This window comes from Oreochromis niloticus, linkage group LG18 (genome assembly GCF_001858045.2).
Source record: "Oreochromis niloticus isolate F11D_XX linkage group LG18, O_niloticus_UMD_NMBU, whole genome shotgun sequence".
Lineage (NCBI taxonomy): Eukaryota > Metazoa > Chordata > Actinopteri > Cichliformes > Cichlidae > Oreochromis > Oreochromis niloticus.
Genome location: NC_031982.2, coordinates 22,086,949 through 22,149,210, shown reverse-complemented (window position 1 = coordinate 22,149,210; position 62,262 = coordinate 22,086,949). Strand labels below are relative to the sequence as shown.

The following is a 62,262-nucleotide window of genomic DNA, read 5'->3' as shown; positions in this document are numbered from 1 at the left end:
TGTAAAAATCTCTTAACATGAGTGGATTCGTGCTCCTCCATCCATCAGCACTCTGCAGCACACTCAGGTGTTCATCACAGAGCTCTGTGCTCTGTGTCTGGAAATATCTGAAGGAGTTTCCCTACAAACCATCTCCAATCATATGCAGTCCCTTTTGGGATCCATCAACCAATCAGCAAGTGGTGTTTTTGAAAGTTTCCTCTTGACTCAAGCCCTGTATCTGAACCTGATGCACTTTTTCAGTGACGGTAGCAGATCTGATAATGATGCTGTCCTCATAGCCAAACAATGGGCAGAATATGAGATTTCCACTGAGAACCTCTTTATAATCGAATTCCTGAGCACCCTCACATCATCACTGCAGAGTGCAGTTGGAAGAGCCTCTGTGTTCACTTTAAATATGGAAATCCAGTGTTTAAAGCTTCTCTTATCCACGCTCACACATCTAAATGGAAAAGAAGCCCACTCAGAATCCACTGAAATGCTCCTCAGACTTGTACAAAGAAACCAATGGACTCCAATGGAAGCAGTCACTCTGCTTAAAGCACTGTCACAGAAATATGCAGATGTTGATTCCATAACTCAAGTCCTTTCCTTGGTGCAAGTGTATGACATGCCACCAGACTGGATAGATGACTGTGGGCGCTCTCTAATCCAGCTCCTTGAATCTGCTGCTCCTGAGAGATTTTGTCAGGATTTCCAAAAGACTCTAAGAGGAAATGATGAGAGCAGTGTAACTGCAGTTCTAGCAGAAGTAAAGATGTTGTGGGATTTGGATGACTCTGCCATTGATATGATAAAAAACATTAACACTGGTGTCCTGAAATATACAGAAAATGTACCAAAAGAAGAACCTTTTATGAAAGATTCATTTAAATGTGAATCTTTGAATTCAGACAACATACAGAAGTGTCTGTGTCAGCTCTGCAAAGCAGTGTTCAACATAAAAGGCTGGTGGCCCACAGTGAGGCAGATGGTGCGGTGGTGTGGACTGGTGCTGACTCAGAAAAGTGGAGTGGTACAACTGGTTGGTGTGGAAGAAGACCCATGTGTTACAGCCATGTTTGCAGCCATGCAAGTCTGCATGGGAAACAAACTGGACATTGTGCTGAGCTCTGATGTTCACTCAGAGGAGCAAACAAAGGAGTGGTCTGACTTCTACAAGCACCTTGACATTTCACTCAACACAAACATGAAGAAGACTGATCCATCATTCCTGGATGTCGATGAAGCAGACATTGTTTATGGTACAATGGATGATTTTGTGTCTGATTATGTTCAACGTGGCATAGAGGCAATGGAAACAGGGAACCCACAGTTTAGTCGTGGATTCATCATTGAAAAACAAAGTCTCAGTGCTTTGCATGCTCTGGAACTTTCAAGACTCAAAGACGATGACTCCCTGGTGTTTGCTGCAGAGGTCCTGCAGAACCTCATGATTAAATTTCACAGTGAAGATGTGGAACTGAGACACGCGTTTATCAAGATCCTTTTTCAGGTGCTCCACAGTAACCTAAACGAAGATACAATTACTGACAGCAAAATCATCACAATCACAAAGAAAATCACTGGAAAGGAATTGCTTTCTAATGAGATCTTTATTTTGACCTTTTTGGAGAATCTGATGAAAAGTTTTACAAAACAAACCGAAACTGTTAAAAACATGACAGATCCTGCAGGCAAATGGTGTTTGGAGAGTTTATTTGCTTGTGTGGAACAACTTCAAGACTTAGACAAAGAAACCAAAGAAGTCTTCAAGATGGTTTCAGATCTTGGGGAACAAAGACTTTGGGGACCAGTAGAGGCCTTAAACCTTGTTGGAGCATTAACTGAAAACCACTATGACGACGGTTGTATTTCCATCATGAAGATTTTACATTTGATGGAAATATACCAGGTTTCCTCCAAGTGGAAAGATGAAAACAACAAATCTCTTCTTGAGCTCATAAAATCGTACAAAACTCAGAATCTGATCCAGATTCTTATTTGTGAAAAGCCCTGTAAGGATGGAAACAGAAAAGAGCCTTAGAGGTGATGAAATAAAAAGCAGTGATACTCTTTTTTATGAAATACAGCAGATGAAAACTATTGATAAGCAAACACTGAGTAAATGATACAACATAGTAACTAATGTAGCAAACTTGATCAAAACTGGTGAAATTAAAAACCACAGAGACATACAGCGAGCTAGGACTCTGAGTCACAGCATGGAGGATGGGGATTTACAGGAGATCCTTGCAGTCTTATGCAATGCTGTACACCTCCACACAGCTGAAAGAAAGTGGTTTCCCAGGACAACTCAGATGATAAGCTGGTGCCTGTTGGCCCTGTCTGACACTGGGAAGCTCCTGGAGATGGGAACTGGAGAAGGGAAGTCTTGTGTCATAGCGATGTTTGCAGTGCTGCGTGTGCTTAGAGGTGAAAAGGTGGATGTGGTGTCCAGCTCTTCTGTGTTATGTCAAAGAGATGCTGAAGAATGGGCAGAATTCTACCAGTCCTTTGGCATTACAGTCGACACAAACACAAATAAAAATGAGGATAAAGATCGGAAAGAATGCTATCAGAAGGACGTGGTCTATGGAACCATTGAAGCCTTTGCTGCTGATCACCTTCGCCAAATATTTGAGATGAAGGATGTGAGGCCTGATCGTAACTTTCAGTGCATCATTATCGATGAAGTGGACTCACTGCTGCTAGATCAAGGAGTGCAGCTGACGTACCTGTCCAGCCCCATGGTGTCCATGCAGCACCTGAACATTATTCTCACCATGATCTGGAGCCACGTCAGTCAGCATGGCTTCCTATCTACAGGACACCAGACATTTGTACGAGGTCCTCCTGCTTCATTCTTCAAGGCTATCTATGACTCAATGAACACAGAAGACACTGAAATTAATGATCCAATGGACATTTTAAGTATTGCTGAAGAATCTAACATTGTGCCAAAAGGATTTACAGAAGATATGTACAAGAGTCAAAAGGATGAACTTCTCAGTAAACTGAAAACAGTGAGTCAGGATGCTATGGTTGACTTTTTCAAAGAAATTGAGGACTATGTCCCTTACGGCTTTACTGTTTACACACTAGATGACAAGGGACTGCTCTGTCTTCAAAAGTGCAGTCCATACAATGACCAGGACATTCCAGAGCTTTCATTTCTTGTCTTGGAGGAAGGATTGTGTTGTCCTCTCTATGAGTCAGAAGAAGTTCTCATCAAGCCCATTGCAGAATTGATCTCTGAGAGGATTCAGTACACCCCGTGTGAAAACAATAAAGATAAAATCAGCATTCCTGGATTCTTGAAGAATCTGGTGGAGAAGAAAGTCTCAGTGTGGGTCCAGAATGCCTTTCTGGCAATGTTACTGAAACAAGGACGAGAATATGTTGTAGAAAATGACAACGTCTGTCCAGTGGACTTCAGATCCACTGGTATTGTTGAACTGAATAAGAAGTGGGGTGATGGTCTGCAGCAGTTTGTGGAGATTAAACACCAACTCAAACTGAGCACAATTTCAACAGTGACAAACTACATTTCCAACATTTCTTTTTTTGAGAAATACCAGGGAAAAATATACGGAACAACAGGAACACTGGGGAGCAAAGCAGACATTCAGTTTTTGCAGGACCTATATCCAAATCTCTCTGTGTGCAAAATACCAACATTCAACAGGAAGAAGTTATTTGAGGTCAAAGGAACTCTGAAAAAAACAGCTGAAGAATGGAAATCTGAAATAAAACATGTGGTCATGGCTCAGATTTCCCCAAATTCATACAGAGATGGAAGAGCAGTGTTGGTGATCTGTGAAACTATCAATACAGCCAAAGAGATCTACGAAGAGCTGAGGAGCAGCATCCCAAGTAAAAGAGTGATTCTCTACTGCCGCAGTGACAGAGACAGTTTGAGTAAAATAGACAAGGAGCTGCTTCCTGGTGATGTCATTGTTGCCACAAACCTTGCCGGCCGTGGCACAGACATTAAAGTGTCCAGAGAGGTGAACAATAATGGAGGTTTATTTGTGATCCTCTCCTTCCTTTCCGAGAACACAAGAGTGGAACTCCAGGCTTTTGGACGAACTGCACGCAAAGGTAAACCTGGATCTGCTCAGATAATCATTTCCACTGAACACCTGCAGCCATCTTTCAGCACAGTGTCCTCTCTGGAGGAAGCCAAGAGCACAAGGGACCGACTTGCAGCAGAAAAGATAAGTCACATGATGAACGATGTTGCTGAGATCAAACTGCGGGAGGACCTGTTTTCAGAATACTGTGAAACACTTCAAGATATTTATAACACCACTGATGGAGACGAGGAAAGAGCTGTTGTTGCCATCATGAATGAGTTCTGGGGGTTTTGGCTGCAAACTAAATCAGAGGAAATTGATCAGTTGAAGAGAAATGAATTGGAAGAAAGTTTGAAAGCTGATTTGTCAAAGGCAAAAAGTCAGTCTGAAAGTAGACTTCACCATGTTCCAGCATTTATCACTACATCAAGTTTGGAAATATTGCACTGGATGAGAAAAAGTGGGATACTGCAGCCATAATGTTTGAAAAAGCCATGAAACAAGATGAAAGCTGGGCAGCTGTAGCTTGTTACAATGATGCATATTGCACTATACAACAAAAGAAAGCAGATTACCTCACTAAGGCCATAGATGATCTAATGAAGGCACAGGAATCTCTGAGGTTTCTCAATGAGGAACTAATAGTCTGTCTTCAGTTTGTAAAAATGTCCTCTGCAGACTCAGCCAACAGCAACCCAACCAGCCTGGAAAAACAGTTATCAACCAGGTCTACAATGTATAGTTACTTTGATAAAAACATTACTGAGGCTATCCAAAAGTTAGAAGAAATAAGAGAGAAAGGGAGGGATGCAATCGCCCCCAAATCCCCGATGTTCTCACTAGTTTCAGATGCTGGTGAAGATCTCCAAGTTGAAGCTTACGCCCTCTACAGTCGAGGTCTGAAATGTGTGTTTTCTGTGGAAGAAAAGCCTCGTTTCTCATGGGAAGGTCTGCTGGTGTTCTTTCTTGGAGTTTTACAGATTGTTGGAGGAGCACTGCTCACTGCATTTACATTTGGAACATTTGCTCAAGTTGGAATGGGACTCATTATTGAGGGAATATCAGACTGCATCACTGGCATTGAGGCCATGGTGACAGGAGAATTCAGCTGGAAATCATGGGCTATAGAAAAAGTCATTTCTATTGGTGTCTCTCTCACTGAGGTCGGAGTTGGAAAGCTGATTTCAAAGGGCTTCAAATGTTGTAAAATCTTAGTTAAATTTGGCAAACAGCTCAAGTCAATGCCAAAATTTCTCTCTAGACAAGCTAAAGATGGCTTCAGTGCTGTTTTAAAGACAAATATGAAGAATGCAGTAAAACACACAGCTAAACAAATTGCACAAGAACAGGTCAGCGCTCACGATCACATGCTGAAAACATCAAGAACTCCACGACTGCAGGCACCATCCTTGATATCAGAGTCCTGTCAGAAGCCACTGGCACTAAAGTTGTCATCCTAACAGAGGACAGCAATGGAAGACTTACCAAAATGCAGGAGCTGAGCCCAGACACTCGACATGCCAATCAAACTGTGACCCTGATCTACAGACCAAAGAGCCACCAATACCCCGATGGTCACTATGATGTGCACATCAATAACCAGACAGTGAGCATAGACAACAAAGGCAAGAGCTGTCTGTTTTATGCTTTGGCACGTGGAATGAAACCACAAGCCAGTGAAAAAGAGATCACTTTGGAAGCAAATCGTCTTCGATCTGTGGAGGCCGATACTCTCCTCAGTTACCCAGGCCAATGGGAGCCTTTCATCAAGCAGAAAGAATTAACTGAAACAATCAGGGGAGGGGACTGGTACATGTTAGAGGGAGCTGGAGCCAGCCATAAAAGAAAGCAACGCGTTACGTCTGAAATTAGTTGGCCAAGTAGAAAAATTCAAAAACTGGCAAACATATGCAAAAAAAAAAATAAAGGAACTGGAAAGTTCATCAATGCAGATCACCAGCCACCAGTCACTTGCATATTTAAGGCCAGAAAATTGAACCAGAATAGCAGATTAGCAGAAGCCATGCTTGAAGTGGCAACAAACTCATCTACTGGGAACATTTCTGATGTGCACAAATATCATGGCCGTGAACTTCCAACAGTTTATGTACCTGCAGAAGTACATCGTGAATTTCCCAGTACAAAATCACCAGCCTTCAGAGACCTTTTGGCTAAAACCATAAGTAGTAATGATGTTGTGGGTACTTTCAAGCTGACAATCCTTGGTTCAATGCCAAAATTCTGGTTGGATAGTAGCAGGGACTTCAAAAACTTTCAGAATACAAATATAAGCAAAAGCAGACTTAAAGATTTTGAAAACAGTTTTCCACGCCACAGTGAAAAGATGGTAAATAAATGGTTTGACCAGCTTAAAAACAAAGGTGTTATGACAGATGACCATCTAACTACTATTAATAATTGGATCGCTAACCAGGGCTACAAAGATCAAAATGATCCACACAGGAAAGAAGTTGCCAACCTCCTCTGATGAAAAGGTAACATCAAATTTTACATCATATTATATGTGATTCATAATGAAAGGGATGGGAGGTACCTGCATGCATTGTGGTAAGCATCTGACCAGAGTGGATTTCTGTTTTCTTTTCAGTTTGCAAGAGAAGAGAATGTGACTCTTACAAGCAAATGAAGTACAGTGAAAACCTGGAGATCTTCCACCTGTCTAATCATCATTATCAGATATCTCTGTGCCTTTGGTTTAATCTTAACTTTTTAATTTTAAGAGTGCTTAACACAGAAAAAAAGGCCTAATTGCTTGTTTAGCCATTATAGCTCAGTATAGATTGCAAATTTAAGACAGGTTTTGTACTTTTTTGTTTTTTATTTTACTTACTCTTGATACTTAGATAATATATCTGAATATGTCAGATTATGTAAGACAACAAAAGAATTATGATACAGACTTGGTCCATTATGTCAAAAGTCTCTGTGGTTTCTAAACTTGGACAAAGGCGTTACTACTTGCTTAGACTTTATAGCAAAGCAATAATTACACTGTGTCCAGCAAATTAGTGTGGTGATATTAGCTGTGATAGTTTGAATCTTTCAATACCAATGTTGACGATAACAAAAAGGGAAAATTTTAAAACCAGGGACTTGCTGCCATTTATCATCTTCAATTATATGAACAGCTGAAATTGGTCACACGTGTTCTGATTCCTCAGCCAGTGCACAAAGAGCACACAAAAATGCTGCAACAAAGTGTTTTCTTATAGTACATTAATAATCGCCCTCAAAGGCTTATAAATCATTAACTCCACAGAGTACCTGAGTGCCCTCCAGTGTTCAAGAGACAAACTACACATGTGTTATATTAAGATTTAGCAGCTTGATTTTCTTTTTTGCTGGTTGGAGCACAAGGTGACAGCTGGAGTGATTCTGCAGAGCCTGACTGTAAAAGGAGCTCTGGAAATAAAGAAACTGCTTGAGATGAATCACAGAAGCTACAGAAAAAAACCTGCATGTTGTTCTCTGTCAGCAGCATCCCATTCGTTATCTTGAAAATGGTGCATAATTTAATTCAGTGTAACTATGATGGTGGTGGTGAGGGAGGTTAACAATGAAATTATAATATATATTATCTGTATTTACCTGAAACCATATATCCATATCTCTCAAATATTTCTGTCAAAATAAAAGCGAGTTAGTAGTAATAATTGCAGTGTTTCCGTATTCTTCCAGTGGTGCAGGTTACTGTAAACTGTAGTAATTTCCTTTCCTACTATGGAAATGTTTTTACACAATCGTGCATGGAAATGTACCAATATGATATTACATGTTTTAAAAGTTTATCTAAATGTATCTAAAACATACTGAAAACAGCCTAAAAACATAATTGGCCACTGTTATGAAATTCTGGATTAAATAGAATTACACACAAGCTGTTTGTCTTTCTGAGTTTTTAATTTGCCTTTGCAAAGGGGTCAGAACAACAATACAAATTTAATCAACATTCAATCAACCAGGTTCAATCAAAGTCATCACTCTGTGTCATATGGAAACCATGTTGCTGTTTTTAGATGCAATAGGCACCGTTAGTGTGAAGCAACAGTTATAAGAAACAAGTGTCAGGTTTATGGAAAATTGAACCCAAACACAGGACTTCCTAATTACTAAGTCAAACTTTCAGTCTATGTTATTTCATTATTTATTTGTGAAATATCCAGATCGCGGCTGTGGGTGGGATTCAGGGGCCTCTTCCTGTAGTTGAAATTCATGGCATGCTAGTGGTTCCAGTCTTTCTCTGATCTCTGCCTTCAGCCAGGGTGGAGTGAGGCAGTGTCACAGTCCCCCAAATAGTTGTTTCTCATCCATCAGGTTAAAGCTGGCCTCCCCCACTCTCTCATTGCCTGATGTTAGTGTTATGTGACGGCTGTGTGCAGGCAGGAAAAGGACCCAAAATGCAGACTCCGGAGACAGACGTGAACTCAAAAAACAGCTTTAATGCTGAACTCAAAGTAACAAACTTCCAAAGTACAAACATTAACACAGGCCGGAAAACAAAACACACAGCATGAGTGAGGGTAGATAAGAGTAGATCACAACACAGACCAAAGAGAACACAGGGCTTAAATACACTGAGGGAGCAATCAGGAAATGGGAGACAGGAGGGAAACACAGCTGGGGCAAATCAGGGCTAACGAGACAAGGGAAGCAAAACCAGATACACTAACATGAAACACAGACTTTCAAAGTAAAACAAGAAACATAACACAGAGACGCGAACTTAACAAGGGGATACAGCCGACAGGGGAGACAGAGCAACTATAGAACACAGAGACATAAACCATAAAACAGAACTCTAAGAAAGAAACCAAAGACTAGAAATGATAAATAATATAATAAACCCAAAAGCCCTGGGTCAATGACCCAGGCATCCTAACAGTTAGGGCATTCCTCTCTTTTAATCACTATATTGGTCATAAGTTTACTCATTGGTAAAAGGTAGGGCAACCTCTATTCTGAAATGACTTAATTGACATTCAGGGAGGAGTTCCAGGTTGCATGTTTGAACCGTAAGTCATTAGGTCCAAAATTGCAGTGTATGCAGCATCCAGCTCCCCTCATGGTCACTGCCCTGTGTATAACTTAATGATTGTCATAAAAATTATGACTTACATTTTTGTACTCCTTTTATAAATCATAGTGCTATATCTCACTTTCTGAGACAAAATACATCTTATGATTCTCAGCTGGATTACTGAGCACAGGTCCTTCTGAAGGATGCCAAGCCCTCATGAGGCATGTTTCTGATTGTCAGAAAGATGCACATGTGGAGCTTACTGATAGATGGAGAGAGAGAGAGAGAGAGAGAGAGAGAGAGAGAGAGAGAGAGAGAGAATAAAAACATCAATTTTTCATGAAAATCTCTATGTCTACACAATGCTTATGCTTGAAAAGGAGTAGGATGAAGTTTCATTATCAAATGATTGTAGAAATTAGTAAATGACAAGTTTATTATTGTAAATTAGAATCAAAGTTTTACAATTATGAGAAACACAGTGAATAGTTTGTCCTCAGTGCAATCCTTACCTTCTCCATTAGATGGCGCAGAATTGTAGATATGAAAAAAAAGCAAAAACAAATCACTTGCAGAACTAGTCTGAGTGCTGTGCTCAACAAAAATAGGGCAGGTGATTGCTGCCTCAAACCTCTGGTTTTCATTCCTTGTGCCTGTGACTTCAGTAGCTGCACCAAATGCTTATCTTAAACATTATCCATGTTTACTGGCCATTAAAATGTATAATCTCTAATCAGAACGCTCTCCTCAGTAATACATTGTTTTGGCTAGGCTACGTGAACATTTCAGTCATACAGAAGAAAATATCATTTTGTCCAATATCTCAAATGCACACAGTTACTTGAATTTGTTGTTTTATTAGCAGGTGTTTCACCAATAATATGACACATATTCGAAAAAATGCAGTGTGTTTTTTCCCCATGTGTTTTTTCTTACAGGTGCAGCAGTTAGTGGCACATTTCTATATGTGCTCTATCCTGTTATGGTATTTTCTCCTATTGTCTTCTTTCATCCCCCTTCTCTTGACTTTTTATCCCTTGCCTGTCATCTTAGACATTGTCTTACTATAATATATATTTTAGATGTAATGTAATAGCTGAAATAACATGAATAGAAATGAATAAATAAAGAGGGAAAAGAAACACATGCAAAAGATGAGCCTATAGAGAATTTATAGAGCTGATCTTTGAAAAGCAGAATATGTTTGGCACAACACTGCATTCAGATCATAGTTCTGATTGCAAAAGTTGCCAGACAGGACAGGATTATAAAGAAAAAAGCCTAATTATCTCTCATGTTATATGATACCATAACATAATAATCTTTTTTTTTTTTTTTTTTTTTCAAAATACAGCAAACCTTTATTTGGCTGATATATGAATAAATCAAACAAAAACAATAACCTAGACTAGACTACGAATTAAACTGTGACTTTAACTATGACTGTGCAGCAGACGAGCAGTAAGAGACAAAAGACTTAAATACACACATGAGGTAATCAGGGGAAGTGGCCACACATTAGGAAACAGCTGACACAAACAAATCATAATGACACCACAGGGGAAGTGTAAACCAAGCACATAGAACATGGAAACAAGACTTTCAAAATAAACAGGAAACATGACGGGACGCAGACGTGACCCGAACTTGATTGCATGAACCAAGCAGACATAAAACATGATAGATAAGACACACTCAACAACAAAGGGAACTTTAACACAGGGGAAGATGACACAAAGGAGTCTAAATGAACAAAGAACTACAACTAGGCAACCTAGGAGCTAAAGACCAGAGCTAAAAGATAAACAATGAATATCAAAATACAATGAAACACAAAAACACTGGGTCACACGACGCAAGACCTTGACAGTGACATCTGTTGTTGTGATTCCTGACATGAAGAAAAAGTACTGCACCCGGGCTCTATGGTCCATACCCTGTGAGTAATTCGTTTGTCTCTCTCTGCCAGATCATGTTGGGCCAAGTTTTCAATATTCTAGCTTCTTTTTCCTTGTGAATTTCTTCTGAAGTCAGTAACCTTGACTATGTGATATCTTTTTTTTTTTTTTTTTTTTTAACCTGTCCCGTTTGGTTCTTTTGCCATCAGAATTATTGTCTAAAGGCGAAGAAAGATGCCCAACGGATTTACTTTACCAAATTGACCATCCCAGCCTTGCCGTAATGGTCCATTTGATTCACCTTTTATTGTTTATTTTATTTTCACTTGCTGAATACGGGACAGACTTGACTGGTGGAAAGAAAGGGGAGAAAGAAAGAGGGAAAGAAAAAAAAAAAAAAAAACCTGAGAGGAGGGACGGGGAAAAAGGGCAAAAAACCAAAACCAACAGAATAAGCAGACAAAAAATACATATATCGATCACCTGGATCACCTGTTGAGAAAGAAAAAAGAAAGCAAGCAGAAGAAAACGAGAGTAATAAACAAGATCACAATGATATATGGGAATATGACAGTAAATACTAAATATTAAACATTATTGTGCAGCACGTGAGATCGACAGCGCACAGTGTGCTTTGAGGTAGGAGCATAATAATCCTAATGTTTTTTTAATCTCATTTTGCCACTAAAATTAAATTACCTGGTGATGTATGAATTTGAGATAAAAAACCCACCTTTCGGGCAAGAACAGAATAACTGGTTATATTTAAAGATGCTGTAGAGCTGAGGAGTCCTCACAGAGCTGACAGTGTTGGAACCAGTTAGTTCAGACTCTGCCTCTTCCAACTTTCTCTACTTCAGTCTCCTTAAACAAGACCAGTCTTTTAAGGTTAGATCTGAAAGAAGTATATGCATATAGGCAATTGAATTCATGGAAAATGTCTTTAAAATGTGTGGTCCAAACATTTCAATGCAAAATGAAACATGTAGACAAAACAAAAAGCCACAGCCTTGTGTTTGAATCTCAGTTCAAACATTCCTGGGAGGTAACAGATTTAATCTCTGAGTTACAATTTAGTTTCACTTCATATGGACGCTGTAGTGTAGACTGCTTTCTCCATCGAAACCTCCACATGAAGGTAATGCAACAGCTTTGACATTTTTTATTTTAATAATAAAAAAAAATATTTTATTACCTTAATTAGACTAGACTAAAAAAGTTTGACTCTATTTTTTAATACAAATTTAATTAATCAACTCTTTTAATTCTCACTAAACTTAAAGATAAAGGGGCCCCCAGTACAATATTTGCCTTGTTGTGCGTGTTTATTTCGCTGAACAAATGATGGGGAACAGCTGTTGGTATTATATTTACACAATATCACAAAAACAAAGGAGCATTCAGAGGACTTTGAGGAGCTTAGATGTTTTATTTTTTTCACAAAAAATATAAAAGAACTAGTTTCTTTTTATGTCAGTGTATAAACTGTAAATGTTCGTATACTATTTTTAGTCTGTGAAGAATCATTAAATTCACATGTTTAACTTCTGATTAATTAAAAGTAATTTAGAAAGCTACCTTTACCTAATCATGAGTATCACACAGTCATGGCAGCTTAAAAACGTTTCAGTTTTCATTGAACTTAGAACCTAAAAATGGTGAAAGAAGATTATTCTTCATAATAATAAGATTATTATTATAAACAAGGATGCATCTTCTGTCCACTTTCTTCAGGACTACAGTTAACTTAATTGCCCCTTGGGGATAAATAAAGTCTTTCTGATTCTGATATTTCTCCAAGGTGATTTTATGGATTTTTCTGTTTAACAAATATGTGCAGATCAGTAGCTGTGTAACAATGGACATAGATCATATGTAATATTTTTTGCTATCTGATGCAAATTATTGCATGGCTTGAATTATAAACGAAAGTATATTTTTATATTGATTGGTCAATTTTAATCAGTAAAGAAGAATGGACTCTACTTGAAAAGTGAATTTTATGAATATTAACAGCTCTTTGATTTCTGTGAGATGAAGAAAACGAAGGAAAATGTATGCAAATCTGTGAATTTTGTTCTAACAATGCATGAAGCCACTCGCTGAATTTCAGTTTGAGTTTTAGTCCACACAACTTAATAATCTTAGACTATCTGTCCTTTAATTGAGGGCTTCTACATTAACTTTACATTCAATGAAAAAACATCAAGATAAATCAAGATACAATAAAAGAGTAAGAATTGCAAGTGTACACTATTATGAGGTAAACATACTTTAAAATTCAAAAGATAACCAACCAAAATAAAAAACTTTGTTGTTCATCTTAAATCCTTTTCATTTATTTAATGGTACCAGATTTTTAACACTGAGTGGTTTTGTCACTACTATTGTATCATAAAAGCAACAGGAAAAGGTCATGTTTCATCTCAGTGAAAACGAGCCATTCCTATTATTTTGTGCAGTCAAGGTTAGGTCTTCAAGAATTTGACCAATGAAAATAACCCGGATAACAATATGTTCTACTGTATTATCTAATACAACATGTGACAAGTGGAATCAGTCTGTGCAAACAGTAGCATCCTAACAAAACAATCTACATTCTGAGATCTAGTAAAACAGGTAAAACATTCCTGGTATGGAGATATAATCTCTGGGCTAAGTTTAGTTTCACTTCATATGGACATTGTTGCACAGACAGTTTTTGCCAGTTAAACTTCCAGAGGAAGGTAATCCAATCCAATCCATCTTTATTTATAAAGCACTTTAAAATACAAAGCACAGGACCAAAGTGCTGTACCTTAAATAAGTTAAGAACAATAGAATAAAACAAAACAGTAAAAAATAAAAAAACATAATACATAAAAATTAAAACAGCCCTATATTTAAAAATAAGATAAAACAGCATAAATTAAATTAAAACAACTAAAATAAAACTAGAACTAAAAAACCAACATCTCCAGGGTGAAGATATGGGTTTTCAGGTGTGATTTAAGAACAGGCAGAGAAGAAGCCTGTCTTATCTCTAAAGGCAGGTCGTTCCACATAATGTAATGTAACAAGAATGAATTGTTCTACTTGTTTCACCTAAGCAGAGAAGCTCAGGCCTCCCTCTCTACAGCCATCTCCTGGCTTGTAACAGGCCAGACACTCCATACTCCTAAAGAACTTCCCAGAGAAAACTTCGATTAACACGGTCAAATGCTATCTCCCAGTCAAGAAAAAACATGGATAAACTCCCATGCTCCCTCAAATATCGTCAAGAAGATAAAGAGCTGGTCCGGGACAAAAACCGCATTGTTCCTCCTACATCCAAGGTTCACATAACGGACGGACTCTCCACAGACTTTCCCGGGGAGCATTTTTGAATAAAGAAAATAACACGGACAACCCTGTCTTACTTTATTCAACATACAAGGAGTACAGCCATTCTGTGTTAAATGGCGTCCATCTAAATCTCCAGATGAAGGAAACATAACAAGTTCTAACTGTTTTACTTACTAACACAAAGTTTTGTGCTATACTAGACATTTTATATTGATTACTTAAGTTTAGGTCTTCAGGAACCTGGAAAACATAATTGAGATAATGCCATATTTTTGGGACTGTTTAGACCACTTGGTATGTAGTGAGTATTGTTTAAACTCGCGGGCTATCTGGGTTAAGGTTAGGGTTCGCTAGTTCGGTACTGCTTCTTGTAACTGTTTAACTTATAGCTAAGTATGTCAAGGATCACTACTGCTGTGGTGTACATCAACTGGTTACTGCATTCACACCTTCACATACCTTGGTATATAAAAAATTCCCCTGGTCACCAGTGGGTGAGCAGGCGACCATATGCCGTATGGCTCGAGAGCAGTAGGCCCAGGTGGAGTCTGATCTGTGGAATTGTTGCATGTCTTCCCACTTCACTGCGGCCGGTCTTTATCCTTCAAGCTTGGGTCTTCTACATGAGGCCTGGGAGCTTGAGGGTCCTGATGTCAGATGTCGCTCCTGGGATCTGCTGGACACACTCGCCTAGCTTGGGGGTCACTGCACCGAATGCTTCGATTACCACTGGGACCACTGCTGCCTTTACCCTCCATATCTTCTCGAGCTCTTCTCTGAGCCCTTGGTACTTCTCCAGCTTCTTGTGTTCCTTCTTCCATGTTGCTGTTTTTCTATATCTGACATAGAAAAAACATGTTTGATTTGGCACACATTTTGACAAATTCAAAATTGCACGCGCCAAATCATACATTGGAAACCCTTCCAGATTCTTGTGTCTTCCCGGCCTTGAACAAGGAATCTTTCACCTGTGAGGCTAATGTGTTAGCCACTACACAACGGAGCAAACTGAGTTAATAAAGACTTTAAATACCACTGACCTTACCACCTTTGTCATTTCAACAGATCCTCAAGAAATTCCAGTGGGATGCTCTAGTTTGAAGAAATGGAATATAACAAGGCCAAGGCAATTTTCACATTCCAGTACATTGAAGTTGGTGCTTCTTGGAATTGAAACTTTTGGAAACAGGTGAGTCACTTTGGCAAATGTTTAATCAGTTTGTGCCATGTCAATAAAAAATGCCTTGAAATTGAGAAAACTAAATTATTGATGGTTACAGCGCTCAGAAACCAGTAGGAAGTGTAGAGGCCTTTTTCTTGGAATGGCTTTAGCATATCAGCACCAATGGGATATTACTAATGGCTCCCATTGATGGTTGGACTACTTCTTCTCTGTTCACATAATATGTTCCTTTGAATCTATCTGTTCATTAGTACATTTGAAACTACCTTTTAGGGTTTTCTGTTGATGTTAGGCTTGGTCACTCCTTAGAGGACTTTTAACTCCAAAGCCTTTTAACTGACAAATCAATGCCTGTCAAGAAAGTTCAGCAGTGAACTGGCAAGCAGTTTGAGATTTTCATCCCAAAAGACTTTTACATGGTTATCATTTTGTGGAGAGCCTTAAAATGATTAGCCTAACTGCATATTATAAGACTTTAATTTCTGATCTATGTGCGAACTTCAGGCTTGAATGCACTGACCTTTGAAGATTCCTGTTTGGTCTCTGAATTCTAGCTGGGGATCTAGATTTCATCATCAGGATTATCCTTGACATGACAGCCAGGCAGTTCACACAGATGATGTTTACCCTCTGTGCAGGATTGAGGTTCATGATGAAATTGTAGAGCAAGAAGGCATGTTGGCTAAACAGACCTTCTAGGAAGAGATCTAAAAATACTGGCTGTGGTGCTGTTGCACCAAAGTAAGCGGGACAGTAATATAAAGAGGAGAACCTTCAAAATTAAATTAGGTTTGTTTTCTGATTTTTTTTTCTTTTTTCTAATGAATGAAGTCTCCTAAAGTGCTTGAGTTGGTTGTTATATCAAAAAGTATTTCTAATTTGTTTATTTATTTATTTTATCTTTCAGAAAGTACCACGTCACTGTTCAGATCAAAACGGGGAACAAACTTTCAAAAGAAAGCCACATGGGTGACAAACTGAGATGCTGTGAATAAAGTCCTGTCTCCGTGAATATCATTTTCATAAATTATACCAAAGTACTATTCATGGACGATACATACATGTGTTCAGTGGAAGGGAATACAACAAACCAGTTGTTAACGATGAGTTGAATGAGTGTGAATGTTGCTTTAATAAGCCAATCAGGAATCAAGAGGAAATGAGAAGAGAAGAGGAGAGAAGAGAAGCGGAAGAAAGAGGAGAGACAGAAAGAAAAACTGAATCAAAGACTATAAGAATTTCACCAACAAGCTAAAGAGCAGCTTGAAAAAAAAACCTGAGTGCCCACATCTCAGATGAATGTGAGTCACAGTGAGATGGCTTAATAGGGCATCTGGATGAATTTGAAGCCAACTATGAATCAGGCAGTGACAGTGATGAGTTTCTTGAAATCATCTCGGTGAAATGCAGTCTCCCACTTTCAAATCTCAGTCTGAGTCAGCTCACAGCTAATCAGCTCAGTGAGATCCTTTCAGTCCAGGAAAAACTTCTGTTTAAAGACATCCATCAGCACTCTGCAGCACACTCAGGTGTTCATCACAGAGCTCTGTGCTCTGTCTCTGGAGATATCTGAAGGAGTTTCCCTACAATGCATCTCCAATCACATGCAGTCCCTTTTGGGATCCATCAGCCAATCATAATGTGGAGTTTTTGAGAGTTTCCTCTTGACTCAAGCCCTGTATCTGAACCTGATGGTTGGTGGTCCACAGTGAGGCAGATGGTGCAGTGGTATAAAGATGAAGAAACAAAAGGCACGGACACTCTTTTTTATGAAATACGCCAGATGAAAAATATTGATGAACAAAAACTGAGTAAATCATACAACATAGTAACTTATGTAACAAAGCTGATCAAAACTGATTACATAAAAAACCACACAGATATACAGCAGGCTAGGACTCCCAGCAGCATCCCAGGTGAAATCATTCTCTACTGCCGCAGTGACAGAGACAGTTTGAGCAAAATACACAAGGAGCTGTTTCCCGGTGATGTCATTGTTGCCACAAACCTTGCTGGATGTGGCACAGACATAAAGGTTTCCACAGAGGTGAACAATAATGGAGGATTATTTGTTATCCTCTCCTTACTCTGTGAGAACACAAGAGTGGAACTCCAGGCTTTTGGTCAAACTGCATGCAAAGGTAAACCTGGATCTGCTCAGATAATCATCTCCAATGAACAACTACAGCCATCTTTCAGCACAGTGTCCTCTCTGGAGAAACTTGTAGCAGAAAAGATAAATCACATGATGAATGATGTTGCTGAGATGAACCTGTTTTCAGAATACTGTGAAAATCTTCAAGGTATTTATAATACCACTCCCATTGAGGAACTAACAGGCTGTCTTCAATTTGTAAAAATGTCCTCTGCAGACTCAACAAACAGTAACCCAAACGGCCTGTAAAAACAGTTAACAACCAAGTGCATAATGTATAGTTACTTTGACAAAAACATTACTGAGGCTATCCAAAATTTGGATGAAATAAAAGAGAAAGCGAGGGATGCAATGTTCAAAACAATCCAGATTTTTAAACTGGTGTCAGACGAGGAAAAAGATCTCCAAGTTGAAGCCATGAACGCCCACCATCGAGGTCTGAAATGTGTATTTTCTGTGGTAGAGAAGAATCGTTTCTCATGGGAAGGTCTGCTGGTGTTCTTTCTTGGAGTTTTACAGATTGTTGGAGGAGCACTGCTCACTGTATTTACATTTGGCACATTTGCTCAAGTTGGATTGGGACTCATTACAGAGGGAATATCAGACTGCATCACTGGCATTGAGGCCTTGGTGACAGGAGAATTCAGCTGGAATTCATGGGCTATAGAAAATGCCATTTCCATTGGTGTCTCTCTTATTGCGTCAGGAATTGGAAAGCTGATATCAAATGGATTCAAATGTTTTAAAACCCTATTTAAATTTGGTAAACAGCTTAAATCAATGTCAATTTTCCTTTCAAGACAGGCTAAAGATGGCTTCAGTGTAGTCTTAAAGACTAATTTGAAGAATGTAGTAAAACAGACAAGTAAAGAAATGTTAAAAGAAAAAATCAGCTATGTACCAGGAAAGACTGAAGGGAAAATACTGACTCAAACACTAAATGACACTGAAGATAAAGGCTCTTTTATTATTTTTAATTTCACTTTATCTACATTAGGAGATCTCATTATTCTCTCACAACTTGATGATAAAAAGCAACGTCACGATCTCCTGAAGGACGAGAGCAGGAAGAATAAACTGTTGGCCATTTTCAAAGAGGTCAGTACAGCAATACAGCCATTCTATGAAGACCTCAGCTGGAAGAACATGCTGAATCCATTCCTCTCCACAGTGACTGGTAAAGCTAAATTACATAGCCACAGAAAAACAACAGCACTTCTGGGAGGTATCCAAAGTGTCTACATGGTCTCCAGTCACATAGTTTCTATTGTTAAAGGCCAGGCAAATGGTGCAATTGGTCGTTACATAAGAAAGGGCTTAAAGAGTCGCAAAACAGAGGAAAACCTCAAAGCTGGACAGAACACCAGACACATTGCATGCATGCCAATAAAGCTAAACTCTAATCACAAACTTGTAGGACATGCAGGTCAAAACTCACAATCATATGCTGAAAAGTTCAAGAACTCCACGACTGCAGGCACCATCCTTGATATCAGAGTTCTGTCAGAAGCCACTGGCATTAAAGTTGTCATCCTAACAGAGGACAGCAATGGAAGACTTACCAAAATGCAAGAGCTGAGCCCAGACACTAGACCTGCTAAAAAAACTGTGACATTAGTCTACAGACCAAAGAGTGTCCAGTATCCTGATGGTCATTATGATGTGCACATGAATAACCAGACAATGAGCATAGAAAGTAAGGGAAAGAGCTGCTTGTTTCATGCTTTGGCACGGGGAATGAAACCACAAGCCAGTGAAGAAGAGATCACTGTGGAAGCAAATCGCCTCCAATCTGTGGAGGCTGATGCTCTCCTCGGTTACCCAGGCCAATTGGAGCCTTTCATCAACCGGAAAGAATTAACTAAAGCAATGAGGGGAGGGGAAGAGGAAAGTGAACCAAGAAAGATCATAAATGAATGCAAAGAGGTACTTCAGAGAGAGGTTGGAAAAGTAGAGTTATACAAAAACTGGCATAAATATGCAATTCAAAATCCAGGACTTGGAAAGTTCATCAATGCAGATCACCAGCCACCAGTCAGTAGTATATTGAAGGCCCATAAACAGAACCAGAATAGCAGATTAGCAGAGGCCATGCTTGAAGTGGCAACAAACTCGTCTCCTCTGAATCGAAGTCTGATTTCTAAAGTGGACAGTTCTCATGGCCGGGAACTTCCAACTGTTTATGTACCTACAGAAGTCCATCGTGAATTTCCCAGTACAAAATCACCAGCCTTCAGAGACCTCTTGGCAGCAGCCATAAGTAATAATGTTATAAAGAGCACCTTCAAGCTGACAATCCTTGGTTCAATGCCAAGATTCTGGTTGGATCATAATAAGGACTTCAAAAATTTTCAGAACAACTCAATGAGTAACACCAGGCTTGAAATTTTTGAAAACAGCTTTCAGAAACACAGCACAGAGATGGTAAAGACATGGTTTTCTCTGCTTCAAATCAAAGGTGTTATAACAGATGATGATCTAAAAACAATTACAGATTGGATTGGCAAATCAGACTACAATGATCAAAATGAGCCATACAGAAACGAAGTCACCAACCTTCTCAGAACAAAAGGTATAATCACATTTAAAAAGGACATTTAAATAAATCACGTATACATAACTTATGTGTGATTCTTAATAAAAGGGAATGGAGCTGCTTAGAGTGGCATTCATTTGAGTGGATTTGTGTTTTCAGTTTGTGAGGTTTGAGAATGTGACTTACAAGCAGATCACACAGGACACTATGAAGATCTTCCACCTGGCTGATCATCATCAATAGAGCTCTCTGTGTCGTGACTAATAACGACTATTTTCCTATTCAGGATGGTCAAAACAGAAAAACATCCTAACTGCTTGTTTAGCCATACTAGCATAACTTCAATAGTAAATTGACTGGTTTTTTTTAACTGTTTGTATTTTGTTTATTTTTGATGTTTTAATAATTTTGTAATATGGCACATTATGTGGATATGAAACAATTTTGAATGTTGTTCGAATTATGTAAAAAAGCTCATGGTTTTTAAACTCAGAAACATAACATTTTTTGTATGGTGATATAAGATTTTATATTTTTAAAAATAATCAAAACCAATGCTGATAGTTACCAACTTTTGACTCATGTTCAATTATATGAGCAGCTGAAATTGATCACATATGTTCTCACTCCCCAGCCAGAGCATAAAGAGCACATAAAAAGCAATGTGTTTCTTAGAGAACATTAACAATCACTCTCATAGGCTTCTGAATTCATGAACTTTACAGAGTACCTGAGTGACCTCTAGTGTTCAGAAAGGCAAAACACACATCTCTTGCATTTAGATCTAAGGATGCCTATTTATCATTCTTTTCTGGTGGCAGCTGGTGGAATTATTCTGCAAGAGCTAGACAGAGGGAGCTAATAAAATGCTAACTTTGAATCATAAAAGCCAGAAAGATGTACAGTGAAAGAATTAGTAACATAATTATAGCATGTAGCTATAAATGAAGCTGGGACATTATGTAAATATAGATATTGATATAATGCAGGTAAATAATGTAATGATTAATTATGTAATACAAGGAAAAATATGTGTATTACAGGTTAAATGTTGAGCTGTCCCTCTGCAGTGGATGATTTGTTGGAAGGCTGCTGATTAGCTGGAGAGACTGATGTGGGGTTTATGAGACAGACCTCAGAAAACACCACACAGTTTGGATGATGGGAAGCATTTTAGCAAAGATAACTTTACTTGGTGAATTTTTCAACCATAAAGTATTCTTGCTCTCTTCAAATTCACCATGTTGCACCCACTTGATGTGTATGTATTACTGGCTGGTTTACATGAATGAACTGTAACTCTCTGTGGGTGATGCAAACCATTGCTATGGGTTACTTGTTGCAGGTCAAGCTGCCTCATTTCCTGTTGGGTTTTTTCATCAGAGAGAAGACAAATATGCTCAAAGTGTATTTTCTTAAATGTATTAATCAGTTCAAGGTTCAAGTTAAAAACGGTAGCCGTGTCTCAGCTCACTCAGGAGACCCAAACAAACAAACAAACAAACAAAGAGCACCACACCCAGTCAGCAAACACTTTTATTGTAGGCCACAGAAACAGAATATTGGCTCACGTTTCTTTTTCTGGACCTCTCTGGACATCTCTGTATATAGAGATGGCCCTTTTACAGGTAACACTTGCATTACCATGGCAACCACCTCTTGCCTTTCGTTTAGGGCTGTAGAGTTAAAGAAGAGTGAAGGATTGGAAGACCATTTCCTAACACCAGAATTTATGGCCCTCTTTTGGTGTAGGAGAGTCAGCCTCACAGATTTGTACCTTCTGGTGCCATCACCATTTCAGGCAGACCATCCCCCCTCACACAATCCTCAAAGAAGAAGGGTTCTCTTTGTTTATGCCTGTTAGTATCTGAGTGTAGCAGTCTAAATCCCAAACTATACTAAAATGCAAATCAGTATGCAACAAAGGACATAAAACAAATCTGTGCCACAAACCACAAAGCAATTGTGCAACATAAAATTATGGGGATACCTTAAACATAAAAAATTCTGACATTTCACAGAATTGTAAACATTGCTCTTTGCAAGCTAAAAAACGCTGGGTCAAAACAATTCTGGATTGTTTCAACTTAACAGGGTTGGGTTTTGGTTTGACCCAGCACACTGGGTTAGGATAAATATCCAAAAATTGGGTTAAACTGACCAATGTTCAAAGTTGAAGTCACCAAAAATTGTGTTGAAACTGTTCTTATTACAGTATCATCCAGGGGCGATTCTAGGATCAGAGCTTTGGGGGTGCTGAGCACCAGGAGAGCTGCCCAGCCAGGCAAGATAAACTTTACTTGTCACAGAGACCTCGTCTTTGTCGGTCCCTGCATCCCTAAATGTCTCCAGTTGTCCCGAGTTCTCTCTGTCTCCTTGGTGCATTTAAGCCCCTGTTCCTCCCTGTCCTCGTTGTCTGTTGTCTTCGTCTCCGTTATCAGTCATCATAATTTTACCATCTCTGTGCAAGTCTGCAAATTTCTTTATTAAATCATAAGATTCTTAAATTCATCAAGTCTCTCTGTGCCTGGGTCCTCGTCACAAAACATGACATCACTGTTTTGTACATTTTAACACAATTTAATGAGCATATGCTTCAGCCAATACCTTTTGATTAGCCTTGTCTCGTGGTTTCTTGCTTTGTGGTAATCTTTATTCTGTTTTCACTGAGATATTTGAATGCTAATCAATAAATCAATATTCAATTCTAAAAAAAAAAAATTCTAATCCCCACATTTGTGAAAGAAAAGCAAAACACTTTTTTGAAAAGTTTGTAACAAAACCATCAAATCTGATAAAGGTTATTTAAATGCCGCAAAAGACTACTACTGCAAAAGAAGAATGGATTGGAATAAAAAAAAAAATACATATCCTAACCTTAATTACTGGGGGAGAATAATGAATGATGCTCACACTGAGTAAAAAGTAAACTGAGTGCATTTTTTGGACAGAGATTCACTTTTAAAGTGTATGTATAATATAATACAGATACATAAAAATACACTCCAAAAATAGAAGAGTCCTTTAAATGTACAAATGTACAAAATATTAATTAAAAAAAATTATAAAAATGGAGGCAACTGTGCCTATGGTACAATGTATGAAAAGATCTTTACTGCAGATACTACTAATATGGCGTTGCAGATTTTTTCTTTTATTTTAACCTATGTCACCTCACCTTGAGGTTGGCAAATCTATCACTGTTTGGTGGTCAACTCTCTCAAGCAGTTTAACAGTTTCTGTTCCCTGTCTGTTTTCTTACCTGGTTCTTCCTGACCTTGTACTTTCTCCTCACATTCTCTCTGTACACAAACACACAAACACACACACACACACACACACAACAGAAGTTATAAGGTTAATGAGAATCCAGTCAGTTAAGTACCTTGGGTTTAATATCGGCACATATGACAAAATAAGCAGCTTCTCTCGTTCTTTTTCAAACAGGACACTGGTAACAACAGCAGGCTACAGATAATTTTAAGTTTTATATTTTAAATAGGCTGTATACATTTCAATGCGAGCAACAGGACGGTCAAATGTCACTGATTTTACTACAGAGTAGGACGGATTGTAGGGTAGCAAACATCGTCGGAAAACACGTTTTCAACACTGCAGGTTACCTGGGTGTAATGTTTTTCAGCTAAAAAGAAACATGGTCTGACTCCTACCTAACTATATAAAGAGTAACTGAAGGTTAAATGCAGCTAACATGTCCTGTTTTAAGCCAGGCACTCACACCTCCGCTCCGCTCAGTGTTGCCAACTCCTCAGTAAGGAAAATCGCTATTGGTTGTCCTAAAAGTCGCTAGAAGTCGCTAAATTTCGTCATCGCCTAATTTGCATAATTGGTCATGCTAATGTAATTGTAACCTACGTTGTTGGAGAGAAAAACAACATCGTGGAAGAGACATAAAGTGAGTAAAAATTGCATTTAGAATTCATTTAGAACTACAAATTAAATTTCTTTTAGCAATTATTGTTTTTTTTAATGTCACAATTCCAACCCTGCTCCTTTATCCGGGCTTGGACTGGCAAAAGTAACCCGAAAATGGCACTCTGGTGGAGTTACTTTGTGTGTGTGTGTCTGTATGTGTTTATAAGTAGTTTTAAACCTTGTGATCCACAAAACAGCATAACAGTAAAAGAAGAACTGACTGCGTTACAGTCAGTGAGTAAGAAATCTTTGGGGGTGCTTTGATTCATTTTGGGGGTTCAGTTCAGTTCAGTTCAGTTCATTTTTATTTCAAACATGTGCCTTCACAATCATTTCCAAATATCATTTCATTATTTGTTTGAAAAGGAGTAGGCAGAAGTAATTACTTATTTGTCCCTACCCCCTCAAGTTTTACCTCTCATTCTTTTAATTTTCTTTTAGTCTTAAATTAAACAAACAACATATGAAACAAAAGTACAGCAAAACAAAACAAAACATACATAAATCAAAAAAAAGAAATTAGCAAGCCCCACCACAGTATAGTTTCTTTTATATGAAAAATACAGAATGTGTATATTTGCATATTCATAAGTTATGGAAAAACAAACAAACCAAAAAAAAACAACAACCAAGAACCACAATACCATTACCAGCAACATTACCGTCCTGGGTTAACCCCGTTTTCTTCATTCTTATACTTATTTAAAATTTGTTTTTTATATTTTACTTTAAACTGGCTTACGTTTTTACTTTCTTTTATTTCTTCTGTTAGACTGTTCCATAATTTAACTCCTGCAATTGAGAGAGACATAGTTCTTAAAGTTGTTCTAGCACTTTGTATTTTTAAATTCCATTTCCCTCTTAAGTTATACCCACCTTCTCTTTCTATGAACAATTTACAGATTTCTTTTGGAAGCAATTTATTTCTTACTTTATACATTATTTGCGCTGTTTTAAACTCCACCAAGTCTTTGAATTTAATAGCTTGCATTTTGACAAAGAGTGCATTTGTATGGTCCCTGTACCCCACATTATTTATTAATCCATTTTTGAGGGTGCTTCAGCACCCTCAAAAATGGGCTAAAATCGCCCCTGGTATCATCTCCAGGCATGTGAGAAAGGCGTTAATGCTTAACAGGAAACCGGTGATATCACTCTGTTTTTGCATTAATTTGCAAAGCTCTCCGATGGGATACATTTTCTGCTGTTCATTTCTGACAGTGTAATCAGTTTTCTACTTCATTTCCATGTAATGCCTGACTTGGCTAATAAACATTCATCATCTGGACTGATCACAAGAATCTCACGTACCTTTTCACAGCCAAGAGACTGAATGCCCATCAAGTCCCCTCATCATTATCTTCACCAGGTTTAATTGTTCCATCTGTTATTGCCCGACTGTGAGAGGACGTCAGAATACTCACTCAGTTCTAACACTCTTCACCTTGCTAAGAACGCCTCTGCTGAGTTGAGCTAGCTAGCTACAGCTAGTTAGCTCTATTGTCTGCCGACTTAAAGTTAGCTTAACTGCCCTTGTCAGTCTTAGCCTCCACCGTGCAGTTGGTGCATAGGCTGCCCACAGATTTCAAGTCTTCCTGTCCAGCATTTTGCTTTGCGTTTTGGAATGGATACCAAACCGAAGGCAGCCAAGCAGAAATCTTCTGTTCGCCCCTGTCCTCAGAGTCCAGATTTTCTTTGCATGACAGCGACCAGCACAATCCGTACCCTGACTGTCTGGGAATTGTCCATGCCAGGAGAGCATTGACTAAGCCCAAAGCCTCTGCGTTTTGTTGCCAGCTCCAGTGCTTGACCATGCAAGACTTGTGATATTTGTGGAGAAAGTGGATGGACGGCTGTTGCATTGAATGACCATCTCCTCTCTGTGTCTAGGGCCCTAACTTTGTCTGAGTCCAAAGCGGAGGAGTATCCAGTCGATGTACCTGCAATTAGTTGGGCTGACTACATGGAATATATTGATGTGTTAACCAAAGGAAGACCCAGGAAGATGATAACGTGCTGGATACTGGCAAAGACATCTATGGTATGTTGGCGGATGAGCAGGAAAATCAGTGATTGACCAAGTGTGCAGCTGCTGCCTCTTCAAATGGCCATGATGACACGTCTCTTTTATCCCTGTTTCCCCATGCAGTGGAGAAGCTGCAGTTGGACCTCTCCTCTGGCAGCTCAGAAAGCATCATGGTTTTCATGATTTTTCCCCCTACCAGAGCCCACAATGGTCAAAAACAGCCTTCCAATGTTCCCAGACTTTGTCTATGAGTTAACCGCATCATGGAGCAATGAACAGTACAATGACCTGGACAATGGCGAGGAGGCTGGCTTAGCTAACTCACTTCCTGTGGCTCAGTCCCACAACCATGGTGTCAGTGGCCCCACAACTATGCCATTCAAGCACTGCAGATTCTCTGCTTCGCAGCTGGATTCGATTTAGTGGGTTCAGGCCTGTGGCACCTGTGACTGACCCTCTCTGATGTCCTGGACAGGGACAGAGCTGTTTATCTGGACAAACCAGTGTCTGCTGCTGTGTTATTCGGACAATCATTCGAAGACTGCTGGGCTAGATTTAATCTGAGAAAGAAGCAGAAAGAAGAAAGAAACTTTGCATGACATCATCCACAGACGTCATGTGAACCCCCATCCCAAAGCTAGCTTTCACAGACCCGCCGCTCTTCTGCCCACCAGCAAGAGAGCAGCGCCCAGTTCTGCTGTGAGTGAGCCTCCAATGAGACCACAGTCTGTATCGAGTTCCACGCCTGTCGACTTGGATCAAAGGCATACCTTTGGGTCTCCGGCAGGACCCGACGCCCAGGAGTAAGAAGCCTCAGTCCTCCTAACTGTGAGATTGAGTTTTAGTCTAAATCTAAAACTATACTAAAACGCACATCTGTATGGAAGAAAGGACAAAACACAAATCTGTGCCACAAACCACGAAGCAACATAAAATAATGGGATACATGAACCTTAAGGATAAAAAATAAATTCCGACATTCCACAGAATTGGAAACACCGCTCTTTGCAAGGAGAAAGCAGTGAGGGAGGAAATAAGTTCCATAATAATAGCCACTTTCATACTGATTCTGCAGCAGTTTTCATTGCCGTCACACAACCTTTGTGTTGTTGGATATATTATTAGTTCCTAAATTATCAGCAATAAAAATGAATGTATGTATTTTTGTTCATTCATTCAGATATTATAGCTTATCTGCAGTAGTTTTGATTCATATTTCAGTGACATGACTGATTCCACTCAGAAATAACCGAGAAATCCACAGCACATGCACTGAAAAGTACAGTATCTTCTGCAGGCATGTGAAAAAGGTGTTAATGCTCAACAGGAAACCATTGATATCACTATGTTTTTGCATTAATTTGCAAAGTTCTCTGATGGGATCAGTTTTCTACTTTTCATTTCTGCCAGTGTAATCAGTTTTCTGCTTCATTTCCATGTAATGCCTGACTTGTCTAAAAAACATAAGGTCTGCAGCAGTTTCATTCCTTTCACTTCTATACATTTTTTCTAAAGAGTTTTGTGATGTAATTTGGTTTTTACATGAAATGCAAAGTTCTCCCATATTATCAGTTTTAGCTGCTCATTTTCTACATGGTCCCTGACCTGCTTTGTCATTTTATCAGTTTTCGTTTTCCTCTCATTTTGACTTTTTCTTCAGTGCCAATTCAGTTAAGTTTAAGCTGGTTTCTAGTGTGGGTGTGCTTGTTTCAGTTTAGATTTTTACTGTTTACTTCACATTACTAAAACTCTTAACTTCAATTTAGTTTACTTTATTTTGTTTTTTACTATAATTGTAAGATAAATGGTATCGGAGCAAGGCTGAAGAACACCAGGGGTTAAAATAAAAACACAAAATTATAAAAAAACGTTTCTTGTGTAAGAAATAATAATAAGAAATATTAAAAGTAAATATATATATTTACAGTTAATTTCTTATTCTAGTGAACTAACTGATGAACACTTTTTTTTAAAGAATAATAAAAAACATTTCTTTAAAAAGCATCCACTAATTCTGGTCAATATGTAGTGGATACTGTGTAGCTGTATGATATTATATCTTTACCAGCTACACTTTGGTTCAATTTTTTTTTTTTACTTTCACGGCTCAACCACCATTGGCTGTGGAAATAAAGTCCACATTTGGCTGACTGTGGTGCAGTTTTCACAGCTGAACCATGATAATGATGTAATGATGCAATTTGCATTACTTTGCAATGTTCTCAGGTGTTATTAATCTACTTCTGCTCATTTCTGGTAATGTTATCAATTTTCTCCTTCTTATTTCCATTAATGGTATAAATGTTCTACTGCTGATTTACATGAGCGACATACTGCGTCACAAAGAGGGGGGGTTGGTTCTTGTTATAAGGCGCTGTTTGAAAGACCAAAGCACGTCATCTGCTCTACTTTTGGGGTAAGAAGTCTGTCTTTAAATACTTCATTTATTCTTTATTCTGGCAGTGGATCCTGATAAAGCAGTTTCCACATGTATTTTTTTCAGCACTTTTCAGATGAAGTTATTTTAGTTAAAGTACTTACCTTTTCTTGGATGGATGCTTTAGCTTCCTCTTTTAGATGAGCTGAGTTGGCAGTTGAAGGAGAAATGGGATATAAGCTGCTATTTACTTATTTTTCTTTTTTCCCCTTAAAGCTAAAATAATTTCGATGATAACAATGTAGCCTACTTTATCACTTTATTTCTGTGCAGTTAAGGTTATATGTTTAGTTTCCTTTTTTCTGGTTAGGCCTAAATTGTTATAAATGTATTTGTTGACACCGATTTTCCTGTTCTGAACCTTTTTTGTGTTTTTTTTTATCAAAGATTTACAAACTGTTCAAGCGACTCTGGAAAGACTGGTAAGTATTTATTCAACTGTTGCAACCATGTTCCTAGAGATTGCTGGACAGAGCTTTTTTTTCTGTTTTTGTTTTGAATATAAGTTCATTTTCGCAAATATTGTTTCTGTTTCAACATTAGTCCCCCCTAATGTAGAGGACGATCTTGTCTGGCAGCTTTTACAATCAGAGTCATGATCTGAATGCACTGTTGTGCCAAACACATGTGCTTTTCCGAGAAGAGCTCTATAAATTTACTATAGGCTCTTGTTGGTGTTCTTTTCTTTTCTTATGTATTTAGTTATACATTTCCATTATTATTCACATGAGTACATGTCTGATGTTATCTGTCTATTTAGCTATGAAAATATTCCAACAAATTATGAAACAAAGAACTGAAAAACACTTGAAACATATTTACAAATATGACTTGATACAATCTTTGGGTTATGGTACTATGTCATGTCATATTTACTCTCATGTCGTGAGGCACTCTGTGTGAAACTTCAGAAAACTGTTCTTCTGTGCTGTGAAACAGAAGTGCACATTATACAACAACTTTTTGTATAATCGTATACGTGTGGTTCTTAGGATATTTAAAAGTAGAATGGGAAACAGAGCCTTCAGCTTTCAGGCCTCTCTTCTGTGGAACCAGTTCCCAGTTTTGATTCAGACACCTTCTCTACTTTCACGATTAGGTTTAAAACTTTCCTCTATGACAAAGCAGATAGTTAGGCCTGGATCGAGTAACTCTGAATCTTCCCTTAGTCACGCTGCAATAAGCCTCCACTTTTGAGGGCTTCCCATGATGCACTGCATATTCCTTCTTCACTCACCTTTCACTCACTGTGTGACTGTGTTTACAGACCACTTTGCATTTAATCATTAAGTAAGTAAGTAAAGTTTATTTATTTTCTTAGACAGGCAGTCACAAAGCTCTGTACACAAAGGTTAAAATAAAGAAAACATTAGGTAATATAATAAACCATATAAACAATGCAAATTCAAAACAATTCAAAAGCGTTGATCAATAGAAGGCCTGTTTAAACAAAAAAAGTTTTTAACTGCTTTTTAAAGGATTCCACAGAGTAAACCAAACGTAGTTGTGGAGGTAAACTGTTCCACAGCCTTGGTGCCACAGACTGAAAGGCTCTGTCCCATTTCGTCTTCAGTTGTGTACGGAGAACAACCAGCAAACTCTGAGACTGTGAGTGAAGACAACGAGCGGCAGTGTATTTTATAAAAAGCTTGGATAAATAATCTGGGGCCTGGCCATTTAGTGCTCTATATGTTAAAACAATAATTTTAAAATGAATTCTAAAATCTATTGGGAGCCAATGTAAAGAATATAAAATGGGAGTGATGTGAGCATGCTTGCTAGAACATGTTAGTAGCCTGGCCGCTGCATTTTGTATAGCTTGGAGGCGAGAAAGAGATGATTTATCCAAGCTGGTAAACAGGGCATTACAATAATCTAAACGCGATGACACAAATGAAAATATGGTAAATGGCCTGTATTTATATAGCGCTTTTCTAGTCCCTAAGGACCCCAAAGCGCTTTACATATCCAGTCATTCACCCATTCACACACACATTCACACACTGGTGATGGCAAGCTACGTTGTAGCCACAGCCACCGAACAATTTTTTTAATTCTAATTCCTTAAATGAAAGAAGCAGGAACGAGACCAAGACTTTACATGTGAGTCCAGGCCCAGAGAAGAATCAAATATTACTCCAAGATTTTGAATATTTGACTTGGCAGATGGACAGAAAGAGGCAAGAACCTGACTGATTTTAGAATGTAGTTCAGAAGGAGCTACAGTCATGGTCTCTGTTTTATTTTTGTTTAAAACAGGGTAATTGTTAGAAAGCCAATCAGAGATTTGAGTTAAACACTGGACTAGGGTGGACAGCCTATCCAGCTGGTGAGGCTTAAAGGACATATGCAGCTGAATGTCATCGGCATAGAAATGATAAGAAACGTCGCTAAAAGATTGAATAATGCCAGCTAAAGGAAGAATAGGTTAGGGGGGCAATGTTAGAGGTAAACCTGTCAGTCCTAACAGAAAAGGTCCTATCTGATAAGTTTAGATGAAAACCAGTCTAAGGCAGATCCAGATATGTCAGCCAAAACCTTCAACCTGTTAAGTAGGATTTTATGGTCAATGGTATCAAAGGCTGCACTGAGGTCAAGCAAAATGATCACAGAACAATCCACTGCATTGCAACATCCCAGAAGCTATTAATAAATTATTAATAAGATTTATTAATAAACTTTACAACATAAACATTACTTTAATAAATCATTATAGACCCTTAAGAGAGCGGTCTCAGTGGAGTGATGCTTTTGAAAGCCAGCCTGAAAAGGGTTAGCAATCTGTAATCTGCATAGTAAGGACCTGAACTGATTTTCTACAATTTTTTCAAGTAATTTGCTTAAAAATGGCAATTTTGAAATAGGCCGGTAATTACTAGTAGAGCTAGGATCTAGATTCTGTTTTTTCAATAGAGGAGTTACCTCGGCATGTTTAAAATAGGATGGAACACAGCCTTGCCTCAGTGAACTGTTGATGATGGACAGCAATGTGGGACCAATGCTGGTGAGAGTCCCAGACAGGACAGAGAGAGGTAATATATCTAAAGAGCATGATTTAATTTTACCTATCACTTTAATTAAATCATTAAGTGTGATTGGAGAAAAGGAAGTAAATGACCCAGGACACCGAGGGGCATCTTTATAAGGAGAGGCACTTGAGGAGATTTTGGATCTCAGGTCCATCACCTTTTTTACAAAGCGATGGAGAAAAGTATTACAATCTTCATCAGAAAGTAATATAGCATGCTAAGTTGGAGGAGAAACAATACTGTTGATGGTACCAAACAGTATTGTTAATAAGGAGCTCAACGTCATCAAAAGAAGTTTTAAAATCAAAAAGGGAAGAAAATTTAGAAATATCCGAGTCATCAATAAAGCGCCTGCGCCTAACAAAACCTTGGGGAAGAGACTCTGAGTTGACAGACACATTAAAAGAGACTGACTTATGGTCGCTAAAGACAATGTCATTTAAATTCAAGTGGTCAAGGGAAATGCCATAAGTGAAGACCAAGTCCAGAGTATGCCCAGCAGTGTGAGTAGGGCCTGATACATGCTGAACAAAATTAAAAGAGTCCATGATGCTTAGGAACTTCTTAGTGGTACTATTTGATGAGTCCTCTGCATGAATGTTTAAGTTTCCAACAATGACGACCGTGCCCAGTTTAATAGTGGAAGTTAAAAGTTCTTGCAAGTCTGCCAGAAAAGATTCAGCAGACACAGGTGGACAATAAATTAAGATACCGTACATGGGCTGATCTCTTCCAATTTTTATCATGATCATCTTGAAAGAATTGTAACAGCTCGAAGAGATCATCTGGCATAAAAATGTCTTTTTAAAAATTACAGCTGTTCCACCTCCTCGTTGAGATATCTGAGGTGCACGGAGAAATGAACAGTCTTTGGGACATAGCTCTAAAAGATGTGAGACTTCATTCTACGCTGCCACGTCTGAGCGATAAACATAAAATCAAGCGTCTCTGCACAGAGCAAGTCATTTAAAATATAAGACTTGTTGGCACAAGCCACACAGTAAATCAGGGTTTCTACCGCGATGAGCCGTGGCTTTCCATGTTTTCAGGTGACAGCCTGGTAAACAGAGGGGGTTGTGGGTATTAATCTAGCTCAAACAAGTACAGCCAGACACAGGCACCATCTTGCTTCCGCTTTAGTTATTATTAATCTCGCACTCTTTTCCACAGCGCGTCTTTTGTCCTGTCTTCCTCCTATTACTCCCAACTACTCGCGACAGATGGCTGTCCCTCCCTGAGCCTGGTTCTGCTGGAAGGTTCTTCCAGTTAAAAGGAAGTTTTTCCTTCCCATGGTTGCCAAGTGCTTGCTCATGGGGATCATCTGACTGTTGTGGGGCAACTGTTTTTGTGATTTGGCACTAGTGTATCCATCTCTGTGCTTGTTCTGGCCCCAATGACCTCAGTGCAGCGTTTGATAAAGTTTTAAACAGTTGCTGTGATGTTAAACATCTTTCTAATCTATTTTTCATTTTTCAGAAACAAACATATTACTACTAAATCCACAATCAAGAATGGGGAACCAAGTGCCAAAGGAGAGTGACATGGGCTGCTGCCTCAGATGTTGCAAATGTTCTAAAGTCCTGCCTCCATGCAAATCGTTTGATGACTTCTATAAATGTTGTATTGGTGGCCGAGAGGTATATGTGTATAATGGAGGGCAATACTACAGACCAGTTGGTTATGATGACGCGTATGAGTGCAGTTGTTGCTTTAATAAGCAATAAGCAAAGGTTTATTATTATCTTTTTTCTTTTTCAGACTGTACATTATCAAAAAAGTTAAATCCTAACTGCTTGCTTTGCCATTGAGGCTCAATGTCAACTGTAAATTTAAGACAGGCTTTGTGCTGTTTTTGCTTATTTGTTTTTATTTTAGTGACTTTGTGACTAGTTACTTTAGTGGCTTTAATATAATCTGAATATAGTACATTATATAACACAACAAAATAATTAGAAATGCTGTTAAAATAGCAACAAAAAATGTTCTTTCTGTTCTGGCAAAAATCCTCATGTTTTGCAAAATCAGATAAATTGATATTTCTAATTTACCTTTTTTTTTAAGCCAAAGCACAAAGAGAACACAAAGACTCACAAAATGCTGTAATAAAGTTTCCTCTCAGACTACATGACTGATTACTCTCAGAGATATTTGAATTTATGAACTGTCAATAGACTGTCTGAGTGTCCTCTTTAGTGCTTTCATAGAGGCAAAACACACATCTCTTGTATTCAGATTCAGAATGTGAAAAACTATCTGGTAAATAAACCCAGTAGGCATTTTCACAGCAAAATTGCAAAACCTGAATCAAAATACCTGATCACACTTTAAATTTATGTTCTAGAATTGATTCTAATATTGAAATGTTGACGTTTTTAAAAGCTGAGAGTGTCTAAACAGTTGGTAGGAACTACTACTTCTTCCATCTGTCAATGGTATGTGAAATACGGCTGTATAAATGCATAACGGCTCTCGTGTGCTCACTCACTCAGTTGATAATAATGGCTGATAACACAGGTTTGCAACCAAAGAACTGCACAGAATTGTTTTTTGACTGATTTTCTTATAATTTTTTACTCACTGAAACCTCAAAAACATTTTTAAAACTCCATCACGTCAGGTTTTCTTTCAAAACTCATATTTTTAAATGTGAGGTCTAAGCTTTTTAGTGTAATTAAGCATTTAACTCCTCATGTTTTGCAAAAAAATAAAAAATACTTGGTGGAGGGAAATTGAGATCATTTTTGGATTCAGGACCCTAAAAAACAGAATTTACCAAAGATACGATAAGAATATGATGATGAATTTATGATAAGTGGAACTAAAGAGGAGAAGAGGTACAGGTGCTGCTAGGGCAAGGCAGACATTGCTTGCTTTCCTTTGGTGCTGCATGCAGGAACTATACAGGTACAGAGGGAGAACATGTGGAGCTGTTGGCCACCTGTAGCACTGTTGCTGAATTTTGGAAAGAGACTCAGGTCTATGCTTAGGTTTTTGTGCTAATGTTTAAACAACTGGTATTCTTCGCATCATTAAAACTAGGGAATCCCATTTGTTCAAATGAACATTAATAAATATGGTCTCCAATGAGACCGCAGCCTCTGGATCGAATTCCACGCCAGTCAGCTTGGATGAAAGGCACACCTTTGGGTTCCCAGCAGGACCCGACGCCCAGGAGTAAGAAGCTTGAGTCCTCCTAACTGTGAGACTGAGTGGACAGGAGCTCCACTGGCAGGGTGATGCAGTTTTCCCCCATCTGTTGCCGCCTAAGAGGCGCCAATTATGTTTTGTTCACATTGTCAGTCCCAGAAGGTGCTTCATTTTCCTAACCATGCCTCCTAAGCACACAAATCGCTCATGCTGTAACTCCCAGTGTGGGTTTGTTAAATGTTTAGGTGACCACATCACATTCATTCACTGAGTGTCATTGCTTTGCCCCAAAAAAAGGTGCTGCCAACAAACAGTTTGAATGTTCATGTTCCCATTTAAAATATTTTAAGAATGCTTATTTTCAAATAACTGCAAATCTTTAGCCTGCAGGGAGGTGATGCATTTCCCCACAGACACACTGGGGGGCAACAATGCCCCACCTATAGTGCCACAGGTCAGCCAACTTGCTGCTCAACTCTCAATGGTACACTTGCGCCCTCTCTCTGTGGTTGATGCAAATCATTGCTATGGGTTACTTGTTGCAGGTCAAGCTGCCTCGTTTCCTGTTGGGTTTTTTCATCCGAGAGAAGACAAATATGCTCAAAATGCATTTTCTTAAATTTGTTAAGAGGTTCAAGGTTCACGTTAAAAACGGGAGCCGTATCTTTTTGCTCACCCGAACGAACTAAGAGCACCACACCCAGTCAGCAAACACTTTTATTTCTTGTCACAGAGACATATAATGTTAACATGATTGGTAGAATCAGTTGAGGGTGGCCTTAGGTTTGATATCAGCTCATGTTTCTTTTTCTGGACATCTCTGTCATGAACTGTGTGCGGATCAGGCAGGATAGGACCAAATGCAGACTCTCTGAGGCAAATATTACAAAATCTCAGCTTGACCTGACGGTGGTGTGGCAGCCTCAGACAATGGAGTTGGACCAGGTGGCAGCATAGCAGCTGCAGGCAATGAAGCAGGAGGTGGCTGAATGGACTCAGAGATGTCAGCGGACATGAGGAGGTGCTGGCCGGGCTCACCAGAGCCACCAGTGGACATTAAGAGATGCTAGAGAGGCTCACCAGAGCCACCAGCTGGAACAGCCGGTGACGTGTAAGACTGCTGCACTGGGTCTCCTGAGCCTCCAGCACTCCTGAGTTACCAGGAGTGCGACGGAGGGAGAGAGCTGGCAGGTGGAAAAGATGTAAAGTGAAGAGCCGGTTAAAAACATAGCCGTCTGATTTTTACCACCGTAGGATCGGGCTTGGCAGCTGCAAGGGCCACCTAAGGCCAGACGAGTCCTGTAATAAGGCGACTCCTGCATGGAGAGTATAAGCATTGGGGGACAGGTCATAAAAGACTGCAGAAAATTTTATGCTAATGCCTTATTGGTTCTGCAGCAGTTTCATTCCTTTCATTTCTCTATATTAGCAATTTCTAAAGAGTTTTGTGATGTAATTTGGTTTTTACATGAACTTGCAAAGTTCTCCCATCTTATCGCCTCTGTCAGTGCGCCCCAGGGTGGCTGTGGCTACAACGTAGCTTGCCATCACCAGTGTGTGAATGTGTGTGTGAATGGGTGAATGACTGGATATGTAAAGCGCTTTGGGGTCCTTAGGGACTAGTAAAGCGCTATATAAATACAGGCCATTTACCATTTACCATATCAGTTTTAGCTGCTCATTTTCCATGTACTGCCTGACCTGCTTTATCATTTTATCATTTTACCAGTTTTCCTTTCATTTTGACTTTTTTTTCCGGTGCCAATTCATTTAAGTTTAAGTTGGTTTCTAGTGTGGGTGTGCTTGTTTCAGTTTATATTTTTATTGTTTACTTTATAAAATGGCCTGTATTTGTATAGCGCTTTAGTAGGACCCCAAAGCGCTTTACACAACTAGTCATTCACCCATTCACACACACAGCTACATTGTAGTCACAGCCACCCTGGGGCGCACTGACAGAGGCGAGGCTGCCGGACACTGGCGCCACCGGGCCCTCTGACCACCACCAGTAGGCATTGGGTGAAGTGTCTTGCCCAAGGACACAATGACCGAGACTGTCCAAGCCGGGGCTCTAACCGGCAACCTTCCGATTACAAGGCGAACTCCCAACTCTTGAGCCACGATCGCCCCATTACTAAAGTAATTCAGTTCAGTTTATTTATTTATTTATGTTTTATTATTATTGTAAGACAAATGGTATCAGAGCAAGACTGTAAAAACACCAGGGGTGGAAATAAAAACACAAAATTATATATATATAAAAAAAATGTTTCTTGTAAAAGAAATAAGAAGAATCTCCTTATGTAGAGATGACCCTTTTACAGGTAACACTTGCATTACCATGGCAATGACTTCTTGCCCTCAGGTCAGGCCTGTAGTGACCCATGTAATCCCACCGGCAACAATTGTTAACATTCTAACCCCCTATGACATTAAAAAAAATTAAACATACGTGTAGGGGATGTATAAGAAGTAAAATGGATGCACTTATTTTGCGGTGAAAGATTTGGAATTAAATGGGTTAAAGAAGAGGGAAGGATTGGAAGACTAACACCAGAATTTATGGCCCTGTTTTGGTGTAGGAGAGTCATCCTTAAAGCTTTGTACCTTCTGCTGCCATCACCATTCCAGGCAGACCATCCCCCTCACACATTCCTCAAAGAAGAAGGCTTCTCTCTTTTTATGCCTGTTATTGACATAATTACTTGTTAGATCGCTTGTTATCTGAATGTAGCAGTCTAAATCCAAAATTACACTAAAATGCACATCAGTATGTAACAAAGGACAAAACACAAATCTTTGCCACAACCACAAAGCAACAGTGCAACATAAAATAATGTGGATACACGAACCTAGGTTTTTGGTTTTTTACAACACTAAGAACAGAAAAAGTGTACTTTTATAAACCGCTGTGATACGCTGATTATCCAGCAGTTTCACATTCACAACCAGACTCAAAGAAATAAGATTTCATCAGAGGTAAGGAAGTTCAAAACTGTCAAACACTCATATGAACAGTGAGAGCAACCAGGCTGCAATCGACAAACAGCAGGTTGGGGGAAAAGTCAGTGCAGTTCACTTCCTAAACAAAAAATATCTGGAGCTCCACTTCTGCTCCATTTACAGTTCAAAACTCACCTGAGTCTCTCCTCCTCTGTCTTGCGCAGCTTCATGTCCCTCTGCACCACCTGCAGCACGTGCTCCGTGATTTTAACGCAAAATACGAACAGAAACATGCAAGTTAATGGTTTTCATTCAGGCTGAAGGTGATAAAGTCATAGTTTGATTACAACAACTTACCAGAATCTATTTCTGAAATAGAGAAACACCTTTAAAGCCACACTCCGTTTACTTCTAGAGGGAATTATCAGTGAGACAAAGTCAAACACTTATTATAATCCAGTGAGTCTGCGATGCCTTGTTTCATCGTTTTTCTTTTTTTCATATGAAAGATTGAGGGGGGGAAGTGTTTCTGCGCAGCCAGGCCTGGTTTCTGAGAGAAAAGCAGGATAAATCCTGATTAGGGTCTATCCGAGCGCTTCTCCGCTTGCCAAGGCGACGTGGAAGTGATGAAAGTTTGTTCATATCACTTATTGAGAGAAAATGGATAATAACAATAAACTTGGGTTGTGACTGTGTGCAATCATGAATGAACAATAATCTTGGAGTCATATCTTAATGCTTTGCAGACACTATGTCACGATATTATTCTTAAATCACTTCAGTAACACGTGCTGTTTAATGGGTCTTATTTCCACGGGACTTGCGGCAGAATCAGCAAACAAAAAACATAAAAAGCAGGTGATGATGGTCAGAAACAGTCAGAAGTTTAGGATACATGGTGTGAAGCTAAAGTCAGTCCTGCAAACAGCTAAAGGTAGAAACTAAGACTGATGTGTTTGGAGGGAAAAGGATTGGACGGATAAAAAGAGCAGGGAACTGCTTATTATTTTACTTTGCTCCAGTCCTCTGTGCAGTTTTGCAAAACAGGGCAAGAACTTTTTCTCTCACATTGTCTCTAAACACTTCATAACACTGCATTTGCAAGAGCTCTCAGGCAATACTTTTATTACCAAAATCATCAGGCTACATGATAAAAGAAACCAGACTTACCTACATATCATATTTGTGGATGTGCCAGAGACACTGAAATAACTCAGATTATATTAAAGAAAACTATATTAGTTATAGCTTTATAATAGACTTAATTCAGGCCTATACAATTTTTAACATCATTAAGAGACCCAAAGCACCAGTGAAATTAACACAGATGCTCATTTACTAGAAATGCCTGACATTCCTGACTAAAGTTTGTGTTTGTATAATAGAGGCATAAATATGGTCTAATGTGCTTCATTTATCAATGTTACCTCAGGGTCTCTGTGGTCTAAGACATTTAATTTCTGATTATTAATTCAGCAGGAGAATCTATTAGAGTGGCCCAAGTGCGCCACTCATTTTTTGTAATATTATTTTGGGGGCTTTTTAGCCTTTAATGTAATGGGACAGTGGAGAAAGACCAGGGGAAGACAGTAAACAGCAAGAGCCATCTTTACTAGCCTTATGGCACAAAATGACGCATTGCATTTTATGCATATTTACTTGCTATAAGAAGGGCGCCTTTTCCAGACTGCCCACTTTTTTTTAAACAAATGTTTAATTTCTCAGAAATTGAGGGAAATTTTTAAAGCCTTTGTGAGGCAAGTAAAAATAGGAGAGTAGTGTACTGTAATTATCTCAAAGTAATGGTTCATTTTGAAGTTGCTTCTTCGTTATTTTTCTATAAAAGTTGCTGATGCAACAACAGGATTCAAATGTGTGGTCAAATCAGCACACAAACTGCAGGTACACAAAAGCAGAGAGACACGTTCTCTGCTGTGTACAAACTGAATGGGAAGCAAAATTACCCTTTGGGGGTTTCTATAAAAAAGAAGAAGAAGAAGAAGAAACAAAAGTCAAATGATCTTTGTGAGCCTAACACCTTTGTGAAAAGCTTTTCAGCCAAGCTCTAGTTGGGTTAGGGTTAGTTTCCCCTGACCTCCTGCTTCTGAGTTTGTCCCTGAGTCAGCTAACCAATTTCCTGTTTTCGTGTCTGTGTAAGCACACAACCTTTCTGTTCATGAAAACATCCCTGGGTCAGCTAACCAATGTCCACTTTCTGAATATCAGACAATCTTCCTGTTCCCAGGTCTTTGTGAGCTGATGACCGCCAGTCCGTGAGATTGTTCCTGGGTGTGGGTCACCTGGCATTTCTTTGATATACCCCTGTGTCTGATGATCTTTAAATCCATTTCCATTGTGTTCTACAATCAAACTTCAAAGATCTAGAATCATTTACTTCCTTAGACATACAGACCACAGGACTTCTGTTAAGCCAGTTTACTGGGACCATAGGTGGGTTTTTTAAAGGGACTTTTAAAAGTAAGTTTGAGAGATGAATTAACATATATGACAATATATATGATGTTATTTATACATACTGATGTTCACTAGACACTTAAATGCGAAAAAGCTAATATACAGACGTGGACAAAATTGTTGGTATCCTTCAGTCAATGAAAGAAAAACTCAGTGGTCACAGAAATAACTTTAATCTGACAAAAGTAATAATAAATAAAAATTCTATAAATCTTAACCAATTAAAGTCAGACATTGCTTTTCAACCATGCTTCAACTGAATTATTTAAAAAATAAATGCATGGAACAGGCCTGGACAAAAATGATGGTACCCACAACTTAATATTTTGTTGCACAACCTTTTGAGGCAATTACTGCAATCAAATGATTCCTGTGACTGTCAATGAGACTTCTGCACTTCTCAGCAGGTATTTTGGCCCACTCGTCAAGAGCAAACTGCTCCAGTTGCTTCCGGTTTGAAGGGCGCCTTTTCCAGACTGCATATTTCAGCTCCTTCCAAAGATGCTCAATAGGATTGAGGTCAGGTCTCATAGAAGGCCACTGTAAAATAGTCCAGTGTTTTTCTCTTAGCCATTCTTGGGTGTTTTTAGCTGTGTGTTTTGGGTCATTGTCCTGTTGTAAGACCCGAGACCTGCGACTGAGACCAAGCTTTCTGACACTGGCCAGCACATTTCTCTCTAGAGTCCCTTTATAGTCTTGAGAAATTCATTGTATCCTGCACAGATTCAAGACACCCTGTGCCAGATGCAGCAAAGCAGCCCCAGAACAACCTCCCCCATGTTTCACAGTTGGGACAGTGTTCTTTTCTTAATAGGCTTCATTTTTCCATCTGTGAACATAGAGCTGATGTGATTTTGCAAAAAGTTAAATTTTTGTCTCATCTGTCCACAGGACAGAAGCTTTGTAGCTTGTCAACATGTAGTTTGGCTTATTCCAGTCTGGCTTTTTTATTATTTGTTTTCAACAATGGTGTCCTCCTTGGTCGTCTCCCATGTAGTCCACTTTGGCTCAAACAACGATGGATGGTGCGATCTGACACTGATGTTCCTTGAGCATGAAGTTCAGTTTGGATCTCTTTATAAGATTTTCTGGGCTCTTTTGTTACCATTCGGATTATCTGTCTCATTGATCTGTCATCAATTTTCCTCCTGTGGCCACGTCCAGGGAGGTTGGCTACAGTCCCATGGATCTTAAATTTCTGAATAACATGTGCAACTGTAGTCACAGGAACATCTAGCTGCTCAGAGATGGTCTTATAGCCTTTACCTTTAACATGCTTGTCTACGATTTTTTTTCTAATCTCCTGAGACAACTCTTTCCTTTGCTTCCTCTGGTCCATGTTGAGTGTGGTACACACCATGTCACCAAACAACACAGTGACTACCTGGAGTCCTATATAGGCCCACTGACTGATTACAAGATTGTAGACACCTGTGATGCTGATTAGTGGACACACCTTGGATTAACATGTCCCTTTGGTCACATTATTTTCATTCTTTTCTAGGGGCACCATCATTTTTGTCCAGGCCTGTTTCATGCATTTATTTTTTAAATAATTCAGTTGAAGCATGGTTGAAAAGCAATGTCTGACTTTCATTGGTTAAGATTTACAAAATTTTTATTTATTATTACTTTTGTCAGATTAAAGTTATTTCTGTGACCACTGTGAGTTTTTCTTTCATTGATCGAAGGGTACCAACAATTTTGTCCACATCTGTATACATATATATACACGTGTGTGTGTGTGTGTGTGTGTGTGTGTGTGTGTGTGTGTGTGTGTGTGTGCGTGCGTGCGTGTGAAAGAAATTGGTCTTCACCAGTCAGCAGGGATTTGTTCAAGATAGAGTTAGAGTGACACTCTTGTATACCTTATTGCACCAAGCACTGACAGGAAGAGACTAGTGCAGGGAAAATGTTATTCTCTATGCTTTTTATTTGTGAACTAGGAAAATGTGCCACATATACATCAGGGCACTAATAGTGAAATATCAAATGAAACATAAATACACCATGAAGTACAGCACCAGAAACTGAACTTCCTACGTCTCATCACCCTACACATTCTTTATGCTTGTGATAGGCAACAGTATATGCTTCCACTCCACATTCGCACAATGTGCAAATACTCGATTTTTCAAATATATTGGCATAGAAAGGACCAAATACCAAATACTCTTTTTACTTGTATTAAATTACTTTTTAGCAAGATTTGAGAGAAACATTAAACCCCTCTATTTAAGCAGAAGTAACAATATTGCGAGTAACACCAGTGACAGCCTTTTAAACACGCCCCTTTTTTTCACATTTATAACACTGGCAGCCAACAGTCTAAAAGTCCAGTTTCATTTCCACAGATGTTGTTGGGCTTTTTTTCTCTCTTCAGATGAAGGTAATGTAACAAACTTGAAATGTTTTACTACTTTTCTGAATTGCTAAAACACTCATTTTTATTCTCGGAGCTAAATCTTCAATATTCTGAGTCAAGCAATTCAATAAGTCACTCTTTTGGATATTCAGAATTCAAAAGCAATTTATGTCCTTTCTCTTAAATATTAATAGCAGCATTCCTTTATTGCTTTATTCTTTTAAGTTAAGTAGATTTAAATACTGACTATTTATTAAAATTAAACACATACATTTTAATTTACTTTACTTTAATTTACTTAATATTATTGTCACTAGTTGTGTACAGGTTTTGCAACTACTGTGTAATAGGGAGCAGAGATAAAACTGTTTTGTGAATATATTTTGAGAATTATTTTGTTTTTTTTGTTTTTGTTTTTTGTGAACATTTTGCACAAAGGGCATTCGGTTTTAAGAAGCAAGCACTCTTTACCTTAAAGGTCTGGAATAGATCATTCAAATATTTGTCACCTGTTTCATTTTTTAAACTTAAATCTCTGTTTATGTGTCGCTCTATTTCAGAGATGATTCCACTAAGATATGTTCAAAAGAAGCATAGGGTTCATCAGTGTTGTGAGGTGGCAAGCAGAGATGATCCCCTATTAGCTGAAAATGACAAGTGGTCAAGGAACTTTTCAAACTCTTCCTTTAGGAAAAGAAACAACAAAACACCACGAAAACAACACAGAACACACTGTAGTGGGATTTCTCTTTAATGTATTGTACACAGCAAAATCTCCAGTGTTAAATTAACACTAGAGAGTGTATATATGTGTCCACTCCTCTGAGTGTTAAATATAACACTGTTGAGTGTTAAATGAACACTTTTGACAGTGTCATATTTTTAAAAGTAACCTAGTCAGTTTTGAAGATTAACAACGACTAACACTGAGCAGTGCTGATTTTCTAACATTTTGAGTTATTTTCATCAGCTGTGGAGATTGAGTAATGTTGTCTCAAAATTGTTTTATTTAAGTCACTGGGGTCCAATCCTGTTTCACTTATTCTTTATTATTATTATTATTCTAGCTGCTTCCGTACGTTTTTCGCCGTTGAACTACTTCCTCAGTTTTTGTGCTATTTTCGCTGTTCAAATTTTAAAAAATTCTGCTCTTTCTGCCGGCTATAAATTTTGGTGCTCATCAATTCTATACTTTTTCAGATATTAAATTTTTTATGCAATTCTTTTGCATAAAAAAAATTTCACACTACATTTTCGCAGGAAAATGTGTGTTTCGCAGTTTTTTCTAGTTTATTGTTGTCGTTTCTGTGGGGTGTTTCTTGGGTTTCCCACATGAAGGCTAAGCTTCTGCTGGTCTAACTCTTAGGGTCACTGAGGCACGCAAACCCTCGGACCACATTAACTGAAAAATAATTCAACAAAATATAAAATAAAATACTCCTCATCAGACTATGGCAACTAAGAACATGGCATTTACCTTAATTGGATGGCCTACATCAAATATAACAATAATACTTCTCACTATTGCTAATATTAACAAAACTAAAAAGGGTAGGTTAAGTTAGAAAAAAGGTCCCTAACCACCCAAAGGATCCGTCTCTCCTGCAAAAGGAAGCACCAAGACGGTTGCTTGCATACTGAAAAATATTATTATTTCCTTGAATGATTGTACAGACAAAAGTCAGGAACTTTTCTACTCGCTAATTTTTTGACAGACAGACAGAGATTATCAAGAGGACAAACATGAACACTACTAAATCTGTTCTTGCGGAGATTAAGGGGAAGACCAATGATCACATAGACAAATTTAAAAATCTGAGGACACATGGTGATAGCCTGTCCTTTTTTCCTCCCTACCTCAATATATAAAAATTGTCTGTAAAAAAACACCAAGAAAATGGATGACTCATCAGAGGTATATTTATAGCCCTTCAACCTTTTCCAGTCAGATTATACTGTTGTAAAACCTACAGGTTATAAAAATGTTTTATTAAGCCTCTAATTCACTGTAAGTCTGAATAGTTCTCTCGCAGACAGGAGTAACTTATAAGTCTTTTATTATAAATCAGAATCACAGTCTTACAATTATGGGGAAAACGTGAATACAGCAGTGGTTTTGTCCTGAATGCAATCCTGAACTGTTCTATTAGATGGCACCGAATTGTAAATATGAAAGCAAGCAAAAGCAAATCACGTGCAGAACTAGTCTGTGTGCTGGGCTTAACAAAAATAGGACAGGTAATTGCTGCCTTATACTTCTGGTTTTCTTTCCTTGTGCCTTTTAAGTCCCTTTGATTTATGTAATGGCACCAGATTTTTAACACCAAATGGTGGTGTCACTACTATTATATCATAAAAAGCAACAGAAAAAAAAATGTCTCATTTCAGTGAAAACGGGCCATTCCTATTATTTTATTCAGTCAAATTTAGGTCTTCAAGATTCTGAATAAAGACAACAATCCAGAAAACACTGTATTCCCTGATATAACATGTGGCAAGTGCGATCAGTCTGTGCAAACGTTGCATGCTAATAAAACAATAATCTACATTCTGAGATCAGGTAGAGCAGTTATGACATTCCTGGCAGGTATATATAATCTCTGAGTTAACTTTACTTTTGCTTCATATGAACGCTCTAGTGCAGACTGCTTTCGCCATCTAAACCTACACATGAAGGAAATGCAACAACTAATTTTTATTTAATAAAATAATCTTGGTAGCACTTTCTATTACAGCTCGGTAATAAAAGGGTAACAGCAAGGTAACAAGAGAAAACAAGAGGTTAATAATGTGGTTATTTCTAAGTTAATACTATGCAATTGCCAAAGTAGGAACCATGTAATATCCAAGTAATATCATGGTAGCAACAGTGGTTACAGATGAGTAATATTACCCTGAAATTTATGTAATAGGATCATAAGTAATGATCCTATTACCTAAACTGGAGCAAACTATAAGTGACTATGATGAGTGACTAAGGGAACACAGAGTACAGGGACCAGAGTTACATGAGATATGACTGACTGGGGAACCAGACAATAAACACAAGGGCAGAACTAAACCTAAAAGCTAGAAATCACAATAATCAAAAGAGCACAACCAAGGACTCAGAACAAAAACCATAATATAAAATATTACCAAAACACAAGAACTCAAAATGCTGGGTCACAATGACCCAGACCAATGACACAATTAGTTAAAGCACAACATTTTTTTAAAACATTTAAAGACTTGGAGGACCTATATAATTCTCCTTCTAAAGTTAGTTATAACTGCAGTTATTTTGCTCAGCCCTAAAAATCTTAGAAACATGTGTCCAACTAGATACTTACTTTGGATGGCATTATATTGGCCTCCAGTAACACTATGAGGAATGTTGGAACTGTTTTTGACCAGTCCTTCAAAGAGCATATTAACAAATATAGGACAGCTTTCTTGCATTTGTGCAATATCTCTAAAATTAGGAACAACCTTTCTCAGAGTGATGCTGAAAAATTAGTTCAAGCATTTATTACTTCTAGGCTGGACTACTGTGATTCATTGTTATTATGCTGTCCAAAAAACTCATCGGGTAAGTCTGAATGGTCCCTTAGTTATGCTGCTATAGGTAGCTGGGGGATTCCTATGATGCAATAAATGTTTCTTCTTCAGTCACCTTTTTCACTGGCTATGCATTTATACACCACCCTGTATTTAACCATTAGTCATTTGGGGTGGCTGTAGCTCAGCAAGTAGACTAAATTAGCGGTCCCCAACCCCCAGGCCTCGGACCGGTACCGGTCCGTGAGTCGTTTGGTACCGGGCCGCGAGAGTTGAGGCTCAGGTGTGAAATGTATGGTTTTCAGGGTTTTTATCGGTTTTCAGCGTTATTTTGTTTTTATCGTTAACTCGGTTTTCCTGGGTCTTTTCACGTGTGTTATGAATAAATCTTCTTTTTTTCGGTACCGGTACTAGTTTTATTTTGTTGTATTTATCCGCGACACCTTAAAGGCCGGTCCGTGAAAATATTGTCGGGCATAAACCGGTCCGTGGTGCAAAAAAGTTTGGGGACCGCTGGAATAAATGATCTACTAATAGGAAGGTTGGTGGTTTGATCCCTGGCTGCTCCAGTCTGCATGCCGAATATCCTTGGATAACCCCAAATTTCTCTCAGATGTGTCCATCAGAGAGTTAATGTTAATAGAAAGCACTTAGCGCATAGAAAAATGTGCTTGGGTGACTGAGGCATGTTATATAAAGCAATTTGAGTGCTCAAGTAGAAAAGTGCTCTATAAGAACTAGTCCGTTTAACATTCATCGTTAATCTCTGGCTCTCTTCCACAGAATATCTTTTTTCCTGTCTTCCTCCCATCACTTCCAGCCGGTGACACCAGATAACTGCCCCTCCCTGACCCTGGTTCTGTTGGAGGTTTCTTTCTGTTCACAGAGAGTTTTTCCTTCCAAATATCACCAAGTGATTGTTCAAAGTGAGTCATTTGATTGTTGGAGTTTTCTCTCTATTCTTGTGTTGTCTTTACCTTTCAACACATACAATCTTGAAACAACTGTTGTTGTGATTTGGAGCTATATGAATAAAATTGAACTGAATCAAATTAGGACCGCTGCTATAAATTGTGTTAGTAATTGAGTATTCTCAAATATTCCATCAATTAATGAAGTAATTGGATAAGAAATAATTTTATATGTCTTATTAATAAGCAATAATAAATAATCAAAAGAGAAAAAACACACACACCCTTAGTATCCCATCGGCTTTCTGCACGTGCATTGGGGTTTTCCCAGTAGACTAAAGAGTTTGTTCCTTTTGCCTTTGGGTCGGGGAATAGGTTTTGACTGTCGTCTGTGTTTATGAGCCAAATGATGGTTCAGAGTACCCGACCTTCTTGGAGTCCCTGGGCAGGTTGCTTGAGTGTGCTCCACCTGGGTAGACTACTGGGAGACTTGAATGCTCATGTGGGCAGTGAGACCTGGAGGGGCATGAGTGGGGTTATTAATGTATTTGTTGACACCGATTTTCCTGTTCTCAACCTTTTTTGTGTTTTGTTTTTTTTTTATCAAAGATTTACAAACTGTTCAAGCGACTCTTGAAAGACTGGTAAGTGCATTTACTCAACTGCTACAACAATGAGATTGCTGGACAGAGCTTTTTTTTCCTAATTTTTTTGAATATGAATAAGTTCATTTTCACAAATATTTCAGTCTCTTAAAGCAAACAGAGCTGCACAACATGCCATCAAGTAAACAAATGACTGAACAAAGAGGAAGCTATTGTATAATATGTATGTAATATGCACTACAGCATCATGGACTGTGGGTCTTAACTTGTGATTTGTGCAGTGAATAACAGTGAGGTAAGGACTGACCTGTTGGCTGCTCCTGTGTATTTGCTGATCAGCCGATCAGAACCTGAACCATCAGCTGCATAGCAAAACAACCTGCTGGAAATTTGACACTGTCATATAGCTGACAGAGAACATAGAACATAGGCTGTATTAACTGAGGATGACAAAAAAGTACCAGTCACTGTGTTTCTGTTTCAACATTAGTCCCCCCTAATGTAGAGGACGGTCTCGTCTGGCAGCTTTTACAATCAGAGTCATGATCTGAATGCACTGTTGTGCCAAACACATATGCTTCTCAGAGAAGAGCTCTATAAATTTACTATAGGCTCTTGTTGGTGTTCCTTTCTTTTCTTATGTATTTACTTATTCATTTCCATTATTATTCACACGAGTACATGTGTAATATTATCTGTTTATCTAGCTATGAAAATATTCCAACAAATTATGAAACAAAGAACTGAAAAACACTTGAAACATATTTACAAATATGACTTGATACAATCTTTGGTTCATGTGGTACTATGTCATGTCATATTTACTCTCATGTCGTGAGGCACTCTGTGTGAAACTTCAGAAAACTGTTCTTCTGTGCTGTGATGGGGTTGTCATATATTGTTTACTTGTATTGTCTAACCAGAGATCCTGATTTGGAATGGGAGCTGTGGGTCTCTTTTGAGATATCCCAATGTTGGGCTGCCATCAAGAAGAACCCCTTATTACACAATGTTGCCCTGAGGAAAAGAAAACTGATTTTTTTAACGTGCAAAATAAAAGACACTTTCTAAAACCTGAAAAGCTGCTTTCTACAGCTTCACACACACATTAATTTTCATTTAAACATTTATGCCATTTTAAATATGATTAGTAGGACAAATATTCTTACCTTCTTCTCACACCTTGTGGTCTTTTGACCATGTGTCAGAAAAGGACATTCCACTTTTAAATCAAGCTTGACAGTGACTTTAAAATCTTAATGAACTGAAATTTGGTATTTTTTTAAAACACTGATTGGTTGGCACCATTTAAGTTGCACTTCTTCTATTTGCCGGTGGTACCTGCTGTCCAGGGGCCTGCCCTTCCACGATGGTGTCTCTTCTTTCCAGAAATGAATTTAAAGTGCTTCTCATCACATGCGAGGTCTTGAATAATCAGGCTCAGTCTTATCTTAAAGACCTCACAGTACCGTATTACCCTAATTGAGCACTTTGCTCTCATTCTGCTGGTATACGTGTAGTTCTTAGGATATTTAAAAGTAGAATGGGAAGCAGAGCCTTCAGCTTTCAGGCCTGTCTTCTGTTTTGATTCAGACACCTTCTCTACTTTCACAATTAGGTTTAAAACTTTCCTCCATGACAAAGCAGTTAGGCCTGGATCAAGTAACCCTGAATCTCCCCTTGGTCACACTGCAATAAGCCTCCGCTTTTGAGTGCTTCCCATGATGCACTGCATATTTAGTCATTAGTTATTATTAATCTCGCACTCTCTTCCACAGCACGTCTTTTGTCCTGTCTTCCTCCTATCACTTCCAACTACTCGCAACAGATGGCTGTCCCTCCCTGAGCCTGGTTCTGCTGGAGGGTTCTTCCTGTTAAAAGGAAGGTTTTCCTTCCCATGGTTGCCAAGGGCTTGCTCATGGGGATCATCAGATTGTTGTGGGGCAACTGCTTTTGTGATTTGGCACTAGTGTATTCTTCTCTGTGCTTGTTCTGGCCCCAATGACCTCAGTGCAGCATTTGATAAAGTTTTAAACAGCTGTTATGTTAAACATCTTTCTAATCTATTTTTCATTTTTCAGAAACCAACATATTACTGCTAAATACACAATCAAGAATGGGGAACGAATTACCAAAGGAGAGTAACATGGGCTGCTGCCTCAAATGCTGCAAATGTTCTAAAGTCCTGCCTCCATGCAAATCGTTTGATGACATACATAAATGTGTTTTTGGTGGCCGAGAGGTATATGTGTTTAATCAAGGGCAATACTACAGACCAGTTGGTTGTGATGGTGCGTATGAGTGCAGTTCTTGCTTTAAAAAGTAATAAGCAAAGGTTTATTATTATGTTTTTCTTTTTCAGACTGTACATTACAGAAAAAGTTAAATCCTAACTGCTTGCTTTGCCATTGTGGCTCAATGTCAACTGTAAATTTAAGACAGGCTTTGTGCTGTTTTTGCTTATTTGTTTTTATTTTAGTGACTTTGTGACTAGTTACTTTAGTGGCTTTAATATAATCTGAATATAATACATTATATAACACAACAGAATAATTAGAAATGCTGTTAAAAATAGAAACAAAGAATGTTCTGTCTGTTCTGGCAAAAATCCTCATGTTTTGCAAAATCAGATAAATTGATATTTCCAATTTACCTTTTTTTTAAGCCGCAGCACAAAGAGAACACAAAGACTCACAGAATGCTGTAATAAAGTTTTTAATCAGACTACATGACTGATTACTGTTGTGAAAATTTTAACAATAACCTGCAACATACCCAGTGAGCTTGATTTGAAGTGGGTTTAAAGAACACATTGCAATGTGGAGAAAGCATCCCAGTGAAACCCTAGGACCATCTCTGAATTGTGGCCACCGCCCTTACATCTTATATACAGAGACACAGACAAAGAACATTCTATGTTCTATACCTTCTTCCTCACAGAGAGAATTATGACCTTGTTTTCTGCTTGGCCGTCACTTAAGGATTTACATCCCTGGTAAGCAGAAGGAGTCCCACTATCTGTTTAACGTCTCCCATTACAACAGCTTCACTGTATTAACATTAGACATGCATGTAATCTAGTGACAGGAGTACTCTTACTATAGTAAAATGAGGAAGTGATATTACTATAACTAATGTGATATGATTAAATATGTGATTAATACATGAGAAAAGAAATCTGCCACCACGTTCCACCCTTTGTGATACCACAATTAAGAATTAAAAACAATTAATTAAGAATCACATAAAAACACATGGAGATTTCTTTTCTAACTACTGAACATCAGCACCATTGTGTACTCAAAGAATTCACAATGTGCATCCTCCCTATAGTCAGAAGGAAAAAACAAATTCACATTTTATAGTCATCTTCTCTCCATCTGAGTCTCCACCCTTTGTTTGAAGGATGGCAGTTATATCATAAAAGAAAACACAATATGAGATCATATAGAGAAATGAAACAGCAGGCATCTCCGAGAACATTAGAGCACTTTTGCAAATATGTGACGTCTTGATAAATCAAGCAGATATTTGAAGTTTACACAGCACCATTCTCGCATGAAAATATCTTAAAAGTTTATTTTGTGACCCAGACAGGGGGCGTTTATCAATATGCGTACTTGTGCGTACTTGCGTTCTCGTGTACTCGTGATACGTCATCAGTCGGAGACCAAGTACTGTTCCAATTCGAAGTACGCATCACGCCGAGAACGCGAAAAAGTCCCGGAAGTGTTCTCGATCCGCCCGTTTTATCGAGCATGCATCGGTGTAGACTTGGGACAGCTAAATATCCCAGAATGCATTTCGTCCAAAACTCAACAGTGGACTCCCGGCACATCGTTTCCAACCCCCCCCGCTCGTGGACTTCTCACTACTCAGGTTAAAGAAACCCCAGCAGCTGTCTATAGTATTGAGTGTCCACTAAAATAGAAATAAAAGCGTTCTAACATCTCACCTGCTTGTTTTTATTAAGGTATGTACACGTATGTACATGTACACTATTTTTATTAATAGAGGTTTCACTACTGAGGTTAACAATGATATATAAGTCACTTAGATCACTTCTAAATGTTAATGTTTGGTTTATTTCAGTGTTTTATTTGTTCCTGAGTAAACCGGTTTGGCTGTGATTAAAGTTAAGCTTCATAACATGTTACTTACAGTTAAATTAAGAGGGGACGGCAGTAAAAACTCCGGCCCTGTGACATCATCACGTACGCTGGTGTTCCGACTGTACAAATCACGAGTCCGTGCTCGCGTACTTGAGAATTGAGAAACGGCCCACGAGTCCGTGCTCGCGTTCTCGGCGGGTACGTACTCCCGTGCGTTCTCGGCGGGTACGTACTCACCGAGAACGCGAGTACGTACTCGCGTACTTGGGCATTGATAAACGGCCAGAGTAATATTTCAAACTCTTCTGCGTTCCTCCGCCACTGCCTCGTTTGAGTTTTGGTCGAAATGGATTCTGGGATATTGCATTTCGTCGTTTCGAGCTGATTGGAGACCAAAACAGCCAATCAGATTTTTTTTCCATCCAAGTCTGTGATTGGCTGGTTTTGTGGCACAAATATAACGGTGTACAGAAAGAGTTGAGCGTGCACGGGCAGAAATGTTTAGAGCAAAAGCAACACATTGCGAGCAAGCGCAAATGCAAAATCTGAGCGAGAGGGGCTGCTATTGTGTGTGTATGGATAATAGCAAACACTGAAATACATTTTTTGCACGCAGCTATGAATTTTGTTCATTCAAATTTAGCTTTTCTTCACTCAAAATAAATTTCTCCTCAAAATACAACACTTTTACCTGCAAATCTTTTTTTACGTGCGCTCAAAATTTTGCGCTCAGAATAGTGGCACAAAAATAACGCCATAACGCTGGTGTTAGTGCTTCTCAAGTTCTAGAGTAAAACCCAGAGGTAGCCTTGAATTTCCACTCAGCCAACATATATCAAACACTTCTAAGCTAAATTTTACAACAGAGTCATAGATCTTTCTTCTCTATCTATGCAGTGTACTGTACTCTTTACTATTGTAGGGCCATCAGCCCGTTTAAAAGGTGTAAACCCTCTCAAAGGCATTTACAATTACCTTTACTGTGCCCACATCAGTGATTGGGGAACCAAAACAACCACATTTAACTCTGGAAGAACAACCTCATTCTTTAGGTGCTTCCAGCATGTTTGAGGCCTATCAAAATCCCTCAATGAAATGTGATGAACCCAAAATCCTACCTTTACGGTGTCAAACAATGTGTCAAAGTTGAGTACACATGTCAAGAACTCACAACTGTTGTAATTATGTTTACTCAGACAATGACGACCTTATGCGCTTACACATCAGGAACTGACATGCTAGAAAGTCAGTCTAACTACCCTACAAAATGTGCACGAGTTGCTGTAAAACGTGCATGCTATAATTACTCCAGTCACTTTTACTCATGCTCAGGACTCTTAACAGAGTTTGTGATGTTCGGAGAGTCATGTAAATGCATATCATTTATACAAAGATTATTAACTTCACACCAACGACCACCTTAACTCAAAAACACAACTACAACTACTTCAAGCAAAAATGCCTGACTATTTAATCAATTGTCATCTGCATTTATTCGCTGATCCCTCTTGGGTGGCACAGAGTCTGCTCTGCAGTCGCTGAGTTGGAGCTTGGCACGCCCTTGTTGGAGGAGGGCGCTCTTTTCACCCCTCACTCTCTCGTTCCAACACAGCTTTATGATTATTTCTGTGGTTCTGGAATCTTCTCATGTTGAGTAGTAGGGCCCCAAACCGCACGACCTTTGACCTCAACCACTGCCTGGGCTGTCAGCTATGCCATGAGTGTTTCCTACTTCTTGCTGGGTCTCTGAAGACCTGATCAGCACCCAGTCTCAATCTCAGTCTGGAGATTCCACCCTTGGGATGATTTCTTCCAGCAATACTCTGGCTACTGCACCTGTATCTCCTTACTCCTTACTTCTAACCATTTGGAAAACATATCAATCATCATCAAACCACATTTTCCTTTCAGTTCAGTGAAGTTTACTTTTAGGTTATCAAACCCTTATCTGAACATGTCTGTGCCCCATGTAGAGGTTTAATACCTATAAATGAACTGTTAAATGTTAATTCCTTCCCCCGGTCTGTGCTTTTGCACTCATTTTTCATTTTCACAGCCCCAATCATTTCATTTAGCTTTTCTCCTTCTTTTTCCCTCCAAAAGTAAACGTGTAACATGTCATCATGTATTTCACAAAACAAGTTTGTTTTTATGTATTCAGTGATGTGTATCTGGGTGCAAGCTTCACCCACACATCAGAAACAGGAAACTCATTTCAACCCTCTGCTACATCTTATTCACTTGTTTTATAATCCAGTCATCTTTTCCCGATCTAGTAACAATCAACTAATTTGCATATCAGCTATTAACCCACTAAGTTGACAGGACAACAGAAATGCATGTTCAAAATATTATCACAAAAGAGAATTTCCTTCATACAGTAAATTACTTGTGCTGCACCAATCAAGCAGAAAGCATCTCACAATTTATTGTATTAACAACTAAATGTATTGTCTGATCACTGGTTGGTCATACCAGAATCTTTTTTCCCTTTTACAAAAGTTAAACTGTTCGTCCTGCAACCTGGAGAGTTAATTGTCAGGCATGATACACTCAGCATTTGATAACAAGTGTCTGTTAAATTTACACTATTTTAACACTGATGAGAGATAACAAGCTGATCTTCATTGCATGTGTGTATGTGTTAGTAGACAAGTTCAATGGATGCGTGTGCAGTGGAGCTGCAGATTCAGCAGGGCATGTCCTTAAAGCTGCCTTTCCTTCACATTTCTCTGTTTATGTGTGTTGGTGTGCATTTTATTTTTACCTTTGTTGCGATCCTACGGACTCTTTCTCAACCTCCACAAGACAGTCTGCCCCAATTTTGAATTCAATTTTCATGTGCTCTCACATTAACAATGACAGACTTCATTTTTCCTCCATGCTCTCTTCTCCCCACTTCTCACAGCTTCTGTCTCTCTCCCACACCTGCAGGAGTTCATGGTTGTGGCGTGTCAGGGCCCAGTGGGCCATTCTTCTTCAGCTTTGTCTTATGTCTTTCAGTCTTTTCTGTCTCTTCCTTTGCCATTTCAATTCTCAGTATGGCAAATGTGAAACTCAGACAGTCTTCTCAAGTAGAGCAGGGCGATATGACCAAAAATATTTATCACAATATACATTTGAAAATTTGCGATAACGATATAACTGACGATATAATTGACACTAGACAAAATACTTTACAACTCCACAACTTTATTAGTGCAAAAAACCCCATCAATGTATTTTCACTTAAACAAGCAGCTGTTTTTTATGTGCATTAAAGTTATATAAAAATGTAACAGTGCAAATTCCTTGTGGACAGTTTAACCAAAAGGCATTTCCAGTGGAAATTGGCCGACAAATCCTCAGCATAACCATGTATAATATCCACAAAACTTAAAAAGAGGTTATACACACACAATACGGTAATATTATGTTGAAGCACAGTACGTATCACTCCGCGAGGCGCCCGCCTACGATAGCCGTAATCCTCCGACAATCCATAAAGCGGTGCGGGTTCGTACCTTAGCAAAGTCGTACTAAAACATTTGACAAATTTTCGAGCGCCGTGTACCACATAAAATCGTTTCAAGGTCAGTAAACACAACCAGAATTCATACATAGGGCACACGGGATTATAAGGGGCACTGTGGATTTTCAGAAAAATCAAAGGATTGATTTTAAGTGTGCCGTATTTTCCAAACAACACGGTAATAACGACGGCCCGCTAGCATGCGCTACCAAAAATAGTGCTTTGTTGTGTATCTGACGGATGAAAGCTAAACCAGTTCCACACCACTGAAGTTGCAGCATCTTTACAAACCAATTCTGGTTCATCCGTTTCATTTAACGATCCACTTTCGCTCTTCTCGTTCTGCGTCGCCGCCATGTGCGTATGTAAACATAGGCACTGCGCATGCGCGTTTTACCCACATTCAATCGCGATATTTCATTTTCCTATCGTTGCCCAAAATTACACCGGTATTACCGTGAACAGTATGATATAGCCCAGCCCTATTCTCAAGTCCATTCCCACACAGTGATGTCGCTGGTGAACCTCTCAGCTTGTGATTGGGAGTGCATGCTTCCATCCACGATGGTATTTGTACATGCTGCTGAACCCTTTAAGGTTTAAGGTTTAGGGTAATGCTGCTGTCTGTTCACCTTGTTGACTCTCGAAGTCGACACTGTCACGGGCTGGCGGTTCAGCTGGTCGCCGATCAGCTGTTTCTCTCTCTCTCTATCTCTCTCGCCCTCTCTCTCTCACTGGGGTGAAACTCATTATGGGTTCACGTCCTTGGCCCATGCCCTCAGAGGAAGAAACACCTGTGCCTCATTAGTGTGGCTGGCATTTAAGCCAGGACACAACGGCTGTTCTTCGCTGGATCGTTGTGTGAATCGCGTCAGTGAAAGTCGAGCATTTAGCAATTATTTTTCCTGTGTAGTTGTGTGTTTGGAACTAACGAGCATTTCTTTGTGCGCACACCCTCCGGACTATTTTCCCTAGTGTTTCCTGAGCGGTTAGTGTTCGAGAAGAGTGACTGGATTCGTGTGTGGATTGCTTGGAGAGAGACGTGAGCTCGTGTGTGGATTGTTTGGAGAGAAGCGAGAGTGTTCCCCTGGATTTCCCCGGAGCCCTGCCCCTCTCACCCTTTGCGTGCATTAATCCCCGGAGTCCAGTGCGTGAGTCCACCCTGTATACCGTGACAGACGCCAATGCTCTCGAATTGCATTTTGTCTTCAGGGAGAGATTGATTGTCCTCGAAGCTTGTTCTTCCGTGTAAGGTGTACATGAAGTGAAGCTGTGAAATATTCAGCCAAAACATGGGCTGGGTGTGGTTCCAATTATGTTAATCTATCATTTAGCTGCAGCCACTGTGCTTGTGGAGGATGTTGATCCAGTTCCGTAGCCACCTGTACTAACACACTAAAACATTTATTTAATATCATTTTCATCACTGCTCAATAACACTTTCCCTCTCTTATTCTTCTATCCATCACTCTCTGTTATACACACGCCCACAGCACTTCTTACACACACACACACACACACACACACACACACACACACACACACACACACACACACACACTTATCTGCATTCCTCAGTTTGTACACACTTCATACTCCATGTATTCTTTCCCATATTTCTGAAAGAAAAAAAATCATACAATCAAAACCTGGATTTGCCCAAACCACCCGAAGGGATGCCTCCTACAGCCTCACTGGCCGTACTGCTGGGCTCAGCTTTGTGGACAAGCGCATTCACCGTCCGGCTTTTTCCTTCTGGTGCAAAAGTGTTAAACACCATAAACTAAGGACAGAGTCCTTCCCACAACAGTCCTGAAATCAGGTGTCGTATTCCTGAGGTTTCCCTTCCAGTGGTCCATCCAAAACAAAAAACAAACAAACAAACAAACAACAAAAAACAACAATAAACTACAAACAAAAAAACTCTTATCTCTGTCAACATCTCTTTCTATCACACAACCATCTTCCACACACTTGGAGTTTTCAACCAGACCATGTAGAGGAATGCCTCCCACGGCTCCAGTAGCCGTTTTGCTGAGCTCAGCTTCCTTTGTACGAACAAGCGCGTCCGCTGTTCGGCCTTTCTGCCTTTTTTCACTGGTGCAAAAGTGCTAAAATACCATACACTAGAACGCTCAAATTATTGAGCTTCTAAGATCCTGCACTTACTACCACAACAAGGCACAATTTCTCATACTAGGATACCCAATTCGTTGAGTTTCTAGGACCCTGCATCTACTTGTTGCAGTAATAAGGAACCGAAGCTTTTCCCGTCGGTCTGGTTAAAAACCCTGCCCAAATCAAAGCAGCTCACCGTTGCAAATCCTTTGCAGTCCGTCTCTTGGTTCGTTAAAAAAAATCCTGCATGTGTGAGTCGCTGAAGCACACGTTGCGGTTCCCCCTTTTTTTGAAAAAAGAGGAACGGTGGGACTGAGGCAATTTTACCTCAGGATGGCCAGTCACCGCATGCCCATAGTTCAGCGAAACTCACCGGAGGAACCCTGCCCGACAACGTCAAATTGTTGTGGAAAATTTAACAATAACCTGCAACATACCCAGTGAGCTTGATTTGAAGTGGGTTTAATAAACACATTGCAATGTGGAGAGAACATCCCAGTGAAACCCTAGGACCATCTCTGAATTGTGGCCACCGCCCTTACATCTTATATACAGAGACACAGACAAAGAACATTCCACAAACTCTTACATGTTGGCCCCTCTCACGGGTGGGGGGGCTATACCTTCTTCCTCTGCCTGGCCGTCACCTAAGGATTTACATCCCTGATAAGCAGAAGGAGTCCCACTATCTGTTTAACGTCTCCCATTACAATGGCCTCACTTTAGACATGCATATAAACTAGTGACAGGAGTGCTCTTACTATAGTAAAGTGAGAAAGTGATATTACTATAACCAATGTGATATGATTAAATATGTGATTAATACATGAGAAAAGAAATCTGCCACCACAGTACTCTCAGAGCAATTTGAATTCATGAACTGTCAATAGACTATGTGAGCGTCCTCTTTAGTGCTTTCATAGAGGCAAAACACACATCTTTTGTATTCAAATTCAGAATGTGAAAAACTATTTGCTAAATAAACCCAGTAGGCATTTTCACAGCAAAATTGTAAAACCTGAATCAAAGTACTTAATCACACTTTCACTGGAAAAATGTGTGTGAGTAACAACTTTTAATAACAAAATAAACAGACAAAATAATGACAGTGAAGAGAAGCAAATTTTTCTGACATCTTTATCATTTAAGTTTTTATTGATACTTTAGAGTTCATTAATAAGGAAAACTATTTGTAACTTATTACACATTCTTAGACAATTTTAAAAAATAACACATATTCTGTTGTTTTAAATTTGCCTAAATGTTGTGCATTCAAAATGCAAGATGGACCCAGTTTTACCAGCTGCAAGATTTATGTGAGCTAGGGTCATTAAAGGTACATCAGTAAAACTAATTTATTATTGTAAATAGATACTGTCTAAAAATCTTGAATCCACCTCTCGTTCTTTATATTTTGCTTCCCTTACCTTTCCTGTTTGGCTTTCCCATGTCTTTGTCTAGTCTTGTTTACTTCTGTCCCTCAACCCTGGAAGAGTCTCACAGTCTGTTCCCTAAAACCTAAAAGAGGAATTATGGATTTAATCAACTGGTCCCTGAATGCAATTGACACCCTCTTCTCGACGAGAAGCCTGGGTTCGGGAGAGCTCATTGAAGACATCTATCTTTTTGGAACCATGATAACAGGGTTCTTGCTGATCGGCCCTGGCTTGGCCCTGGCTTGGCCCTGGCTTGGCCCTGGCTTGGCCCTGGCTTGGCCCTGGCTTGGCCCTGGCTTGGCCCTGGCTTGGCCCTGGCTTGGCCCTGGCTTGGCCCTGGCTTATCGAAGAATAAAGAAAGTGGAAACAGCTGTTCAAATCCCCACAAGGCTGCCCGCTATGTTGATTGGAACGATGGAGCGAGCCGTGGCTTCTCAGAATGGGCTCATTAGACGCAGCACGGATGACATCTTGGAGAAGCTTGCGGCTGCTGTGAGTGCTGAGACTCTGACAACATCTTGGAGAGGCTCACAGCTGTCGTGAACACTTGCTCTATGAGCAAACTGGATAACATCTCAGTGTAGCTGAATAACATCGTGGAGATGCTCACGGCTCTCCAACGGGAATGATGAGGAATCAGTGATGGACATTAGACCGACTTTAAAATTGACATGCAGTGGTTCGCACTAAAGCAAGAACACCACCATTATTTAATGCGGCTACTATCGGCGCCAGCTGCGGTCTCAAGGCTGGAGCTGAACATAACAAACAATTTCTCCCCTGATAACAAACTGGGGGGGACCCATTTCGCTGCAGGGCAACTTGCATGTGACAAATAAAGGCTTTCTTGACTTGACTTCTTGAGTTGATAGGTACAGGTGCTGCTTCTCTTATATTTTTTTACTCACTGAAACTACAAAAATACTTTTTAAAACTCCATCACGTCAGCTTTTCTTTAAAAACTCATATTTTTAAATGTGAGGTCTAAGCTTTTTAGTTTAATTAAGTGTTTAACTCCTCATGTTTTGCAAAAAATAAAATAAAATACTTGATGGAGGGAAATTGAGATCATTTTTGGATTCAGCACCCTAAAAAACAGAATTTACAAAAAGATACGATAAGAATACGATGATGAGTTTATGATAAGTGGAACTAAAGAGGAGCATAGGTACAGGTGCTGCTAGGGCAAGGCAGACGTTGTTTGCTTTCCTTTGGTGCTGCAGGCAGGAACTATACAGGTACAGAGGGAGAACATGTCTGTTGCCGCCCAAGAGGTGCCAGTTATGCTTTGTTTGTTCACATTGTCAGTCCCAGAAGGTGCTTCACTTTCCTAACCATGCCTCCTAAGCACACAAATAGCTCATGCTGTAACTCCCAGTGTGGGTGTGTTAAATGTTCAGATGACCACATCACATTCATTCACTGAGTGTCATTGCTTTGCCCCAAAAAAGGTGTCTCCAAAAAACTGTTTGAATGTTCATGTTCCCATGTTAAAATCATTTAGGATGCTTATTTTCAAATAACTGCAAATCTTCAGCCTGCAGGCAAAATAACCAAGGTCAGGCAGGTGATGCATTTCCCCACAGACACACTGGGGGGCAACAACGCCCGGCCTATAGTACCACAGGTCAGCCAACTTGCTGCTCACCTTTGCCCTCCGGTCAGGCCTGTAGTGACATTGTAATCCCACCAGCAACAATTGTTAACATTCTAACCCCCCATGACATTAAAAACATTAAACATACGTGTAGGGGATGTATAAGGAGTAAAATGCATGCACTTATTTTGCAGGAAAACATTTGGGATTAAATGGGTTAAAGAAGAGGGAAGGATTGGAAGACTAACACCAGAATTTATGGCACTGTTCCGGTGTAGGAGAGTCATCCTTAAAGCTTTGTACCTTCTGGTGCCATCACCTTTCCAGGCAGACCATCCCCCTCACACATTCCTCAAAGAAGAAGGCTTCTCTCTGTTTATGCCTGTTACTGGCAAAATAACTTGTTAGATCGCTTGTTAACTGAGTGTAGCAGTCTAAATCCAAAATTATACGAAAATGCACATCAGTATGCAACAAAGGACAAAACACAAATCTGTGCCACAACCACAAAGCAACTGTGCAACATAAAATAATGTGGATACACGAACCTTAAAGATAAAAAATAAATTCCGACATTCCACAGAATTGTAAACACCGCTCTTTGCATGGAAAAAGCAGAGATATTGAGTTCCATAATAACAGCCACTTCCATACTGGTTCTGCAGCAATTTTCATTGCCTTTGCACAACCTTTGTGTTGCTGGATATATTATTAGTTCCTAAAGTATCAGCAATAAAAATGAATGTTTCCTTTTTTTGTTCAGATATTATAGCTTATCTGCAGTAGTTTTGATTCATATTTCATCAACATAAATGATTCCACTCAGAAATAACCAAAATGCACTGAAAATGACAGTATCCTCTGCAGGCATGCGAAAAAGGTGTTAATGCTCAACAGAAAAGCAGTAATATCATTATGTTTTTGCATTAATTTGCAAAGTTCTCCAACGGGATCAGTTTTCTGCTGTTCGTTTCTGCCAGTGTAATCAGTTTTCTGCTTCATTTCCATGTAATGCCTGACTTGTCTAAATAACATGAGTGACATGCTGGTTTAAAAGAGAGTCACAAAATCAGGGAGCTGCTGGTATGGATGGACAGTATAAGCATTGAGTGACAGTTCATAAATGGCTGCAGAAACTTTTATGCTAATGCCTTTTTGGTTCAGCAGCAGTTTCATTCCTTTCATTTCTCTATATTAGTGATTTCTAAAGATTTTGGTAATGTAATTTGGTTTTTACATGAACTTGCAAAGTTCTCCCATCTTATCAGTTTTAGCTGTTCATTTTCTACGTGGTCCCTGACCTGCTTTATCATTTTATCAGTTTCAGTTTTCCTTTCATTTTGACTTTTTTTTCTGTGCCAGTTCAGTTAAGTTTAAGTTGGTTTCTAGTGTGGGTGTGCTTGTTTCAGTTTAGATTTTTATTATTTACTTTATATTACTAAAGTAATTCAGTTCAATTCAGTTTTGTTTTTTTATTATTATTGTAAGACAAATAGTATCAGAGCAAGACTGAAAAAACACCAGGGGTTGAAATAAAAACACAAAATTATATAAAAAAAAATGTTTCTTGTATTGGAAATAAGAAGAAATAAGAATAAGAAATATTAAAAGTAAAGATATATATTTAGTGTTAATTTCTTATTCTAGTGAACTAACTGATGAACATGTTTTTTTTAAAGAATAATAAAAAACATTTCTTTAAAAAGCATCCACTAATTCTGGTCAAGATGTAGTGGATACTGTGTAGCTGTATGATATTATATCTTTACCAGCTACACTTTGGTTCAATTTTTTTTTTTTACTTTCACGGCTCAATCACCATTGGCTGTGGAAATAAAGTCCACATTTGGCTGACTGTGGTGCAGTTTTCACAGTTGAA

General features: G+C 39.0%; 2 protein-coding genes and 3 long non-coding RNA genes across 7 annotated transcripts; 3 read left to right on the top strand and 2 right to left on the bottom strand.

Annotated features, from left to right (window-relative positions):
• The first annotated feature begins 2,154 nt into the window (after positions 1 to 2,154).
• Positions 2,155 to 6,716, top strand: LOC109195719 (protein translocase subunit SecA 1). The gene is made up of 2 exons (XM_025900587.1): positions 2,155 to 6,556; positions 6,670 to 6,716. The coding sequence occupies exon 1, from the start codon at positions 2,208 to 2,210 to the stop codon at positions 4,539 to 4,541; it is 2,334 nt and encodes a 777-aa protein (XP_025756372.1). The 5' UTR covers positions 2,155 to 2,207; the 3' UTR covers positions 4,542 to 6,556; positions 6,670 to 6,716.
• A 2,156-nt stretch (positions 6,717 to 8,872) lies between these two features.
• Positions 8,873 to 14,915, bottom strand: LOC112842944 (uncharacterized). The gene is made up of 4 exons (XR_003215019.1): positions 14,781 to 14,915; positions 11,731 to 11,892; positions 11,481 to 11,489; positions 8,873 to 9,361 (listed from the first exon to the last, which is right to left on the bottom strand). It is a non-coding gene; the product is annotated as an uncharacterized LOC112842944 (long non-coding RNA).
• On the top strand, positions 13,987 to 21,638 carry LOC109195718 (uncharacterized). Of its 3 annotated transcripts, XM_025900590.1 has the most exons (3): positions 15,414 to 15,510; positions 16,412 to 20,231; positions 20,355 to 20,773. In XM_025900590.1, the coding sequence occupies exons 2-3, from the start codon at positions 17,933 to 17,935 to the stop codon at positions 20,366 to 20,368; spliced, it is 2,313 nt and encodes a 770-aa protein (XP_025756375.1). In that variant the 5' UTR covers positions 15,414 to 15,510; positions 16,412 to 17,932; the 3' UTR covers positions 20,369 to 20,773. The 3 variants fall into 3 exon arrangements, with proteins under 3 accessions (XP_025756373.1, XP_025756375.1, XP_025756374.1); XM_025900588.1 differs by having other exon boundaries at positions 13,987 to 15,510; positions 16,412 to 21,638; XM_025900589.1 differs by lacking the exon at positions 15,414 to 15,510 and adding an exon at positions 15,521 to 16,293 and having other exon boundaries at positions 16,412 to 21,638.
• Positions 21,639 to 28,249: 6,611 nt separating this feature from the next.
• LOC102076634 (uncharacterized) lies at positions 28,250 to 33,748 on the top strand. The gene is made up of 3 exons (XR_002057281.2): positions 28,250 to 28,573; positions 28,982 to 29,016; positions 33,100 to 33,748. It is a non-coding gene; the product is annotated as an uncharacterized LOC102076634 (long non-coding RNA).
• Positions 33,749 to 35,536: 1,788 nt separating this feature from the next.
• LOC112842959 (uncharacterized) lies at positions 35,537 to 39,650 on the bottom strand. Its single transcript, XR_003215049.1, has 3 exons — positions 37,909 to 39,650; positions 37,378 to 37,456; positions 35,537 to 35,954 (listed from the first exon to the last, which is right to left on the bottom strand). It is a non-coding gene; the product is annotated as an uncharacterized LOC112842959 (long non-coding RNA).
• Positions 39,651 to 62,262: the final 22,612 nt, after the last annotated feature.

Bases quoted from the DNA above. Each gene is read 5' to 3' on its own strand.
- LOC109195719 (XM_025900587.1), top strand. From the start codon at position 2,208: ATGGAGGATGGGGATTTACAGGAGATCCTTGCAGTCTTATGCAATGCT.
- LOC109195718 (XM_025900588.1), top strand. From the start codon at position 17,933: ATGTATAGTTACTTTGACAAAAACATTACTGAGGCTATCCAAAATTTG.